This window comes from Cloeon dipterum, chromosome 2 (assembly GCF_949628265.1).
Source record: "Cloeon dipterum chromosome 2, ieCloDipt1.1, whole genome shotgun sequence".
Taxonomy (NCBI): Eukaryota; Metazoa; Arthropoda; class Insecta; order Ephemeroptera; family Baetidae; genus Cloeon; species Cloeon dipterum.
The window spans coordinates 30611984-30668459 of record NC_088787.1 but is presented as its reverse complement, the minus strand read 5'-3'; the positions used below and the strand labels follow the sequence as shown (position 1 = coordinate 30668459).

Sequence of the window (56476 nt, the reverse complement as noted above, 5' to 3'; positions counted from 1 at the left end):
ATTTGGCTGTTTTAAATCGATGTTTCGGCACGACGTTTTCCAAAATCGCACCTGTACATATTTCGGATTAATGGAATAAAAATTATTTTGAATAGAATTAAATATCCACACAAATATCGTAAAAATGCAAGAAAATGAAAATCCAGCAGATGCAACAAAAATGCGAGGAATTACTCGCACTTTAAAGGATCGCTTGGTATGTTACGTTTTCGGGGTTCAAACAGAAAATCCTCTTGGATTCCTTAATATATATGCGGCAATCGCTGATAAATTCCTTAACATGAATTTACGGAATTTTAAGAATTTTAGCTTGATTTCCTTGAATTATAAATTGGATAAATTGTTTGAATCCATAAATCTAATTATGACGTGTTAAGACATATATACTAAACATTTTTTTATTTAAATATTTTGTAATGTCACACGTGACGCAGGCAGAGCATAAAATTATATGATTTTTACTGCGAATGTGAATCAAAAGAGATTCAAAAGAATTATGATATTTTACACAGTTTATGTTTAAAATGGTTTTTACTTTACCTTTAATTCTTAAGGATTTGGTTTACTCCGGGCAATTTTGTATTTTTCCACACACTCGATGCTCGTCTCTGTGGAAGAAGGGCTGTGACTGTGAACTGTGGATATGGAAGAGCGTGTGTGTGCTTATGACTTTCACCAAATCCTGATGAGAATAAGAACACTCAACAGAGATCAGTGTCGAGTTGAGCGAGTCCCGAGTTCTTGTTTTTGTTGGGTGCATGCGCATGAGTGGGCGAGTGCTGTTGTGTTCGCCAGTTCTCATTGCCCCACTCGGCAAGCACACATATTATTAATTAATTATATGTGTCTGCACTCAAACTCCATTGCCTCTCCTCATTCTTTAGCCTAACTAAGTAAAGCATTACTCTCCTTGTCTCCTTACTTAGCCTTTTAAAATGGAATACCACCAAATTTTTAGCATTTTTATTGGAGGGCTTACTTGTTATTCGTTATTAGTCCAAATTCACCGAATCCATTAGGATTTTTAAAAACGCTGTTTTTCCAGAAAATATGTTTAGATGGAAAATGTTAACTAATTATGTGCATGAAATATTTGGTCAAATATAGGAATAAATTCACCCTGGCGCGAGACCAACCCCCCATTGGCCCACGTACCAGGCGTGCGGCTACTAATCTCTCTCCCAGTGACTTACATATAGAAGCGTGCTCCCTAAACATTTCAAACCAGAGTCCAGCAATTATGATCCCTAGAATTTTTAACAATTTACCGGTAGAGATAAAACTGATTGAGGAAGACCAAACATTTCTTAAAGCCATAAAAGCCATTGTATGGAAATATCAATTCTACGATATGTCTGAATATTTTGCCTGTGATTTTATAATATAGTTAATATTAGTATGTTAGTATGTAATGTAGGTTAGGGTAAAATTGACGTATTTTAATAAGTCACCCCTGTAAATATTGACTTAATCAAAATAAAAAGCTAAAACTAAACTAAACTAAACTAAAAAAACTTGAAAAATTAAATGCATAATTATAGTATAAAAATGGAAGAGCAAAATTTGGATTTTATTTTATATGATTTCTTGCGAAAAATTTGGGATGCAAAATATTTTGCGGTTTTACGCGGTAAACCGCAAATTCACTCTCAAAACCAATAATTCCACACCTACACATACTTGTATATATCCGTAAAAATATAATAGACAAGCAGAAAATTGTGCCGGTCGAGATGCAGCTCCGCACCATATTTTTGCTGTTTTTCAAGAAGTGTGTGACTGATTTTGATGTGACGGCGCGCTTGATGGCTGGCCCAGTATACAGGAAGGAGAAGGCCGCTTGCTGCCGCTCCCGTAAGACCTCTTTTTGGCCACTCTGATAGCTTCCAAAGGGTCAAATTGAAAATAATATGAAAGCTTTTGACTTGGCCGTTCCAGCGGTGTGCAGATCTTACCGATCGAACCAATACAGAGCCCGTCAGGCGTCGTTAAAGTGGCTTCAAAAGATATTAACACTTGCTCGAGGACTACCCTGACAACAGGGTTCGATTTCTTACCAGTTCTGTAATATTTTAATAAAAATAGGCTTGCTTGAATTTTAATAATTAAAAATTTTAATGTTTGTCAGCAGTCTGAATTTGTAATAAGTGGAAATTAATGTAAAAAAATGCCGTTGATAATTTCATATATGTACATAATTTATTAATCCTTATATAATACAACCCATGAATCGATTGAGAAGTACAATACGTTAACTATAATATGTTCAGGTATAATATAATAAGTAGGTTTCCTTTGTCATCAGAGTGAACATAAAAGACATAGCAAAATGGGAACACTGATTATCTTCTATACATTGCACTACAGTCGCATTTATCTGGCGCACTTTGTCGCTGCGTGTGCCACAAGAACATTACATAATAACCATGATAATTGATAATTACTCTCTAGGTGTACATTTCGCGCGCGCGCACAGGCATCAACAGTAACCTGCATTACGTGTGTATTTGTGTGTGTGTGTCTGTCTGTCTGTCGGGGGAAAATTAGCAGCGAATCACATTAGCTCTGATCTCTCTTCTTAAAATAAATGCACCGATCACGACGAAAAGTACAATTTCATTACGCGCTAGATCGTTATACTTGGTATCTTTTTGTTGGGTGTGTGATGTCTCTCTTGGTCTATACACTTCGCGGATTATTATTGTGAGGGTGGGTGTCAGTGTAATTTGTACAAAAAATCGTATACTGCCTCGTCTCTCGGGAGTGTGCACCGCATTTCTATATACGCACGATTACAAATTTGTTCGCGAAAAATCCTGCAAGAAGTGAAGCTTTGATAAATTAACAGCAAAAGCACGTAAAGACGCTGGCCTGGTTCAATAAATCATGAACGATATTTTCTACGGGCTTTGTGACACATTCTTATTAAATTTGAGAGAAATACTGAATGAAAACATCCGAAAATTAAATCTTAATCAACGTCGTTGATTTTGTTTTGGAACGAAACTTCCTATAGTTAAATTTATGACAGACTTGGAAGATTTAGTTGGGTTTCTTGGCCAGTTGTAGAATAATTTTTATTTGAACAACATGTGACATTTTTTAAAGTAGGTAATTTTCATGTGAAACAAATTTTCGCAAGACCATTGACGAATGAGAAAAATTGAAACTAGAGGTCTCAGCCGCGAGATTTAAGTTGGCGGCTGGCCACTTTTTACTCCTGCACTTTTTAATTTTCGACCCTTTTTCGCCGGCGGCTGCCCACGCGACCCAAAATTTGACGGTTGGCTGAGACCTCTATTAATTAAACACGCACTTTCCTGCATGCCAGCCCGACTCGGATTTGGACTAAACGATGGAACAGCCCGAGCGCCCGCATGGCGTTGAAACCAAAACTAAACTAAAATTCGTGTACTATTATTTTTGATGTGGATGAAGCCTTGGCGCGCTTATCTGTAGGCGGTGGTGGCTGCGACGCCTCCCGCATGCTCCAGGGCGCGTCTCCTGAGGGAGGCGATGCTGTGGCAGCGCCACGAACCTGACGAGTCGTCCTGCAGTTCGCCTTGGCAGTCAGCCTCCGCGGACATCGGCCCGCCGTCCTCGCATGGACTCAGCTGCTGTTGTTGTTGTTGTTGTTGCTGTTGTTGGTGCATCAGGTGCATCGAGGGCGGAGGCGGCGACTGCTGCAGCAGCGAGCAGTGCTGCTGGTGCGGGGGCGGCGGGGGCGGCGAGTGCTCGTTGGCGGCGGACACGACGCCGGCCAGCAGCAACGAGTTGAGGCCGCCGCCGCCGGTGACTGGACTGACGGAGGACCCTCCGCCGCCGCCAAGAGGGTTGAGTTGCCCGCCGGACGAACCTGTATACAAGTTCAGGTCAGTGTTTCTGTTTTTATTTGCCTTTATTTGTGGATTTTAAGTTATAGAGACCACCACAAGGCTGGTGACGCCGGGTTTTTAGTGGGGAGACGTGCGAAAGGGTTAAGTACAGCAAGGGAAAAGGTTTTTTAGAAACAGAACACCAACCGGAACCAGCACAGGAAAGCAACTGTTTCTATTGCGTGCAGAGGATTTTGATGCAGACACGAATATTAAAAAAAGGACAATAATCGGAGAGAATAAGGTGTAAATATTTATACTTTGGATTATTTCGTGATTAAATTAATAAAATTTTGACGTTTAAGTTATTCGATCAACGATAGAATGCCTAGGCAACTTCCATTTCTAGTAAGTTTCAATCCCTATAGTGAGTTTTAAATTTCAGTACATTTTTTCAGATGTTAAAACGCGGCTTAAAAATAATTTACAAGCACAACCTTCTTGGAATATTTTTAAAAATATTAAATAAATTTAAAAACTTTCAAATTGAAAAAATAACTTAAAAGTTTATGTATTTTAATGTATTTTATTGGACAAAATTGTCCAATAAAATACATTTTTTTAAATAAATTATTTCATTCAAATATTGACTGTGTCGATTCTCTTCGTCAATTTGCATCTTTCAATTTTCCAGAAGAGGTTTCTGAGTTTTCTAATTTGTCTGGGAAAATTGCAAATTTCTCATTAATGTTTTTTTAAGACGACACAGGTCATGTATCTCAATTTTGATAAGTGAAATACAATATTTTATTCGCCCCCCCTTTTTTCATTATTAAAGAAAGATCTATTTTTAACTCTAAAAGTCCAGTAAATTTAAGTTGAAATGACCTACTCATCCAATATCATTGTCTAAGAAAAAAAAATAATCCAAATTTCTACAAAGTCTCTCCAATAACGCTTTTTGTCTTAAAAAATCATGCCTTTTTGTTCAATAAGGAGGAAAAGTCCATCCTCTGCACACTGGGAATTCCTTTGCGGGTCTCAAATAAAGTCTTTGTTTGTTTTCGAGCGGGTCAGACAGCAGAAAGTATCTCTTTTCCATGAATGTAACGTTTCATTACGAATATCGCGTCTCGGTCTGGCCGACAACTTTCGTCACTGCACAGACTGACAGAGGAGAGCGAGAGAGCGACCGATCCCCTTCTGTTTGTGTTGACACCTAGGTGCTGCCTACGAGATATCGCAGGGAGCCTCGAAAGGTGCTAATTAAGAGCCGTGCACGCATGAGCCTCCAAACAAAATACGTCCATCTACTTAAGTGTGAGCCGAAAATATGCGCACGCTCATTTAGAAATTTCTAACAGCACTCTTCAATAAGTACACGTTAGCTTTAACACACTTTTTAAACTGCAGATAAAATAAAAAAAAAGTTTAACCGTCAGATTGTGGAGAAAAAATATTTTTTTTTAAATTTTACGTCTTAAAAACAATTGTATATATTAGCGGACCTTTTTAACTCCACCTAACTTTTAATGTTTCAAAGCTTCAATTTTTCGAGGAATATATGATTTTTCACGGATATAAGATTTGAACAGTTTTATTTTGCTGGCATATTTTAGCGAGACACACTCCCAGGAGATCGTAAAAGGCCCCTGCCGGGCACAAACGAGCAGAAGCAGAGAGACAAGCATTTGCCATCAATGTATACACAAAGCGCACACAAGAAGTATTGTTGCATCCATTGGCGGGAGCAACCATCCATCCATCCAAACAGAGAGACAGGGAGAGAGAGAGAGAGAGAGATTTTCAGCGCGGACACGAGTTAGTCATTAGGACCAGGAGACGAGCGCATGCTCACCGAGCGAGTTGAGCCCGTAGTGGTGCGGCTGGTAGGAGCCCGTCGAGCCCATGCCCGACGAGATGGGCAGGCCGGAGCCCGAGTTGAGGCCGGCGCCGAGCGAGCCGCCCTGGTTCAATTGTCCTATGCTCTGGCCGAAGCCGGCCGCCGCGCTCATCGCGCTCTGGCTCAGTTGTCCCAGGCCTGTAATCAGATCGGCCACTGCACGGTCAATCGCGTCAGACCGCCGCTCCACTTGCACTCATTCTCAACAAGCCCAAGGAGACGCAACCACGCCGAAATGCACCAAATTTATGATACAAAATATTATCTCACAGGAATTTAATAACTAATAATAGCACTGGAATATCGTCCTAGTCAGTTCCAATTGATTCCCAAGGGTCGAATTAGTCTAAGAGGCAGCGTGACGTGCCGAAAATCGGTGTCAACGTAAATCCGTTACTTTGGTGATTTTTTTTTGGTCTGAAAAGTGCCAGCGACCAATCAGAGAAAGGCAGATCGAGACAGCAGCGCCACAGTGACTGCCTGTCGAAGTGATTTAAGCGTCAAGTCAAGCTGTCACCACTCCCTTCTATGATTGGTCGCTGGAGTTTTTCTGGCACTTTTTAAACAATTAACAGTTTTTACGTATCTGCCGATTTTTTGACGTTATTTCGATTCGTCGATTATCGACCAATCGGTTTGGCTGCTCAACTTAATTCAACCCTCAGAAATCAAATGGCATCATAAAAAATTAATAATTATCTAATTCAATTATTTATAATAGATAGTAATTATTTTCTAAATAACTTTTACCCATCATAAAATTATAAATATTATTATTATGTTTTTTTGGAATTTGGCTCTTTGAGGGCGTTTCAGCGTTTGTGTCTCCCTGAGCTCGGCACAGGCACACTCACCTGGAGTCATGCCGGTCACGCCCCATCTGGTGTCGGTGGTTCCGAACATTCCGGACGAGAGACCGTCAGACATGGAGCCGAACGGCGGCAGGCCGTGCGAGGGAAGGAGGGCGCCTGGCGAACGAAACACGTTTGTCGTCTTCTTCCTCTTCTTCCACTTGGCCCGGCGATTTTGAAACCACACCTGCAACAGGACATTTGAACATGAGAATGGAAAATTACAAATTCCTGACAAGAGCAGCGCATCTCTTGCCGAAATTTCTTAAAAGTGCATTTTTGAAATCTGTTCAACGAGACAAATTGAGAGTTGAATTTTGGAAACTAAAGTGACCTCGTGGTCTTATTGACTAACGGTAATTTGTTAAGGGGTGAGGTAGGGGTTAGATGAACATTTTTAAGATGATTATAAAGTACTACGGTGCAGTTAACGATGGAGAAATGAATGCAAGAGATGGATGTGAGGGTTAACATAATACCCTGAAACCTTTATGACTCGTCAGAAGGCATCAAGACAAGTTGAATAGTATGATTTTTTTATTTTCTGACCAGCAGAAGCCGAGATCTCGCGTTCACTTGATATTTTGATTTTCTATCTTGAGCCGGGTTTTGACCATTGACCTGAAATATCTCGAAAACGGCAAGTAGCATATTGTCACGAAAATTTTAGGGTGGATGGATATTACAGTGTGCAACATTTCTGCACCATCTAAAAATTAAGAAAACCTGCACCTTTTTCGAAATTGAATAAGAAACTCAAAATCTAAAATTCGTGACCTCAAGACCTTCAAAAAAGTTGTTCAACTTGAAGAGTTACTTCAAATGGACTTCTTATACATTGGCTGGACTTCAAAAGATTCTAAATAAATATTTTTCTTAAAAAAATGAACTTTTGATTCAATTTGATATATTAAATAGATTCCGAGATTTGGTTAATTTTTCTAGTTTAAAAAACACAATGAAGACGGTGGTATGACCGGGAAAAATGTCCAATTTATTGAAATTCCCAAAGTTGTCTTGGTTTGTTCTTGGGGCTTGCAAGCACACACTTTGATATATATCAAGTAATCAGTGCTCAGGGAGCAGTGATCCATTTGAAAAAGCATCCCCGCTGCAGCAGGCACAAACAAAATAGGAAAACAGTGTCCGCAGTGCATTCAATTGTGTGGAGGGGTCCGGCGAGAGGGTCGACGCGCAAGCAACCCTTGCTGCATCCGCCTGCCGGCCGGCCGGCCAAGTTTGGACAAAATAAACGAGCGGGCGGGCTGGTGAGATGTATTAGCGGGCGGATTAAATGCGGCGGCTCCGGCCTCCGGAGACACGGCAAAGACGAATGAACGCGTCGAGAGCCGAGGCATTTGTTATCGGGCCGGATAAATAGTGGCCGCTCGCCTCTAAAACTCTAAATCACGAGGCTTATCCCGGCTCTGGGCCAATTTATGGCTCGGCCCTGCCTGCACCGACGCCGGCAGGTAATTTCGCCGCAAAATGGCGAACCAAATCAAATTAGCCGCCGCCAAATCAATTTTCTCTCATTAGCGATTTTTTTGCTGCCACTCGGCCGGCTGTAAAAATCGCGAGCAACAGGTTTTTTATTCCGCCGTGTATGTGTCGGCGGGTAATTAGCGCGCGCTGCATGCACCTCCGCTTTACGGCCCGATTTTTGCGCGTGCATGCTCCCGTGACCCTCGTTTTTTAAACGCTTTTTCAACGCCGACTTCAATTGCGAAGCGGGCACGAGGGAAAAGCAGTGCTGTCGTGTCATTAACTGATCGTTTCAAAAGTGAAATGACAACAGGGCTCAATAGTTCAATTCCTTTTTTTCGCAAATTTCATTATTATTGCTATTTTTTATGGAAATTGTTGAACGATCTCAACAACAACAGTAATAGTTTTTACGTGTTTTTAATCTACTCACATGAAAGAGTTCGCGAAAGAATTTTTTTAAATTTATTTTATTGTCACGCGTATGTTTCAAAGAATTTCAATATACTATATAAAAAACATGCCTTCTGTTTGCGACACGTAACTGTTAGAGAAGTCGCTGCAGTTCATTATTATTATTTTTTTGCAAAGAAAAAGCAGCAAAATCAGTGATGAATGAGTTGGGACAAATTTATTCACGAATATCCACTGAATAATTATCCGCTGTTATTTTCTTTTAAAAACCGCTTGGGCATAAAATTATAAGCAATTTGACCACAAATATTGCAATGCAATTTTTTTAAAATAATTTACTATCACGCTAATTTGACGTTATTTTTATTTGAAAACATGCAAGTTTTAGTTCCTTGGATAACTTCAATTTTTTTTATTTTATTTTATCAGCTATATATACTTTCTTAAACTTTTTTTTCTGTTTATTACCTTGGTGTTAGACATTTAATAGTTTCCCAATCAATTTTTATTCAATTCCAAGAAACAAATAAACTGGAGCCATTAATGTATTATCTTATTATTTGATAGAATGATTCAAGTTTTGTTTGAGCCGAATATTTACATTGTGGACTCATTAAAACGCGTCATATTAACCTAGCTACAATGTAATATGCTATATACTACACATAATATTCTAGACCAAAATCACAAACATAAAAGTCAAATTTAAAAAAAAAATTAATGACATTTTGTTTGATTTCGATCTGTCCGTCGCGATCTATCCTATGGTGTGCGAATTTTATATAATATTCCCAAAATTGCGAAACAAATCGTTATTTTCCAGTAAGGAGACAGTGCTTGATTGTAGCATAAAAATTTTGGAGCCGATTTTAAACGACAATTTAGAAAATTTTTAGCTTTACCTAATTTTAGATATACAAATATTTAGTTTTTCATGTAAATAAGGTAAAAATGGATTGAATTAAATAAAAATAAACTGAATTAAATTAATAGAGCAAAGAAAATATGCTCTGGCTTACCTTTTAGAGTGTTGTTAAATTTTGTAAACCTTCAAGAAATTTAATCTTAGTGTCTCAAACCCGATCAAATTGATAATTTTTTGTTTGTTGAAATCTCCCAATGAAATACAGCTGTTTCCCACTGATTTTTAGCTCATATTTATAAAGCTGTTGGTGAATTTAAAAATAATTATACGGCTTTTCAATTGAATGATTTGAAAAATAACTTCCCAAAAAACACTAATTTTTTTGTATTACCTTCAAACAACATAAAATGTTATTCATAAGCATACGAATTTTTCTTGTTATTTAGAGGTCGTGTTAAACAATTTTGTGGTGCTATCAAAATTTCAAAACATCAATTTGCCGCTTTTTACTCGCGCCTGGAGAATGGAGAACGCACAAAATCGTTTTCAGGCTGAATTAATCCCGGTTGCGCATTTAGAGTTTAAATTTGTCCCATCACTTTGTCAGGCTCGGCACAGCGGTAATAAAATGACAATGCGCGCGCGGCCGCGGACATGTTAATAAAATCCGCGTGCCGGCTCATTATTATTTTATTTTGCAATTATTCGCAGCTTAATGCTCGCGCGCTCGTCGGCCATATTAATTTGCAGCTGTAAAATAAATTGGTGTTGGTGTGTGGTGTGTGTGTGTGTGCGGCGTTGCGGCGGCTTTTTGCTGCTTCGACCGGCCGGCCACTTTTATGTGCGATATTCCCTTGATTGTTTTTATATGTGCGGCCACTCGCGCTGATGGCCCATAACGCTGATCGACATGGGACTTTTTCGCCCGCTTTCATTACACCCCCGGTGTTGTCTTCCGCCGCTCAATTCGCCCCATAAAAAGACGTACAAGCGAGAGAGCGGAGAAAAAGCTGCTCTCTATATACCTCGCTCCGACTCACCCAAACCGATCGATAAATCTGCCCTCGCCGCGCCACCACCCCTCACGCTAATGCGAAATTTAGGCTCTGCTCGGAGAAGAAAAACGAAATAAACAACCAATACTTGGTGTGCCTCACTGAGAGACGCTATATTGCATTTTTAATTCTATAATCTGATTGTTCTAGTAATAAGCTTTGTGTGGATATTTTGGAATCATGAAAAAGTACTTTTCAAATTTTGGGAAATTTAGCTGTCTGTTTCCTAAATGTTGCCTAATTCAATTAGGAAAATGTGTTTTAAATGGCTAATAGGAGACATAATATTAGTCATGGAATCCTGATTCATATTGTTTAACACAATTGAACCACAGTGCCATTTATATATAATGGTATATATTTATGTAAACAGTAAGAAATCAATAAAACTAAAAATTTAGTGTATTATAATTTAAAATTTTAATAACAAAATAAAATTAGGTTTAATTTTTAGGCCCATACCGGCTTTGCCCTCCTGGGTAAAGTTTTAAGTTTTAAAGTTGTGAGAGTAAACAAATATATAATGTTTAATAACTAAAAAATAAACAAAAAAGGTTAAAATAATAATTTCTCTCTTTTTCCAAATTTGTTCTAACTTTTCTTTAAACTGAAATAACATTTTAAAACTTAAACACATTTATACAACGCCGTATATAACTTTGTTTTACTCTCAACAATAATTTTTACGTTATAACCGTTATAAATAATAATGTTAATTTTTGTTTTTGATTTAAATTTTGGAAAATGCACTTCAAAGTTGTTTAATGACAAGTACATAAGCTTGTATGTAAATTTCTAAAGAGTTTTCGAGAGAGAAATTCCACTTCAAAACTTGAAAAAACCATGTTTTTTCCTTTTTTCGTGTTTGGCTAATATTTGCAACTGCCAATCTCGAGTTCTAATTACCAGAACTGCAAAAACTACCCACCGTTACTCGTCTCGATCTACCCTGAACAGCTAAATGGTTAAGGGGTACCAACCAACCACCACCCTAAAATTGCTGTAAAATATTCAATTGTTGAGAGTAAAAACTTTTGTAACGCTGGATTTTTTTACGTTCGCATTTAATTTAAAACTGTAGCAAGGAGTTGAAAGGGTTGGGGGTGAAATCTAACTTTTATCAAAATTAGCGCAAATCTAATCTAATTTTAAGCATTCTAAAACTAACTACATCGGCTTTATTACTCTAAATTATGGGTTCAACAGCTGAGGTGGCTCTTCGTAGAATTGAAAAACATTGTAGTTAAGATTAACATAAAAGAATCAGTCAATTTTTCAGCCAGAAATAAAATTAGTCAACATTCCAAGCAGCTGAACACATAGTCACATAATTAATTGATTTTGTTTTCGTCTTAATTAAAGATGCAGTATAAGACAAAAATACTTAATCTGCAAAATACTCTTATTTTTTAATAGGTTTTTTAATGTTTCAATAATTACTTGTGTTTTGGGACAAAATTAAATAAGCCAAAGAGATAATCATAAAAATTATTTATAAAGTTGCACCCTTCACAAAAAATACTAGAAAGGCATTTTGTCGAATGATTGTGACAAAAAACGAATTATTTATCTAAAGTTTCAAGCATTCAGAATCCAATTGAACTCTTGCCGTGAATTGAACTTCAAGAAGAAAATATGCGTGCACTTGAGTGTGTCGCGGTGGTGAGCGGGGGAATTTCAACAGTGGAAATCCGCAAGTCGCGTCCCAAGAGTCATTCGCCGCGCGGCAGCATTTTTTACGTATTTATGCGCGCGGCCGGCTGCACGCACGCATTAAACGAGCCGCCACGTATAATATCGCACTGCACACACACACACACACACACACACACACACACACACACACACACACACACACACACACACACACACACACACACACACACACACACCGAGTACATTTATAAATGTGCTGCGTTGTGGCGGGCCGCGCGGAATCCCCTGATGATTTACATAGATGAACTAGCAAAACACGTTTGCAGGGGTGCTATTATTTATTGCCAGGGCCATATTGCGGCGAGAGCAGGGTGGTGCGAGGAGGATTGCGGCGCGTAATTAGATCGGGGATCAGGGAGAGAGCGGTGGGGGATGCCGCTTGTTCTGACCTCATCAAATAATGATGCCGCCGCCACCGCCACCGCCGCCACAGCCACAGCCACCACGCGCGATCCTAATAAAAATATCGACTCGCAACGTGATGTGTGATGTGTGTGCGCGCCTCCTGTTTGTCTTTGTAATAATAATCGCGTGATAAATAGCTGAAAGGCAGATCCGAGTAGGGATAGAAGAAGAGAGAAGAGAGAGAGCGAAAGGGGTTTGTCTCTTGGGCTCTGCTGCGTTATTTCGCTTTAATAGGGGCAAGTGATCTGTATTCACGTGCATATCAGCAAAATCGCAGTTAATTTCACTCTTAATGAATCGACAACGATTCCAATTGTGGAAATATCAAACTGACAGCTGAGCGAAAATCATACGGTTTTGGCGGTGTCAGGATAATCTGACAATGCGTTCCCAAAACAGCAGTGTCCAATCAAATTGCAAACATAAAATAACAAAAAATCACGACGATTTAAAATATTCACTTTTCGACTCTGTGGGTGAAATTACGGCCAAGGGGGTTGGAGCAACCAAAAAACTACTCAGCCCACCAGGGGATGTCAAGCCAAGTTGAACGGTGTTCAGTTTTTGCATTTTCGACCCAAAGAACCCGAGATTTAACGCTCAAAACATTTGCAAAAATTGTATAAATTTGTGATTTTTTCGAAATTTTATCGGAAACTTTGCCAAAAAACTCCTTGAAATTTTCACGCGATCCATAAGACCACTCTTTACCGGTGTTTCGGATTTTTAAAGTATGCCACTGGCTTTAAAAATCCAAAACACACCCAGAAATTTTGGAAAATGAGTCTTGGTGGCCTTTAACCTTGTCTGATGACCTCAAATTTGATGTTCATTCATTTGATGAGAGGTGTTCCACGCATTCCTTAACTTTCAAATTGCACCAACTAAAAAATTCACCAAAATTGGAAAAAAATAAACAATTAGTATTTTTAGTCAAAACCTTAAAAATTCCATCTTAAAATGCAGCGCCGGGTTGGGTGCTTTGTAACGATACTCATATTAAAGCTAGTCTTGCTTGTTGTGCTGTTTTCATAGCTCTTTAAAGGCCATTAATAGTGATTACTATCCAATTACTTGGCGACACATTAGCACTTCATTAAACTTGGTTAACTCAAATCATCGTGTCTTGCTTGCTGCGTGCTCACTCGCGCGGCAGTTGATTCAATCACTCAAGCGTAATCAAATTTGCCTCGTACTTAACATGTTATAATTGAATTTGCATAATGACCAATTAGCTTCCGCCATGCTGTGAGTGTGTGTGTTCCTCGATGCTGCGTCTCGCCCACCCGCCCGCCTCAGGGAAGTGCATTCCGCCGCTTCCTTCAAATAAACGTTGCAGGTTTTTTTCAATACACGGACGCAAGACCGGTTTTGCAACTTGCAAAGGACATTTTTGATTTCCTCGTTGTTTGTCAGAGTGGATTTCACAAGGACCTGCATTGCTCGGTTGGTTGGTTGCTTCTTCAATTAGCACCGGCTCTCGGATGGCCTTCGACATGTGGGTGACTGTGTACGCATCTCCACGCAAAAATGGCAAGCAGGAGGAAACGTTTTCTGCCTCAAGACCTGCAATGATACTGCACTCTGATACAAAAATTTACTTTGATTGATGCATTAAATCGACTCCAAGCAACGGCAAGACAATTATGTTTCTGCGCCTTTTATGCCACTGTTATTTTTAGACTGATTTTAGGAGCAATTTAGTCAATTTAGACGGCCTTTTTTAATTAATTTTACTTTTAAAGTATATGTATTTATATAAAAATTCGTAAGGGGTTAAAAGGGGTATGTAATTTAATTTCAATTTCTTTGTTTTTCAGCATAGTAGTTTTTAGGGGTGGGTTTTTGTTTCTTTCAGAGAGTTTGTGATCAGTGAAAATTTTGTTAATACTGCAAAGCGACGTGATTTTTATCGTTATTGCAATGCATGGGGTGGAAGGGGGATGAGAATTAATCACCTTAAAAACCCTTTGGAAATCTAGAAGAGATTGAGATGAGTCCAACGGTGGTCAGTTTTTGCATTTCTGACATTCAGAACACGCGATTAGGAATTGGTAATTATAAAAAAAATTAAACTTTCCATTTTATCCAACATTGTGATCTCCAAATCTCGGGTTTGAGCGATCAGCATTACAAAAACGGCCCACCATTCGACTCGTCTAATCCTTCCCTAGATAACCGAAGGATTTTAGGGGTGATCTGACCGACTGGCAACCCCAATTTGCCGTTTTTCTACCTCTGAAGTAAAAACTTCGATGAAATTTTAAGTTCTACTATTTAGATTTTTCCTATCCACTCTCTACAAAGGGTAAAAGGTGGTAGTTTGGGGTATATTTTAATTTATTAAAGTGTTGCGATCTCTGAATAAGTTTGCTGAAAGTGCAAAGCAACATGATTTTGAACGTTACTGCGATGCGTTTGGGGTGGGAGGGGGATGAGGGTTGATCACCCTCAAAACACTTCGGCTATCTAGTTGAAGTCGAGAAGAGTTAGAGGGTGTGAAGTTTTTGCAATTTGGACAGTTAGAACCCGAGATTAGGTGGTGACGATATTTTCAAAAATACACCAATTTGAGTCACTCGAAAATAGTTTTACATTTGCGAGGAATAAAAACGGAACTAGCACAAATCAGTGTTTTATAAAATCATCTGAATTTCAGTTTTTTAACTTTTTTCACGCATCATCACGTGTGAAACTAGGCTAGCAAAAATGCTTTATATTGCGAATTGCCCATTGCCGGTGCACGCGGGCAGCAAAAATCCCAAATGCTTCCCAGTCGAGGCACGATTTTGGGCCAAAATTCTGGCCGGCCGAATTGCGAATTGCATCGTCCGTCGTGATATCCGCTTAGTTTGAACCCTCCAATGCAACAGCGGGCGGCATGACCTCTTTCGTTCGCCGCGCCATCGCATACGAGAGGCGGGATATGCGCTCCGCGTGTGTGTATGTGGCGCGCGAAAGCCGTATAATAACCGTATCATCATCCCGGATGATACCTATATGGCCAGTAATATCCGTATATTTGTGTAGAGAATGACTTTATGGAGAAGCGGCGAAAAAAGGCGGCCCCTGCGACGACGTACATACGCGCGGGTGAAAGCGGGCGAGCCAGCGAACGAGTCGAGGGTGTAAAAATGCGCGCGGCCGCCGAGCACTTTTATTACCCACCCCGGCACCGTGCAAGATGTGCCATGTAATAATAATAAGCATTAGTTCTAATCTAATGTGTATGTGTGTGTGTGCGTGTGTGCTCGGCTCTTTTTTATTCAGTGCGCGCCGCCGACAGCGTAAAAGGAGATTATTGCGTAATTAAAAATGCAATAAGGACTCATTCCACCACGTAAAAATGTACAGTGTGCGACGCAGTTCAAAATCACGACCAAAGCCGACGATTTGCGACCCTATTAAAGCTGCAAATTTTTTCTTTCGAATTCTGCTCAGATTCATCGAGCGTGGAAATGCTCTAACAGTCTAAGGCAATTCATTTTAAATGCATATGTTTTATTTATTTACTCAGGATTTATATTTAATTAATTATATTTAAACCATTTTGCTACGTAAAAATTAACTATTATGGTTTCAAAATTCAAATTAAAAAGGACTTCAAGAAGCCTCATTTTCTGTACTGCTGTATATAATACAAATTAAATATAGGTTTTGTGTAGATCTCTCGCCACTACTGTCACAGCAACTATAGTTTGCATATTTGTTTGAAGATTTCATGAGGTTTAATTAAACAGTATTATAATTTAGAAAAAATTATGGGTTTTGGATAATTTAAAATATTTTAAAGCCTAACGAGCAAATACAAAATTTTTGCTATTAACATTTGAGCAAAGGGTTAAGCACCCCCCCTAAACCCTTCAGCTGGTCAGGGGAGGTCGAGACGAGTCTAACGATTCTGTATTTTGCATTTCTGATGGTTAGAACCCGGGATTTGACGTAGAAAAAAATTGCAAAACTTCAGAAAAATTCAGAAAAATCGTGCATTTCTATTAAATATATATTTTTCAAATAGCATTCAGTGAAACTTTTTGGATTTTTTTACAATTTTACAACCCAAATGGCAGTTTAGCACGGGTTTGACACATCTTGAATGGTGACAAACACAGCCTTTTGTAGCACATAGTCTCCGTGTACCGGCTGAAAGCATTTTGTTGCGGGGTTAAAAGCTGCCATTGACATGCAACCCCCGAGGAAAGGGGTGGCAGCTCTCGGCGAGGGTGGCTAAAAGCCGCTGGTAAAAGCCCGCATGGAGTTTGCGAACACGATGCAAAGAGGTGACACTCGCCCCATCAAAAAAGTTACTTTTGCGCCTCATCCTCCCGAGGCTGCGCGCGCGATCTCTCAAATAGCGTATATATATTTTTTTTATTTTTGAAAGGCTGTCATGCGGTGCTACAGCACGCTATGAACAATTTTGATGGCGCTCTCCGAGAACAAACTAACAGCACTCGCGCACCAACTCACACCTTTGGTAAATATCCGTGAAGAGGAAATCTCCAAAATGTTGCACGTTAGAAAATCTACTGTTGGCGGTGTTAAGTAAACGCGCAGATTAGTTTGTTTCCCTTGACTTCATTGGCTGCTTTACAAGGATTGACTGAGCTTGGAACAAAAAAAAAACGGAAAAGCGGTTATAACAATTTGGCTTGTATGCAATTAAATAATTTGAAATGGCCAAAATGAAGCTTGATTTTCGGAAACCAGCATCATCGTCTCGCTGAGCATATTCTAAGTACGGAAACTTTTTTTAAATGCGACCATGGGAGCTATTCCTTTGAAAAATTGTCATCTTGAATCAATCACTTTCGAATTATACCGAAAATAACACGATTAAAATGTGTGCTCCTCATGGAGCATTATTTTTTTAAAAAAAATCCCAGCGTGTCTTGTACGCAATAAACAGCTGATTTTATAAATGCAAAGTGGCAGGCCGTTAGAAGAAAAGCCGTGTGGCTCCTGGCTCTTTTATGAAATTACCGCATGTCTCTCTAATAAATTTCAGCACCCGCCTGCGATTCCTGCCCGGAATAAAATTCAGGCGGTGGCGACGGAACGATGTACCGAGGGGCGAAATTCTAATCACGTCTTTTTATTGCGCCAGCGAGCACGCCCCTTTTGCCAAACACACACACACACACAGCCATCTACAAATTATCGATTAGCGAATATGCAGATGCGGTGCCCGGCGCCGCGAGAGTGGAGAAAGACGAGCGACTCTCTCGGCGCGCGACAGTGTCAGCATTTTGACGTTTGACACTCGGCTGTCACGCCGGCCGCGCGCGCGTCCATCTCTGTCGAATGTATCGCAAACAGCTGACAGCACCGGCTTTGCCTTTTGTTCTTGCCTCCCTCGGTACACTTTTAATTCGTCGGCGAAGGCGTGAAATTTCGATTAAATGGATAAATGGTGTTAGTTGCATGCGCATCCGCCTCCCGAGGGACAGTCCTCGCCGCCGCTCCATCATCGGCCAAGTGCGCGCGGAAGCATATTGCGTCCTCGTGGCCTTGGATGCTGGCGCAAATATGCATGTGTACATTACGCCAGTGTGTCGATCGTAGCAGTCGTGATTACATTTTTGCATGCTTTCAGGCTTGACTGCGTAAATGTTTAACGTTTTCATTATTTGTTAATTATTAACCTCTCTTATGATCTCCCTTCAAAGAAAAATAAAATCTGAGATGTTTTGCAAACCTGAATTCTTGGCTTTGGAAATTTAATTTTCGTTTTTATGCGTCCAAATTTAAAAAAATAGTAAAAATAACTTAACAACATGGGAATCTACTTGAATTAACGATGTGCCAGCACCGTTTGACTCGTCTAAACCTCCCTTAAGCCTATAAAGGTTTAGGGGGCGATCTGATTGACCACCAACTCCAATTTACATTTTCTATACCTCCACAGCAAAAATCGTTAAGTAAAATACCATGAAATTACTAGTTCTTTATTTTTAACCTATTCACTCTCTATAAAGAGTTAAAGGGGTTAATTAGGGGAAGATTTTAACTAATTAAATAGACTTGTGATCAGTGAATTAGATTCTGAATGTGCAATACGCGGCGCGATTTTTCTCGTTACTGAAATGCATGGGGTGGAAGGGGGATGAGGGTTGATTACCCTCAAAACCCTTCAGATAATTAGAGGAGGTCCAGACAAGTAGAACGGTGTGCATTTTTTGCCATTCTGACAATCAGAACCTGAGATTTGGCTTTGGAATTAGGAGCAAAAATGAAACTTTGGAATTTTTGTCAACATTGCCATCGCTAAATTTTTAGTTCTAACAGCGGTAATTGCAAAATCAGCACACCGGTCGACTCTTCTCAATCCCCTCTAGAGATCAAATGTAATTTGAAGTAGATTTGTTTAATTAAAGAGGGTTTTGAGCAGTGAATAAGTTTGCTGAAAGTGCAAAGCGTCGCGATTTTTATCGTTACTGCAATGCAAGTGGGGCGGAAGGGGGATGAGGGTTGATCACCATCAAAACCTTTTGGCTATTTAGAGAAGATTGAGACGAGTCCAATGATGTGCAGTTTTTGCCATTCCGACTCTTACAACTCGAGATTATGCCTGGGCAATATTTCCAAAAATAAAAACTGCCGATTTATGCCAATATTGTAATCGCCAAATCTCGGGTTCGAGCCGTCAGAATTACAAAAAATAGCACCATTCGATTCGTCTTAACCTCCCCTAAATAGCCGATGGGATATGTACGTTTTTGGAATCTGCTCCGTGAGACGAATCGAATGTTCTGCAATTGTTAATGATTTTTCCAAAATTTGGTAAAAAGTTTTTCTCAAATAGTTTTTTTTTAAATAAGCTTTATTTTGGAAATATTTGCAGATTGCATAAATTGCTATGGAAAATAGGAGTCAATTTTTAAGAGAGCTCTCCCGGGAAATTCAGGAGAGGAAACAATCACCACTAAGATTTACGAATTCACCAAGATTTTTGTTTCGATTTTACTAATTTTCTTTAGTCATTTTTTTTCATTCCAAGTCACAATTTTATAAATTTGCCACTCTACCTTAAGTTCATTATTTATTTAAAAGCTCTAAATATGAACATCCAATAACTAAATTTCCCTTAGGCTCATTTCAATTTCTGTAGGTTGATAAAAATATTTCAACTTCAAAAGATTGGCACAAGTTTTAAAACACATAGAAATTATACTGTTCCCTGCCAAATTGTTCATAGCCATATTTGATTTGATAGCCTACTTTGCTCTATACATACCTTCCGAGTGTGAATTTAGAAAGTAAACATTTTCCATTAGTAGAAGCGAAAATAAACTGCCGGAGCACACGCAATTCGCTGCACAGGGGGATGATTGCCAATCAGGGATGGTTAAAAGGGCGCGTGCGCCTCACGGCGCCACCTATGGCAATAGAGCGAGAGGGACTTTAGTGCGTCGGCACCGGGTTTATATCGAGCGGATCATCCCCTGGATGCGAAAGAGCGAGCTCGGATTTAACATGGAATACCCATTTGGACCATAAATGTGTTTGTGCTGTAGTGATTAATGCAAAAAGAAGGAAGCGCGCGTGTCTCGGAAAAAAAGAGAGTGGCGAATAATGTATTAAGAAAGCGAGCGGGGTGCCTGAATGGGAATAAATGGCGGAGCAGGGAAGCGACGACGCTTCTTTTTCAAAAGTCAACGCCTGAGCAGCGAGAAGGGCGCGCAACTTTTTAATAATTCCTGCGAGGAAAGCACGGTGAAAAAAGGTTTCGCGTGTACTCCAATTTAAAATTTATACGCCCGGAAGCCGCCACCGGCGTCGATGAATGAAAGAACAAGGTGACATTATTTCATCCACGCAGTAAATCTTGATTCCCGGTTACGCGCGCGCGATATTGGATAACTCTCGCGTTTTATCAGTGCCATTATTCACCGCCGCTGAAATGACTGGTTTAGTGTTTTGCCACTTCCGATCCGCCTGCTCTCTTTACATTGATTTATTAGCGCTATCGTGAATCTTCATCCAATTGCAAAAATAGGACAAGCCACGAATCGGATTTTCTTCTTCTGTAGAAAATACGATAATATATTTATGCAATATTAATAACGAAGAATAAAATTTGTATGGGTTTCAACTATTTTTCTCATACTTTCTACAAAAATTGATTCATGGATAGATAGATATATAGATAGATATATAGATAATTTTGTTTATTTATCTTGAGTCGATATTTACAGTGTTGACTCAATTACCAGCATTTAAGCAAACATAAAAATGAACGTTTTATTTTTGCTTTCTCAGAGTTTGATGGGGTTAGTGGAATAATTAACTGTCTATATGCCAGACATTTAGAACACATTGCTTTGTAGACTTAGCAAAATTTGGTGTATTTAATACAGTATAGTTCATTAGGTTTAATTGTTCGAAATTTATCTCAACAAAATATATCTACAATCAGGACCAAGGAGGAGTTTAATTTTAGATTTTGATCCCTCTCGTTGTGATCTAATCAACGGTGTGCGAATTTTGAGGAAATGTCGCCATAAATTGTGAAATAAATCTTGATTTTACATTAAGGAGACAAAGCTTATGGTTAGCCAATTTTCTCAATTTTAGATTATTATTCATGAGTCGTTAAAAAAGGATTTTTTTTAATTTCTTAAGACTTTACTTTGATTCATTAACCACGAACCCTTAAAAAGTTGAAACTTTGCCTTGCAAATGTCTACCATTTTATAGTATTTTTCACAATAATGTGGCATATATTATTCGCATCAATCACTGAAGAATTTAAGTTTGGTTCGTAATGATAAAACTGAGATGCACAAATCTTGAAATTAACATGTTTACCTTGATTTTTTCAGTCACGTATTTAAGTTGTCTACTTAACTTTATTGATTTACGAGCCTCTACTTAATGGAATCGTTATTGTAGTAAAATCTTCCCCCTTGATTATAATTGCAGTTCGAGTTTGCAGGTGATGTAAGGGATGAAAGGAAGCGGGCGTGATTGTGCACAAACGCTCACGCGCGGGGTGTGCACGCTTTAATGTATTTGTGTGTGTGTGTGTGTGTGTGCGTGCGTGTTCGTGAGGCAAAAAGGCAGGTGAACGCGATGCGAGGGTGTGGCGCGCACTGGACCTCGCTCGCTTTTCTCCTGCTCTCGCTCACGGCCTCCCGTCGGCTCTTAACATTCGCAAATGGATCGATAATCAAGACAAAAAAAGAGAAAGCATCGCAGAAACACACCCCTGGCCGAGACTGGAGGCGGCACAAAGCTGCTGCTGATGCGCGCCAGCCATCGCGACGAGGGTGCAAATTGTTTCCAAATTGTTTACCTTGCCGTAGCGAGAACGCGCGCGACTTGTTTTTTGGCGCCACTTTGTAATCCTTTGATCCTCCCTGCTGCTGCTGCTTCTACTGCTGCGTTGTTGTGTTTGTGAGCTGCATGTGCGCCGCTATCGTCATTATGATTACGTGATGAGTAGCTTAATTTAATTACGCGCTGCGAGAGGCACGCACGCTCTCGCCCTTTGAAATCACGCTCGCTGCTCTGCAATCAACTTTCTGCCATGATTTCGGCATTCTTGTACAAATGTTGCGCCCCCTCACATTCGCCATGCTCATACCGCGCTAATTAAATGCACAACATCTAAGAAACCAGCATCAGATAATTATTTTATGCCTCAAATTGTAATTAACTTTCTAAAAATTAACGATTCGTTTTCGAGAAATTTTATTTAACTGCGCAAATTTTACAATTTTTTCGTGTAATGCAACTCCAAATCTAGAGTTCTAACCATTAGAATTACAAAAACTGCACACCATGAGGCTCATAACAATCTCCCCTGACCAGCCAAAGGGATCAAAGGTGCTTACCCTTCACCCCTTACAAGCCCTGCCCTAATATGTATAATAGCAAAATGCATACTCAAGGCTTCAATGTGTATTTTAAATAATTCAAAACTCACCCCATCCCTTTTTTAAAATTAAAACGGTGTAGCCAAAATAAAAAAATCAAACGATATAAAAAATTTATGCTTTTTTCTAGGGGGATTTTGATATATAAAATTTGGGAGGGATGGAGGGTGAGCACTACCAAAATTATTCAGCTGTGGCTAGGAGAAGTCGTGACAGGTCTAATGGTGGGTAGTTTTGGCAATTGTGATGGTTAGAACCGGAGATTTGGAGTTGAAGATAAATTCAAAACATGAAAAAGTCGAAAATTTTGTTTTATTTTCGAGTATTGCATGGCGTAATAAATCAAAAACAAAAAAAGCACCACTCTGTAATTTTTATCAAGTCAAAAAATGTCGTAGGACAACTTTCATGCATATATACACTTTCAAAATCCCAAATTTTGAGCCCACATATCCAGAATTTAAATTAACATTAGTACCTTTGAATTTGACCTATATCGGACATTAAATTGGTCGATATTAGTCAATCTCGGCGGGAGGAATTCAAAACACACCTTAATTTAGAAACTGCGCCACGCGAAAATGAGATACCGAGGTCTCAAAGTACTCAAAAATCGTCCCATGAAACCCTTAAAAATTAATAATTAGTCGCTTTACTCCGCAATTTGGTAATAAAGGCTGATTTCTGTTTGTGCTTGAACCCATGCCATTTCGTCCCTCGAAGCAGGGTTCACAATTTTATCCACCGGGTATTTATAAAAACTGTCCAGCCCTCAAGGAAAATATTATATTATTATACTCCCTTGGTTGGCCTAAATTGTGTAAAATCTCATCGGCAGCAATAGCAATAATACGAGGAAAATTGAAGCAAAGTGCGTCGTTGGCTGAAATGTGCCCGACTTGTTGCACTACTTGGAGTTGGACTTCAGCACACGTCTGTAGAGTCATCAAAATGACGGGCTCGTCTTTTTTATTGCTCTCGCGCATCAAAAGTTTTGTCTCGCGTTCATGGGAGGGCCTGACACTCAATCTAAGGATTACAGAAGTCTTTGCTTGCTTCTGCTTTATTGGAACCGAAACCATCGTGTCCTCGTCAAAATTGATTTTATACAGAGCAATTTAACTTTGAAAATTTTGCAATGCTTCGAACGGCATGAATGGAACGCAGTGTGTTGAAATAGTAACACTGCGTTAAATATTGATCAAGTAAATAATTGCTTGTTCGTGATTTATCAGCGGTTATTTGTCGAGCACGAACTGCGTGCTCTGTAAACTATACGCAATAACAGATGAATTTCGATTTTGTGCTTTTAGATTTGGTGCAATGAAAATCAAAAGCGTTGCTAGCAATATTCATGCGATCACTCAAATTTGTTTTATATTTTTTGTGTATGTTTAACTGAATTTTATTTTCTGAACAACTGGACTTTGACACTCATGTAGGTCCACAACCAATGTTTGTTTGAAATTAAATAACGAAGGAAGAAGAAGCTGCGGAAGAATCAGTTTAAGCTCAGAATTTCTTTCGATTGAAAAAGCTACTCAACGGTCGGAATTTCTTAAAAATATTTTGGAGAGTTGCTGCTAATGGATTCTTTACCATTTGAAATGTTGGAACACATTTTAGACTTCATGGACAACCAGGAACTTTTTCAAACTCAACCCGTGTGCCGTAATTGGAAAGCTGTCATTGACGAAATCGTCATAAGACGATTTCTTAACACTTCACCTCAAAGACTAGTCTTCAACGAGTTGGATTTTGCCGATCGAGTAGTTGTTGCGAAACATTTTAACCGCAACTTGTTGAAAAACACTAACTTCTTAGGGAAACGTCGAGCATTGAAACGCTTTCTTCCGCATGGAGTAATCATTATTCGTAGTAGGTATTTAGTTTTTATATATTAAGTACCCTATATTAGCAAGTTCAAATTTACTTTCAGACCACATCTACCACTCGATTTCATCGAGTTTAGGGCACGATCTACTAAAATTTGTTCCCTATCCCAACCCAGTCGGTTCGATTCCAAAACACTTCATTAGAACACAAGGAATTCGGGAATCTGAACTCCAAGTCGTGTTGTTAAGCTGCTCAGGCAAAGAACAATTCCAAGATATAAACTTTGAAAGTCTACAAATATCTGCAGGGTTTATGGATAAAATTCAACCCACAATATACTTTGAGGAGTGGTATGTAGTATTGAATTAAAACTATTAAACAGTAACCATTATTTACAAAGGATCGGGCCAATTGCGTATTCTTTAGGCAGCTCTAAATGCTGTGTGAGACTAGAAATCTACGACAACGGTGAGAGGTTGCTTGCGTCTAAAACTGTGACGCTGATTTTTAACCGTGAGATGAACTGTTATTTAAAAAGGGTATGTTTAGTACTTTTTACATGTCTGTAAAATTGATATACGATTTTAGGTGAGATCAGGTCTCAAGGGTTATGGCCAAGGAGCAAGAAAGATCCGCTTTTCGCACTGGTGTGATTGCCATCTGACCAGACCAATCTTTGGTATTCCTAATTTAACTGGCAGGTTAGCGCTGCCGAGTGTCACTTTTGCGCTTGAGGATTTGCCAGCAAACCGCTCTTGTCAAAATAAGCACGTTGAATTTTGATTAAAAAAAATGTTGTATTAGAAATGAGTTTTAATTAAAAATGCAGGAAAGTATTGAGAAATGTTTGCACGAAAATAAGCTGATCAAAATTGTAAAACACTGCAGATCAGCGAAGCTTCTTATATTTCAGCAGCAACTGCATCTGGCTGATTTATTTGAAAGCAAAATATCGTCTAAGAAGCGATTAACATACGATGAACTTTGAAGTCTGAAAACTGGGTCCCCACCAATTGTTTAATCAAATCAATTAACGATATAACAAGATTTAGCCGCAGACAGCGGAGAAGAATCAGTTTTGTCTGGGCATTCCATTTACTTGTTTCAGTTAGAAGAAAGCAAAAATGGAAGCTTTGCCAGTTGAAATGTTGGAACACATTTTAAGCTTCATGGACAACCAGGAACTTAGTAAAATTCAATCCGTGTGTCACATTTGGAAAGTTGTCATTGATGGAATCATCATAAGGCGATTTCTTAACACTTCACCTCGCCAAAGACACATTTTCAACGAGTTGGAAATTTCTGATCGTGTTGTAGTTGCGAAGCATTTTTGTCGAAATTTGTTGAAAAACTGTAATTTTGAAGTCAGCTATAAATTGAATGAGGAAATTCAATTACTTATTCCTGGCAGATATTATTTTATTCGTAAGTATAGGTTTACTTAATCCTCTGCCATGTAGATGTAATTCTAAAAAAATATTTGTTTCAGAGGTTGTCCTGCACTGGAAAACTCCTGGAATAAACCGTAGCATGTACAGTACACACTTTCCCCGGGCAGACTCGATCCCCAAACACTTCGTAAGGGCACACGGAATTGGGGATCACGAACTCAAATATATGAAGGCAACCAGTACCGGCGACGTACAATCTCAGACAATCCACCTTAAAGATCTAAACATTACTGAAGAATTTATGGATAGAATTCAACCCACAGTGTACTTTGAGGAGTGGTACGTTTAGCCTGTAGTTTATATTTGATTTGTTAACAGTGTTTAAAATAAAAGGATTGCGACGTATCCGATTCTTTTCTACACCATGAAATGTTGTGTGAGAGTAGAAATTTTTGATGATAATTACAAGCTGTTGGCCTCTAAATGCATCAACCTAACATTTCAACCCGGGGGACCTGCAGATTTTAGAAGGGTATGATTTTGAAAAAGCATAAAACTCAGCATTGGTATTTAAAATACTCGCTTTTCTAGGTAAGATCAAGTCTCAAAGGATATGGTGAAGGAGCCAGAATGATCCGCTTTTCGCACTGGTGTAAGCGTAACTACCCTATCTATCTGGCCCGCCATATCGATTTCGCTACTATTCGATCTTGCAAATTTGCCCTGCCGCGTGTTACTCTCGCTCTTGAAGATTTTAAGCAAACTTTGCCTGCTAAAAGGTCTCGACTTTTAAAGTGCTTTGATTGTTTAATATGCACAGGCAAGGGTGGTAGGAATTAATAACCTAATTTACTTTTGAAGTTTGTTGTGTGCAATTTTATGTATGAGACATTAATAAATCCCTATGAATAAACATCACAATCAAGAGAGTTTTCGTTATTCCAAAATTTAATAATATAACAGCATTGTTAGAAATATTTATTTATTTGATTGCTAACACAATATTATTTAAGATACAATATGCAAAATGGACTTTGGATTCTGGAAAACTGGGGCCACACCATATACGTGTTTGCCTTGAAACAAATAAATAAAACAAGAAAATAGTTCGGTTTGAACGAAAGCTATAGATACTCATCGCACCTCTCTTTCTTTTTCAACTGACTAGAATGGATTCTTTGCCAATTGAAATGTTGGAACACATTTTCAACTTCATGGACAACCAGGAACTTTGTAAAATTCAACCCGTGTGCCACACTTGGAAAGCTGTCATTGATGGAATCATCATAAGGCGATTTCTTAAAACTTCACCTCGCAAGAGACCAGTTTTCATCGAGTTGGAATTTTCCGATCGAGTTTTAGTTGCGAAACATTTTGGTCGGAATTTGTTGAAAAACTCAGGCTTTAAGGAAATCCTGGAATTTAAACGCAATCAAAGATTTATTCGAACTAAAAGTTTTATTAGTGAGTATATCAAACCTTTTTCCCATTTGTTTGTCTATATTATAAGAAGTTGATCATTTTATTCTTTTGATTTGACTGAAGTTTCGCCTCCGTCTGTGATTTGCAAACTTTATGCGCCTAACGTTTATTTTGTATTTGGCCGGTGTAAAGTTTCTTTATGGTTTTCTTGCATTCTATTAATTTATTAAAATATATTTGTCATTCAGAATCGATCCGGTATTGGAAAACTCCAAAAATAAACCGCGGCATTCACTGTTCTCGCTTCTTCTTCGGACTTAAATTTGTTCCCACACACTTGTTAAGAGCACATGGAATCAGAGAACTTGACGGGATCAAATGCATGAATTTAGCCAGTACGGGAGACGTACAATATCAGGAAATCTATCTTAAGGACCTAAACATTTCTGCAGAATTTATGGATAGAATTCAACCCACAGTGTACTTTGAGGAGTGGTACGTTTAGCCTGTAGTTTATATTTGATTTGTTAACAGTGTTTAAAATAAAAGGATTGCGACGTATCCGATTCTTCTCTACACCATGAAATGCTGTGTGAGAGTAGAAATTTTTGATGATAATTACAAGCTGTTGGCCTCTAAATGCATCAACCTAACATTTCAACCCGAGGGACTTGCAGATTTTAGAAGGGTATGATTTTCAAAAAGCATAAAACTCAGCATTGGTATTTAAAATACTCGCTTTTCTAGGTAAGATCAAGTCTCAAAGGATATGGTGAAGGAGCCAGAATGATCCGCTTTTCGCACTGGTGTAAGCGTAACTACCCTATCTATCTGGCCCGCCATATCGATTTCGCTACTATTCGATCTTGCAAATTTGCCCTGCCGCGTGTCACTCTCGCTCTTGAAGATTTTAAGCAAACTTTGCCTGCTAAAAGGTCTCGACTTTTAAAGTGCTTTGATTGTTTAATATGCACAGGCAAGGGTGGTAGGAATTAATAACCTAATTTACTTTTGAAGTTTGTTGTGTGCAATTTTATGTATGAGACATTAATAAATCCCTATGAATAAACATCACAATCAAGAGAGTTTTCGTTATTCCAAAATTTAATAATATAACAGCATTGTTAGAAATGTTTATTTATTTGATTGCTAACACAATATTATTTAAGATGCAATGTGCAAAATGGACTTTGGATTCTGGAAAACTGGGGCCACACCATATACGTGTTTGCCTTGAAACAAATAAATAAAACAAGAAAATAGTTCGGTTTGAACGAAAGCTATAGATACTCATCGCACCTCTCTTTCTTTTTCAACTGACTAGAATGGATTCTTTGCCAATTGAAATGTTGGAACACATTTTCAACTTCATGGACAACCAGGAACTTTGTAAAATTCAACCCGTGTGCCACACTTGGAAAGCTGTCATTAATGGAATCATCATAAGGCGATTTCTTAAAACTTCACCTCGCAAGAGACCAGTTTTCATCGAGTTGGAATTTTCCGATCGAGTTTTAGTTGCGAAACGTTTTGGTCGGAATTTGTTGAAAAACTCAGGCTTTAAGGAAATCCTGGAATTTAAACGCAATCAAAGATTTATTCGAACTAAAAGTTTTATTAGTGAGTATATCAAACCTTTTTCCCATTTGTTTGTCTATATTATAAGAAGTTGATCATTTTATTCTTTTGATTTGACTGAAGTTTCGCCTCCGTCTGTGATTTGCAAACTTTATGCGCCTAACGTTTATTTTGTATTTGGCCGGTGTAAAGTTTCTTTATGGTTTTCTTGCATTCTATTAATTTATTAAAATATATTTGTCATTCAGAATCGATCCGGTATTGGAAAACTCCAAAAATAAACTGCGGCATTCACTGTTCTCGCTTCTTCTTCAGACTTGAATGTGTTCCCACACACTTATTAAGAGAACATGGAATCAGAGAACTTGACAGGATCAAATGCATGAATTTAGCCAGTACGGGAGACGTACAATATCAGGAAATCTATCTTAAGGACTTAAACATTTCTGCAGAATTCATGGATAGAATTCAACCCACAGTGTATTTCGAGGAATGGTATGTTTAATTTTAATTGTGTTTGAATATTGACACTCTTTTAAATAAAAGGATTGGCGCGTTTCTCTTTTTTACCTGCAGCATAAAGTGCAGAGTGAGACTAGAAATTTTTAATGGAAAAAACAAGTTGCTGGCTTCCAAAACCATCACGCTGACCTTTCTTCCAAGGAGAATGATTGATTTAAAAAGAGTTAAATTTGCTTTTCACTTGTTTATCGTTTTTGTCTAAATTTTAATTCTAGGTGAAATCAAGCCTCAGAGGATACGGCCGAGGAGCCAGAATGATCCGCTTTTCGCACTGGTGTGAACTCAACCTTAGTTACCTGAGAGACTATCCAATTCGCATTCAGGTCCCTCCTATTAGGAGTGGCCAATTTGCGCTACCCAGAGTCACTTTCGCTCTCGACGACTTAAATCAAACTTTGCCCGATAAAAGGATGAGTGACGATCGTTGTTTTATTCTCTAGCTTCATTTGAACATTAAATTTTGAAAATTCTGAAAATTCTGATTTGAATGCAAGTTAAGCAGGAAATTTGAAATCATATAAATAAATGCAATTAGTGTTTTATACATGTTATATCTGGTAATTCGAACAATTGGTGGGATTTAAAACAATCAAAACAATAAATCCATTCCATTCGAAATGGACGAAGTTACAGTTATTACCCTGTATTATTTACTCTTTGAAAATTAAAATAGCTCCAAAAGTAAAAGATGATAATTTGTATGAGGAAGAATCTCAGGAAGGACCTGCCGCGGTATTAACACGCACGAATTCTTCAATTATTTGTTTCCTTTTTCAATTGTGCTTCATAGAATTTCCTGCAAGTTCTGTTTTTAAAAAATATTCCAAGGTTTCGAATAATTAATTCAGCGTGCTCTGAAGTGAAAACGCAAACTCCTCTTCAATAGGACTGACAGAAAGAGCTTTGTTATATTCGCGCCTGAATCCGAAACACCTTAGTGGGTGAGGGTCTTTGTTTTTATGTCTGAAAAAGATTTCACACGTCTGTCCTGAAAGCCAGAGAAGGAAATAAAAGAGACCCCCCATATCTACACAAGTGCTGGTTCAAAAAGAATCGCCGCGCGCGTCCTTTTTCGGTACCAGAGACACACACACACACACACACACACACACACACACACACTGCACCTGCCTTGTGTGTTGTGCTATCATCCTCCTTTTTTATCCATCCACAATCGTAAAAGCGGAGCAAAAAATAACATCTTGTGCCTTCATGCCTATTAAGCTACTACTGCTTCGCGCATAAGCTGTAAAAATGCCATTAAACCTCCGTCGAGGTTTTATGAATGAAAATGAAAAAGTTTTTAATTCGATGATACGACACCCATTAGTGCGTGCGCGCTTTCTAGCCTTCCGGACTTGTGCATTCGCGAAAATGGTTTTATGCTTCAATTATCTCCTTTTGTTTAGCCTGGCCAATAAAATATGCACGCAACAGTAGTAAAAAGACGCATTACAATAATTTTCATGCCATTTTTTTCGAACGTGAAAAACTGCACTCCGAATATTTTTTATTTAAATTTGCGGCGTTTGAAAAATGAGTGACATGCCGCCTTGAGACGCCAAGCGATTCTCGTCATCAAAATGCAAACATCATCAGTCTGAAGGAGCGATATTTTATGTTTCAAAACGCGCCAGACGATTTATTTGTGTTCGGCGTGCTCAAAACCAACATGAAACCCGCAGCTTTTACCTCTCTGCTGCGTGTGTGTTGGCGTAAGCGCAAGCAAGACTTTTGTGGACACAACAGAAATTTATTCTCCAAGTTGGAAAAGAAGTTTCCTCCTCTCACGGCTTTTAGCCTCTTTACTCTCGACGCGTCAAACAACGGCGGACCGAAAAACTTTTCTTAAGCTAAAGCTGCGCGCACATAATATTTACATTTGGAAGGGTTTGAGGTCGTAAAATGGATACACCTCCTCTCTGCCGCCGCTCCATCTAAATGAAGAAATATTTCCAAGAGAGAGAGAAAATCTCTGCGCGCACCTCACACTCTCCTTCTGTCCCCGCGTATATATATATATATATTTCTCACAGGACGCCATGCAGCTTTCTTACCTCCACAAATTTATGCACAAGGTGAATGAGCAAATTCCCCGGGATTTGAGGCGTGCGTGGATCCGAGCAACTTTTGCGGGGATCAGCACTCGCGGCCCGTAATTGAATTAACTTTATCTCGGCCCCTTTGAAAGTCATAAATTCGAGTGGTTGCAGCCCCATCTTTTGAAAATGGCTGTACATTTGAAAATCGATTTTCGTCGATCATTTCTGCAAAAACAGTGAATCGATAATTTGTTCAGAATTTGAACTATATGAATCTCAGAAAAAAACGTCCAATTTCACGATTTCACAGCCCCCCCATTTAAAAATTCCTGCGCGTTACACCTTCTTCTCAGTGGTTGCTGTAGTGCTGTACTCCGTGTTTTTCGATAAGATTTTCACATCAAATTTTCTTTCCAATTTCCAATCCCATTTTTTCTCGGGTGAAACCCAAATTTCTCTCAGGCACGAAAACAAGAATAATCAAGAACGAGTCTTACCTGCACTCTGGACTCGGTGAGGCCGATCCGCATGGCGATTTCCTCGCGCATGAAGATGTCCGGGTAGTGCGTCTTGCTGAAACACCGCTCGAGCTCGTTGAGCTGCGCCGGAGTGAAGCGGGTGCGGTGTCTCTTCTGCTTGGACGGCTTGTCGTTGTCCACGGCCCCCGAGCCCCCGCCGCCCCCGATGCCGGACGAGTCACTGCTGCAGACGGGGGGCGGCCGAGGGGGGCCGGCGGTCACCACGACCCCGTGCTGCTCCAGAGAGGTCACCGCCGATTTGATGAGGTCCCCGGCGGCTTGCTGCGCCACCGAAGAGGGCTTCAGCTCGTCACATCCGTCCTGCTGGTGGTGCTGCTTCGAACCTAGCCCAAACATGCACACACCTACGCGATTAGTCCACTTTTTTCTAAAGCTCGAAATTAGATTTGTCAAAAATTGTCTTTTTTGTAACATTTCTCCCAAAGCAGCAAGTTGTCCTTGAATGAATTTACATCTTGCTCCTATCTTTTTACGCAGCAAATCCGTTAAAAAACCCCGAAATTCACCTTTGGGGGGAGTGGGGGTTTGCGAGCTTCCAAAATTTTGGAATGAGTAATCCCTAACTTTGTTCAGGTTCTCCGTATAGAACTTTGACACCGCTGAACTCGTCTCGTCAAGCGGAACAAACTTTCCTTTAGACCTCAAAGAGCCCAGGTCAGGGTCTCAATAATCAAATTTTCGAAATGGAACTTATCAAAAATTGAATTAAATTTTAATATTATGTGAATTAGCTAATGCTGCTTTGTCAAAATTTTAATTAGAAAAAAAACTACAAAATGTGGCGCTTGTTCAGGTTCTGGAAAATGTTTACTCTCCAAAACCTCAGCTTCAAGTGGTCAGAATTTCAAAATTTTCAAATACCACACACCGCTAGACTTGTCTCAACCTCCCCTAAGATAGCATAATTATTCCAAGGGTGCCACCCTTCAACCCCTTTTGTCGTCCTTAAAAATACATTTTTGCATTTTTTTTTCGGAGTTTGCACCTCATATTTCAACGGATTTGACTGAAAATTACCGTGAAATCATTTTAGTACATTATGGGACAAGAAAACGAGTCGAACGGTGTGTAATTTTTGTAAATTTGACTCTTAGAACTCGAGACTTAGTAGATACACTGTTTTTTACTGCACACACCAGAATAAATTAAAAAAACATTCAAACAAAAATAATAATTCAAATAGGTGGTTTTTAGAATAAATATACGAAAATATTACAGAGTTTTATTTTTAAAAAAATGGTCAAAAATTTAACACTACCTGTGTTTATTTCCTTGCATAGCTTTCCCATTTGCATAAAATGCAGTTGTTAAGTTAGTGTTCAACACCAGATGATGAATTTTTAATCCGAGCATCATGCGCTTTCTCTCTCGGCAGTCAGAAAACCGCATTGTGTCGCCCGCTCGACATAACAGATTGTAATGCAATGTATCTTGCTGGCCCAATTTCACCTCATTAGATATTCATAGGATGCTAACACCCTATTATAATGTCTCACAGCGCGCATACGGGGGTGCATCTCTCGCATGCGTATATGCGACATCTCTAAAAACTCTTTATTTGCGAACCAAACGCTTCAAATTTCAAAAAGTGGAGCCAAATTTACTCTCCCGTTCTTGTGTGGAATTAAAATTGTCATATATTGATAGTTTGATCTTAAAAATTTTCCAATAATAAAATCTAGAACGTGAAATGGTTAAATGTCAGATTTTGCCAAATTTAAAACGGTTTGTCAATTATTTTTTCGCTTGAATTCGATCCCTCTGATCGTCTCGATCTATATCCAATGGTGTGCGAATTTTGAGCTAAATTTCCCTCGTGGTGAAATAAATCTTGATTTTGCAGTTAGGAGACATATTTAAGCTCGTCGCTTGATTATCATGCCAACTTTGCAGCCGATTTTCTCAGATATTAATTTTTTCCATATGAACTCGCTGCAAGTGAGCGTTTCGAATAAGCATTTAAATCAACAATATTCTCCGTCTGGCGAGGAAGAGAGAATTATTTTGGTTAACGGCCCGTTTCCGCAGTGATCCTTGGCGCCCCATTGCGCGCTTTTCCTTTGGCGAATCGCAATGTGTCCGCGCGCAGGCAGGCAGACTGACATGATGTATACTTTTAATAAAACTTTTCGGGCCTGTGCGCGAGTGCATGCAGCTTGCTTGCAATATAAAAGAAGCAGCTCTGCTCTGCTCTGCTCTGCTCGGCGCGCAATCAAGCCGCTCGCTCGCCCGCCCCGCTCTCTAAAAGGTGCGCGCGTGCACGAGGGTGTAATGGGGGTGCTCAAAACTCGTAAATATTGCTGAGCTGTCTCATGGGAAGAACAAAGTTTGCTGCCGAGCCGAGCTGGTCGGTATAATACACAAACCCTGCCTGCGCAACCAACCAGCCAGATTTATATTTCTTTCATCACGGCCCATAACTTTTAGGCTTCATGATAAACTATAGTTATAACGCCCGCGCCGCGCCGCGCGCGTACATTATCTCGGCCACAGGGATGATACCGCGCCGACACCCTGCATCGCAACTCCAGCAAAACGCCTCGATATATACGCGCACGCAAGCAAGCAAGCGGTCCCGCCGCTTTGCATATCGCGGCCCAGGGAATTTCCTTTTTTGTAGTCAAACGGTATCTCTTACGAAGGCAATGATCGAAAATTCATACACGGGATTTTACGAGCGTAGCTGTTTTTTTTTTTTAATTTTTATCTGTATTCTAATAACCATTATGGCTCTTAAGTTTAGACCATTTTTGTACACCGACATTATTAAATTAGAATAAATCATGCATTTAAAAGCACATTAGACAAATACTTGAAGTTGTCTGAACAACAGAAACTCAACAAAAACATGACATACTTTTGCAAAGATTGCACAACATTGGACTGAACCTAACCTCCCCCAGATAGCCAAGGGATTCATACCCTTTCGCACACCTAGGATTCAAATAACAATTAAAATTGCGTCGCCTTACACTTTCCCAAACTTATTTGCTGCTCAAAACGTAATTAAATAAATGAAAATCTACCCCAAATTCCATCGGCTATCTACAGGGGAGGTTGAGACGAGTTGAACGATGTGCAGTTTTTGCAATTCTGACATTATTTAAAACCCGAGATTTAGCGAGATATTAATGTCAGCGAGAATCAAAAGTATTATATTTTTGCAATTATTGTGAGCACCAAATCTCGGATTCTAACAGTCAGAATTGCAAAAACTACGCACCGTTCGACTCGTCTCAATCTCCTCTAGATATAGCCAAAAGGTTTTGAGGGTATGATCAACCCGCATCCCCCTTCCAACCCATGCATTGCAGTAACGATACAAATCGCATTAATTGCTTTGTACTTTCTGCAAACTTATTCGCTATGGTCAAACCTCTTTTAAATTAATAAAAATCTACCCAAAACTACCCCTTTTTACCTTTTGTATAGAGGGAAAAGATTAAAAATAAAAATCTAAATAGCAGAACCAGAAATTTCATCGCATTTTTACGAATCAATTTTCACGAAGGTAAAAAAGAAATTGGGGTTAGAGGGCGATTTGATTATCCCCAAAATCTATCGGTTATCTAGAGGTTAACACGATTTGAACGGTGTTCAGTTTTTGTAATTCTGACGGATCAAACCCAAGATTTAGCGATAACAATTTTTGAAACAAAATTTGAAAGTTTTAATTTTTGGCAATTTTGGTAATTTTACCAAGGCATAATAATCCTTGAGCTTGATCTTCTCAAACTTAACTCTAAGTTATGTCTATAAATAACAGCCCCAATTAGAATTTGTTGCAATAATTCTTTTCTTTTAGCTATATAAAAACTAGCAATTTTTTATATAAGACGTTTCAAAAAAACATTAAAAAAATTGTGAAATAATATGCCTCAGCAAAAACCAATAAATTGTGTATCTGAAAATAGTCAACAATGCCTTTCACATTAAAAAAAAATAAAATGACTTTAAAATCGATCAAAATCAGTTTCGGGCTAAACTATTTCACCAAGAATTACAATACACATTTTCTTTAACATATAGCGTATATATTTGAGTAGTTTTTAATACGGTTTTTATATGGTTCTCGCAAATGTATCGACTGTTTTGGATGATTCAAGTTTTGTTTGTATATATTTCACGTCACTTGAACAACCGAAATTATAAAAAAATACGTATAATTATATAAAGTAGATTAAACGAAGAAAATCACGTGCTAAAAGTTCACCGCACCGCCGGCGTCGCAGTCGTGTATGTCAGTTTGCATAAAATGCGCTTGTTGACCATCATAACTGCATGTGAGCAGGTGATATTACGGATCCGATGGGGACAAAATGTTTGCTTTCGCGCCAGAAGAGAGCTGACACCGGCACATGAAAAAAGTGACGCAAGTGTCAGCGCAAAGTGTCCACTCGGACACTTAGGTGCTAATTTTGATATCAGGGTGAGACCTGCACTCACAGCGAACCGAGCGTGAAAAATATCAACTGCGCCTTGGGATTTTCGTGCCATTCTATTGACACACGCACAAACTTGAAAGTAAATCCTGCTCCAACCTAAGACCAATGACGAAAAGTGTTTCAATATGCTGATTATACACTGCACACTGAGTGAGCAAAAGCAAATGTTATTTACCTGTCTCTGTGGTAAAAATCGTGAATTTCTAAATTAAATATTAAATATTTTGGTTGATTTTTACTGTCTATTTGGTTTTAGTAAACGAATGAAACGCGTTATTAAAGAAGAGCGTTTTGCAGGCAAATAATTGAGGACATTTTACATTGTTGACTATATTAGCAAAAGTAGCTCATTGAGTTTATTTTTCGGTGAAAATTTAGCAACATTCAGGAGCAAGGTACAGTTAATTCAACAGTTTGTCTATGGTTTTTTCGCTTGATTTTGTGATCCATCTCGTCGCGATTTATCAAATAATGGTTTGCGATTTTTTGGGAAAAATTGTAAAATAAATCGGGATTTAACAATAATTGATTAGCATGAAAAAAGGATTTTTCGCCTATATTCTGTAAAGCTTTCCTTTAAAAATACAGTTTATTTTTTTTGCCGTTGCAACAAACGGAATGTGCTAAGAAATTTTTAGCAACAGTGGAGACGAATTGACATTTTATTTCCAGAAATTAGAATAGTAAATAAATACTAGGAAAACTACTCTGCTAAATTTTCCGCTGTCGAATTTTACTCAATTACGCCTCTGCAGAAATATAATTCCGGAATTATCAGTGTAATTTTTTTTAGTTTTTACCGATTTTTCTACTCTTTAATTTGTGAGAGTTTGTCCAAAAAATTTGTTTGCTGATCTCATACCTTGGGAGGTTGCGATGGGCGAGTTGTAGAAGCAATCCACCGTGGCGGGAAAGTAGAGGTGTCCCAGCTGAGGACTGCAACACATGACCCACCAGGAGCGGTCGCGTTCGGGCACCTAGTGAGCACCGCCAAGCCGCCGGCCGCGCGCCTCCTCGCGCCCCCTCCCCGCCCGCCGCGCGACACCTCGCCGACTCCGCCCCCCAGCCCGTGCCCAAAACGCGCGGGCTCGGCGGCCCCCGGGCCCCCGACGGGCCTCCGACGGGGCCCTGGGCCCGACTGCCCGCTCGCCACCGAATTTGCGGCGCGCTCGGCTCGGCTTCGGTCCAATTACCTCTCGGTTGGTCCGTGCACACAAATTTAATTTACGCGAGCGCCTATCAAGGGGCCCAATTCGTAATTAGTTGCGTGAGAGAAGCGGCGAGAGCAGGTGCTTTTCGGACCGGCCTTTGCTTTGCACACACGCAACAAAAACACGTCGCCGAGAGTGAGAGAAAATAGGGGGCGTAATTTTATTCCTTTTATTGGATCGGAAAAATGAATTTAAAAAATAATCTTTTTATAAGATTACAGCTGGAACTATTAATTCTGCGTTTGTTAATTGCCCAAATAAAAAATCCTATTTGAACATTTTTTTTAGATTGACAGCGAAAGAAATCGACTCACCTAGGTTGCAAATGTGGTTGAGCATGGTGCCAAAATGCTCTAGGGGTGATTTTGCCGGGCAATTAATGCGTGCCAATCGAGGACGATTTAGCCGCGAGCTGCTTGCTAATCACGCGAGATGAGATTTAATGATCGAATGTGTATCGCTGTCGTTCTGGGTGGCGCGGGGGTTGCGTTGATGCGCCTGCACTTTGGAAGGGATGTCTCGCTGCCGCATGCCGCTTTTTATCCACTATCCAATCGTCAGAGCCGGGGTGCACTTGCCATGGCGATGCCCCCTCCTGCCCCGGGAGGCGGGTCGGGGGCGTGGCCTCCGCGCTCGTCCTGATTTTTGCCTACCTTCTCGCGCTTATTTGCATCCGACGATTTAATGGGTGATGCCGCCGCCGCCGCCGAGTGAGTGGCAATATCTCTCAACGCACCAGCAGCAGCAGCAGCACCCGATGCCAAATTGATTGTCGAGTGCCGCGCGCCTCCCTTTCGATTGAGATATTTCGATTTATAAATAAATGCCTATTCCCTCTCTCGCACCAACTCTTCACCTTTCTACCTATCCGACTGTAGAGTTCAATAAATTACGGGGATTCTGAATTCAAAATCGAAAATATGAACTGAAATTAAATATATATGCTATATGATTAAAAATTCTCTTAAAAACAAATCTGCAGAATAAAATAAATTTTATTTGAAACTGTACATAGTTGTTTGTGTCATTCAAATTATTTGACCAAAACCTGATTGATTTGCTCCAAAATTTTCAGGGTGCATAAAAGTATTTGTACCAGGCGAGCTTGATTAAAAAAATCATGTATATGCGTATATTTTCTCAAGGTAAAACGTTACTCACAGAATGGTGAAAATTACATCCCGATATATCGACCAAGATGTATTTCCTGCATTTTGAGTATTTCAAATCCCCCAAAAACACTCGAAACTCGTCCTAGCTCTTTGGATTTTAAATCAAAGAGTTTATATTTATAAAAATAATCAACATTTTCATCAACCTTTTCCTGATCGCACTAATTTGAATAAATAATTCACTCACAAAGAAAATGCAAACAATATCCCTCTCGTGGTTAAACCGTGTCAAAAAGGTACCATAAAAATACATTTATTTCACAGTTCTTCTCCGCAGCTGCACATCTTATTTTGGTTGCGACTGTGAGCGCGCAGCATCCGAGCCAAAATTAATTAGAGCTCGTTGCCGAATAGGTCTGTCGGTGCTGATTTAATAATGAAACACTCGTTCATACCTGAATAAATATCAAACGAACAAACGAGCGTGCGTACGGCGCTGATGAAAATCAGCGCGCATACAGCAATAATGAAACGATTGCGTCGATAAAACGCGCGGCGCTTTTTGTTAGTCGATTATTGCGAATGAGAGAGAAAGAGCGACGCGTGTGTGCAGTTGTAACTGAAATCGAAATGTTCATTTGATTTGGAATGCTTTGTGCCGCCCGCACCCGCACACGCGGTTCCTTTATTGCAGGTAGGGTGCCCGTGGGAACGCTGGGGGTGGGTCGTGTGCTGCTGCGCGCATGTAGCGCAAATAGGGGTGGACGGCCGTGCGACACGCGTGCACACACACACGATGCTTAAACAGGTTGCCCTCTTACTAATAGCTTTATTATTTAATCAAACTGTCGTCTCTGCTCGCGCATTCTCTCGGAGCAATTTTCACTATAATATGGCGTACATGCCACACACGACCGCAAACAGCAGAGCAGGCCTGCAAAAATAATTATGTACGTTTGCGTGCATGCATGCATACACGTGCACAGCTATAGGGTGCTCGTCTAATTGAAGTGAAATGTCATCACTGTTTAATTGCCAATTTAAAATCATTCATCCTAGGTTGTTAAAGTAGCGCTGGAATTTAATTTTTGACAGCATACCAATCGATTGCTGAGTGTTGAATTCGGTTAGGCAGCCGAATCACTATAGACAAAAACGTGAAACCTGTTACTTTGGCGGTATTTTGTTTAAATATACCTAAAGTCACAAAGAACGCCACCGGCCAATCATAGGATAGAATATAGTTTTCTCTGATTGGTTGCTGGCATTGTTTTGAGGTTGAAACCCAAAACCGTTAAATGATCGGCTCTTCGGCATGTCGTATCAAGAATTTATGACCACAAGTGTTTCTTTATAAAAATGATGTTTAAAATTAAAAATAAAACTACTTTTATTATGGAGTCGTACAGTTTTTTCAATATTTATTAAATTAAATAAAACATAATAAAGCAGAAATAAAAATTATATTTTTTATTCAAACGAATGACCTAAATATATTGGAAAAATTCTCATTCCATATTCATTTCATTGATGATCAGTAAATAATTTTTGTGACCTAATTTGTAAATATGCGGACAGGAATGAAGGAGCTTCACTCTTTTTGTACTTTAGTGTATTACGATAAGCATTCTATATATTAATCTAAACTATAAACTAATAATCTATATTAAAAGTTAAAGGATAATTCAGAATTAACTTTCTTGTCAAATCTCAGATGACACATACCATTGAGAATATTATTGAAATTGCCAATTTTTGTATTTACAATTTTTATTTTAAAATACACAAAACAAAGGGGAATTTTTTTATTAATTTTTTATTTTTTGAACTTTAACGCAGTAAGACTCATATTTCATCTTCAATATGCCATTAAAATTGTTACTGCATGAGGCATGAGAATTCGCTTCTTCAAAATGAGAAATTCTTGCTTGCGGACTCATGGAGAGGCAGGTGCTTCAATAACTGAAAATATCTACGAGCTGCGCTTGCTGCCTCTGCGTATCCGTGTGGCTGTAGTAGCAATGCTTTAATGAAATACCTGGCTTAATTAATTGCAATCGTGTGTATGTGCTCACGTCGTGCTTCTATATATTTACGCACAACACACATGAGATTGCTGCTTTATTGTAAGTGGAAGCAGAGTGAAATATCTTCTTATATAGGGAAGTTTATTTATTCCAATAAAATTTAGATGATGATCGAGCGATAAAAAACATCGGGAAAGAGATTAAAGTCGTTTATACAAATCTGTACGAAAATCTACTTCATTTTGCATGTTAATCAATTTTGGATTGGAGGAAAAGAAACCAAGCAAAAATAATGAACAAGCAATTTAATTTTATGATAAATTTGAATTTCCTATTTTCCGAATTCAAATTAATTTGATCAACTGCTGCATGATAGTAAGTGAACAATTCAAATTGATTTAATTTGGCAACAAAAACTCGGGGTTGGAGCTTCCCCAATAGGGTTTAGATAAATGGTTCTAAGGCTAAAATTACTAAATATAGAGAGAGGAGAGAGAGAGAGAGAGAGAGAGAGAGAGAGAGAGAGAGAGAGAGAGAGAGAGAGAGAGAGAGAGAGAGAGAGCAGGGCAGCAGGTTCGCCAAGTGCCAGGGTTGCCATGGCAGCGAGGAATGCAATAAAAGCTGCTGCTATTAGTGTTGCATACCTGGCCGCCCTCGCTCGCTCTGTCATCCGCCTCTGCCAACCTCTCAAATAAATTTCATATTATGTTTTATTAAAAATAAAAGAGAGGCGCACATCGCTCGCGTGCGCCCGCTATGCTTTTGCAAACGAGAGCACAAGGAGCGGCGCGCCTGCTGTTTGTTACATTATGAATTCTTCGCTTTTTCCCTCTCGCTGCAAAATAAAAATCGCAGTATTTCGAGAGACCTGTTTATATATATACTATACAACCTTCTTGTGGTGCGAGGCCAGGAATCCGATTTCGAATACAAATCCATGCAAAAGAATTAAAATTTCAGATTTTTTCTTTTTTTTTCAAAGGGTAAGCATCTCTAAACCCTTCAGCTGGTCAGGGGAGGTCAAGACGAGTTTAACGTTGTCCCGTTTTTGCAATTCTGATGGTTAAAACCTTAGATTTGGAGTTGCAAATATTGTCAAAAGACGAAAAAAGTAAATCGTATATTTCGAGTTTTTCGAAACAAATACATAGTTTCAATCTGAAATTGCAACAGAAATTCATACATATCATAACACAACATTTTGGCATATTTTTATAATTCCTAAATCATTCAGGAAATTAATAGAAGTGACTTTTGAAAATTTGAGTTATAGGAAATCAAATTTGATTTCAGTTAAATCAGGTCTGGCGAGAGGACGAGAGGAATACAAAGCACACCTTTTTTTTAAATTGCACCACGAGAAGATGAGATACTGAGTTCTCAAAGTTTTCCAAAAATGTCCTATCATACACGTAAAAATTAAAATTATGACAAAAAATATTAATGACGTACACACTATTTAGTTAGTAAAGATTGGCATTATTTTTTCAAAGTAATAGCGACACGAGGAAACCTGACCATAGGAAAAGCTCGATTTTTACTGAACTGAAAGAGAGTCGGCAATGATGTCGATGAAACAAATTTTGCTTTGTTGCCGGAGCGCTTTGTTTTTTGCCTGTCTATATATATTGCACACTGGTGGATATAAGAATGAAATTCACATCGGTTGAGGCAATATCTTTCTTTGACTATGGCTGCTGCTTTTTTCTCGTTGGTTGACTTGCCAAGTGGTCTTTTATGATAAAAATGAAATGCAGACGGGAACGAAATTGGCAGAACAGAAAAAGCTTTGTCTCTTTCTCTCTTTTCACTCCTTTTGCCTGCAGTCAGTCGTTCTTGCGTCATTATTTTCTTCGCAAATTAGGAAATAATGAAACGCGAACAAAGAAATTGAGGACTCATTTGGCCTTGCTGAAATTGAGAAGGGAAGAGAAAATAAATTTCATTCTAAACAGTTTCATATTAGCAATCAAAAAGACACATCTGACTCGTGAAGCGTAAATTTCAATGAATTCTTTTGCGAAATTTCGTGATTTTTCTAAAACTTTCCAAAAGAAAATTGCAACGAGAAGTCCATCTATAAAGAAATGTAACGGCTAACGTGCGTTGTTTTTATTTTGAGGTATGATTCCAATAAAATCAGGCTTTAAATTTTGGCTTTTTTTCTGCCAGATTTTTTTTAATATTGGCGAAAGGAATTTTTTCCAGGATTCGTTTAATTTTGCAATTTTGATCAGCTCTCTAAATTTTCCCAGATTTTTGCTTTAATAGTCGTTGAGTCATAATGTCAAACTCGTACTCCTTTGGTGAAGCGATTTATTTATACATTTATTTAATTTTAATTTATATTTAAGAAACCATGGCCATGGAGATTTTTAGGTGAAAATAACGAAAAATGGAACATAAATGTTTTATCTTTGGCAAATTTTGATCTATTTTTTAGCTGTTTTGCCAATTCACCAGTTGCGGAAACCCTCTGGGCCACCAATAGATGGCACCAGTGGTTAATTATGAATTAAAGGCAATTAAAATTTCAGGATTTCAGACTCAAATTTTGTTTATACTAACAAATTTTATAATTATGATGAGTTTCTTGATTACAGGGCTTCTATGTAGCAGGACATACACTACACACTCGTTTGCGACACAAACATTTCGAGATGTTTATTTTTCTTTTGTTAATTTAAATTTTGTTTTCGACTAATTTGTGAATGCGCGGATAGGAATTGAGGAGCTTCATTTTCTGTACCGTTCTATGAATACTAATAAATTACTAAACTAAACTAAATCCTGCCATTGTACATTCTTCACAGAGTATATATGTTTTATTTTGACGTGCTAAAAATCACCGTAGAATCGTGAAAACCACTATTTTTTAAAATCCAAAAAATTTTCGACGTTTCTACGGCGAATTTCTGGACTGATTTTTGTTTTCAGCACGTCTAACGAAATAATTCTAGAAGCAGAATGCACAGCAGCAGGATCTATTCTTAAATCGCAGTGGAAATACCTTAAAATGTAAATTATACGGTAGTGTCATCTGTTGGCGGCTTCAAACACTATAAGGGGCTTATTTTACCTAACTGTTAACTTGCAGTCCTTGTTTGAAAAACACCGTCTTTGAATTCTTCAAAAATCATCACCGCAAATTTATTTTGGCGGCACGCACATGATGTGGCGTTGACTGATGATTAAATTTATATTTTCATAAACAAACAGCCACCCCGTGCGCCGCGCGCGTGTGTGCGATGTTAATTCAACCCCCCGGTGCGCAGATAGGCGAAGGGACGACGACGACGGGGCTCACGTGTGTTGTGTGTGTGTGTGTGTGTGTGTGTGCGCGCCGCGCCCTTCCGATCATCTGGCCATGAGTTGCTTTTCTCCTGCTGGCGATATTGCTCTTCATTTATTTGATCGCCCCTTTCTCCTCTTTTTGATTAAAGTCAACTTGGCAGGAGATTTTCTCGTCGCTCGTTCACAGCGTGACACGACGATTTTATTAAGCGAAATTAGCCTCGAGAGTGTTTCAATCACCCTGCAGCTACACGGTGTCCAGAAAATGCAACTATTGACCTGCCCTTTCGATCACTGCGAATGCTCATCAAATAAATGCAAAACGTGAAAAATATATTGATCAATTGCATAGGTCAAATTTAAGTTGAAATTAATCTTGGAGCATGATTGTATATAATTAGTTGGGCTGATATTTTCAGAAGGTTTTTTTTCGCCAAAATATTATTATTGTTTTTTCAGACAATTTCAATGGTTTTTGACGGTTTGAAAATAATTTAGAAGGATTTGAACGGATATTTTACGTATGATATTTATGTGTTATGAATGTAATTTGCGTACATATAATTGTTTTAAGAAAAAATATTTACAAATATTAAAATTTCTTTTTTCCCAACATTGTGATCGCCAAATCTCGGGTTTGAGCCATCAGAATTACAAAAACTGAACATCATTCGACTCGTTTAAATCTCCCCTACAGATAGCTGAAGGGTTTTGGGGGTGATCTGGTTGACCACCATCCCCAATTCGCTTTTTTTCTCCGGATTAAAAATTATGATTATAAGCACAAATAATGCGATTCTGCTTTTTAAATTTTTATTTTTTAACCTTTAAACTCTCTATAAAGGGTTAAAAGGGTAGTTTCAGGTAAGCTTTCTTTACTTAAGGAGTTGTGAAAAGTTAATAAGTTTATTGAAAGTGCAATATTTATTGCGATTTTTATCGTTACTATACAATTCATGGGGTGGAAGGAGGATGAGGGTTGATCACCCTAAAAATCCTTTAGCTATATATTATATCTAGATGGGGTTACTCGAGTCAAACTGTGTAAAATTTTTGCAACTCTAACTCTTAGAGTCCGAGATTTGTTGCTCACAATATTTGCAGAAATTAATAATTTCAACTTTTGCTGACATTAACATCTCGCTAAATCTCAGGTTCTAAATGTCAGAATTGCAAAAACTGCACATCGTTCGACTCGTCTCAACCTCCCCATATAGATAGCCGATGGAATTTGGGGTAGATTTTCATTTATTTAGTTAAGTTTTGAGCAGCGAATAAGTTTGGGAAAGTGTAAGGAGACGCGATTTTTATCATTATTACAATACACTGTGCGGAAGGAGGATGAGGGTTGATCATCCTCAAAATTCTTCGGCTATCTAGGGAAAGTTGAGATTAGTCCAACGGTGTGCAATTTTTGCAATTATGACTGTTAGAGCCCGAGATTTTGAGTTGACAATATTGGCAAAAATGAATAAAAAATTGTTCCTGCTTATTTGATTACTCATAATATAAAAAAGTCGACCGTCTAAAATTAACACACCCTCGTGATTAATTGTTAAAAGCACGCGTGCGTTGGCTTTTGAGTTAGGTGCAATCAAATTTAGCGAGCCGCCTAAGGAAATTTGATTAATTTGCAGCTGATTACGCGCGCTGCCCCGCTGTTGTCTGCTGGGTTACAATTTAATCGGTGTGCTTTTCATCAGACTCATTACCGCCGCCACCCGCGCTAATTTTATTTATGGCGAGGAGCGAATTTCGGCGCCGCCAGCCATAATTTGCATTATGCACAGCATATATTGTGTGCAGCCGGCGGGCAAGATACAATTTATGGTGATTTAGAGACGAGACGCGGCCGGATACTTTACGCGCGCGTCGGCCGAACTAACCAGCATAATTAATTCGCGATTTATGAGACGAAGCTAGCGGCGGTAAATTTTCAACACGAATATTACATTCTGAGTGAGAAGCTTTCAAATTGCATAAAATTCTAGAAAAAATGAAAAAGGAAAAAAATTAAAACAGGCGACGTGTTCCCTATATTTTTTTAAATCCACGCCACTATTATAATTTTAAATAGCAATAATTTCTTGAAAAATGGCTAGATTAAAAAAAATGACATTATTTGAAATCTTCTCATCAAGATGAATAGCATATGATGATTTTAGTTTGTGATTTTCCTAAAATTTCTGACAGAAAAGCTTTTGTGCTTGAGTTTTTCCTTTTCGTAATTGGCAACGCCAGATTTGAAAGGAATGTTGACTATGATTTCATAATAATCAAAATCAAGGTTAACAACTGAAATGGCTCTCAGGACAACGTTTAATTTGTACCTAATTAGCAGAAGGAGCGCATACCAGAATGATTTGGTTGTGAATTGCAGGTAAATATTTATGAGCGAAGAGAGAATTGGCTGTGAGCTCATTGTGCATTCTGCGAGAGCCGGCCGCTTTTTGTTTGCGACTCGAAACACATTACAAGAGGGAGAAGCTGCACAGAGAGCGAATGGAGCGCGTCTGCTACATACCAGCAAGCACTTCATTAAACGTGTAGGGTTTAGACTAATGAAAATTGATAGGCCGTGGTGATATCTAAATCATGTGCGTGTATACTCTCTGCTCTATCCCTAAACTCGGGGCAGAGCCGCGCTGCTGCCGCCGCTGCTACCCAGGCAAAAGTATCGCGAGATACAGCCCCGCTCTCTCTCTCTCTCTCTCTCTCTCTTGCTCTCTCTGTGCGGGGCACAAACGCAGCACAACAGCCGCCAGCCGATTTATGGAGAAGGCGATATTAGTTTTCTCTCTCTCTCTCTCTCCAGCACCGCCGGCGCACCGCTGGAGCGGCAGCGAGGAGACAGCGTAATATCATAGCCCTTTAATACATAAAGTTCAAAGAGAGACTTAAAACTTTATTGCGCGCGCGAGCGACTCACTTTCGCCGCCATAAAATAGAAAGAAAACCAATTTCGCTGAGCTTTTAATGGTTTCCAGGCAATAATAGACGTGCGCCGTGCCCGAATCTCGCTCTTTCGCCGGCGGAGGCGCAAAAGCCACCCTCCACCCTCCTCCCCCTGACCCTCTGCTTTGCTATTTGGCAAAAGTGGCCCCGGAGGCGCAGCTTATACGTTGTTGCACAAATGCCACCACTTTTTTCCAAGCAGACACACAACCACCAGTTTTCGCGACTTTGACGTGAAACTGGAATCTAAGGGAAAATTCATCTAAATAAAACGACGAGCGCATAGACAGTTGAAATTACTGCTTTGCATATAATACGTATGAATATGGAAATATACCGACGGTTTTTTTATCTGTTTCCAAAATTGTATTTATTTTGACAATGCCATCAGGGAAAAAGCCATTCCACTGAAAATAATCGATTTCCAGAAAAGTTAATGGCTATTTTAGTATAAAATTTGCAAATTTTGAAATGAAATTTTTACCGGATTCTCTATGAACAGCGACCAATGAAAGAGGCATTAATTTGCGGGAATTTTTCAATGGGGGCGAGGCACCCGAAAAATTAAATAAGAGAGCGTGGAACGAGTCACAAAGCGCGGGAAAATTGTAAAACATGACGTTTTTGAAGAGATTTTTTGCTAAGAATCTTCGGTTTTGCAGATATTAACGTAAAATGCATTTTCAAACAATATTTTAAACACAATTAATCTATAAATGCTTATTTTACGAAAGTACAAATCTAGCCAGCTAAGATAAATAATAAAATAAACTTAACCAAAAAAAGAACAATAATTACACTTAGCATAATTTGACACACGGAAAACATTTTTTTAAAGTTAATGTCAGTTGGAATGAATAAACCAGTTCATTTATTTTTAAATCTTTGAATTTCGCAAGGTTCTCTCTACCTAACCCGACCAAATCACCCCACCGCCATAAAAATAAAAGAAGCGCTCGTTGCGGCTAGGCACACACACTATGCTTTTTGGCTTTTCTTCGGATATGGTTGGTCGCGTCGTCCAGATCATACAAACTGCCCAGTTAACACCTCGTATATTGACTTGTGCACCCCATTAAACCACCCTCGCACTTGCTGACGGCTGCTTGTTCGTAAATACATTGTATAATATCGCGCGGCGACCCCACAGCGGCGTGTGTTATATGTTTGCTCAGCTGCTATCAAGCGTGTCATCATAACACGATAATCCTTATTTAAACGTGTTATTGCAGCGCAGCACTGCTCCTGCGGGTTTCGATACAGCCGCAGCTGATATTTGGGTCGAGAGGAAACTGACACTACTGAATAATGACGACATTCATCTACATAATTGAAGCATGTTATTCTTTTTCCTTTGGCCATGAAGCAATGTTTTTATATATATTATAAGTTAAATTCCCTCAATTGAGAAATGAATCGTGGTTTTACAGTAGGGAGACTGCATGCAAACTTTTGAGCTAATTTTTTTTCAAAGATTTAAACAAATTAAAAAATTTCTAGCTTTTTCTGTGTAATGGACTTTTTTATAAAATATTACTATTCTTCATTTTTGAAAATGCGAATTTTTGGGAAAACCAATAAATCGCTAGTTAAATCATGACTTTAGCTGAATATCTCAGTAAAAATTCAATTGAAGGTGTTAATAAATAAAATTTTCAACGTTTGAATCGATTAGTTACAGATTATTCTCCCAGAAATAGATATTTTTTAAACAAAAAACCCTACTATTTCGAGTTTCGAGCCAAACATCCCTTATTATTATTATTATTGCAATTATTATCTTCTTTTATTCTTTAATTTTAAAAACTTGAAAGGGGAAAATTCGAACGAAATGGCTTTTAATAAAACTCGAATGGCACCAGCAGGTCTAAAAAATCCTCGACGCGAACATTATCTTACAAGTTGCAAAAAAACAAACAAAAAACTGCATAATTCACAACTAAAAATGAGTTTCATCTGTATGGCCGGTGGAAAATAGGCCGTAAAAAAAACAGCGGGGGCTGAAATATGAAATAAAAAGTTGGCACATCATCGAGCAGGAGAAATTCGCATTTGCGAATGACGTAGTGCCGGGGACACATTCATATTTTTCGTGTTGTGCAGCGCGGCGGTGGCGCATTTATTTTTCGCCTTGGCAGTATTATGTGTCGTCCCGCGGGACCGGCAGAGCGCACGACCCTCGACATCAACCCCGCCGCTATCTCATAAATAGAAACAAAAATCCCTTTCACGACTTGACAATTCGGCGGCCATTCAAAGCGAATAAAATATCATTGCCGGCAAAGGCGAGCCGAGAGGAAAGAAAAGGTGCCTGCAGGCGCCGACAGAAATAACAATTCGGACGCGCGCGCGCCGGGATAATCGAATTGTCTAAAGTTTAAATGGGTGAGAGAGAAAAAGGGAAGCGGATTGCAGCCGTGTGTTTCTGTCTGCCGGAATGGGCGGGCTGAACGGGCAATAATGTGAGAGTGCGAAAAGGGCCAAGAGAAACACGAGCAATCTCCTGCTGCGCGCGGCAAACAAATTTAATTTGACAAAGGGACACGCGCGCGTTCCTCCGAATGCCCTCAAAATCATGCGTACGGAAAGCTGAATGCCGGGATATTCCGGTGTTGCTTTGCATCTATTTATCCAGTCGAATCTTTCAAAGTCATCATACACTCCAGGAGTAAAAATATTTATAAATTTTCTATTGGGCTGTGAGTTTTAGACAGAGTTTTTTTTTGGGGGGGGGGGGGGGAAGTCGACTATTTTAGACGGTTTATCAAGACATCGCTTCAGCCCAATTAACACGTATTTACTGAGTGGGTTCGAGGAGCCGTGACAGAAATGCGTCTTTTCTCAATTCTAGTAATTCGTCTTTTATTAAGAGTTCAAGATCAGGAATCAATTTATATAAGAAAGATTTTTTAACTCAACAAAAATTTACATACATTTGAAAAATGCGACCACTCGAGGTTGTTTTCATGTTGAATATAATTAAAACCAGGCTTCATCCTCGTTGTCATAAAAGAGAAATTCGTCGTTTTTATTCCTCGACCAGTTTCGACGTCATCACATACGTCCTATTCATGAGGCACTTGAGGCAAGCTCCAAAGACCAAATGACAACGAGGATGAAGCCTGGTTTTAAGTATATTAAAAAATAAACATTTTAAAATAAAATTAAATTGTACAATAAATTTAAAATGTTTACTACGGATATTACTAATTATCTAAAAAAACAGTTTTTTTTCAGTCTGCTAATGAATTTTTGGTTGCACAAGAGTTCCGGAGCAGCTGAATTATAGAAAATGCGAGTTAACTCGGAGCAAAAGTCAGAAATGCACATGTTGCGTTTTAATATTATTTGCTTCTCGGCTGCAGAGATTACGATCTTTGGGCCAGCGCGATGCATTGCACGCACACCGCACTGCGTGTATATATTCGGATTACGCATCGGGGGTGTGGATCTCTCGGAGGCGCAGGGTGAGCGCATATTAGGGCCGAGATTTGTGCAAGCCACCCCACTGAAGCGCGCGGCAGCACACACGCCGAGCGGCAGATGGTTTATCTGCCTTTTATTAATATTAGCCCCGACCGCCGCTTTATTAGTGTTGCATCCCGCGAGTCGTCTCCACTGCTGCACAGCATGAATAAATTTGTGCTCGCATTAATTTTATGCGCAACATGAATATTTACCTCCTGCTATAGCGTCTTTTTCATAAATTATATACGTGAAATTGGCCACTGTTTGACGGAATTTGTCAGAAGCTTTGAACATTCTTCAAAATTTAATTTTAAATCGTCTATATTTTAATTGTTTTCTTCTGTCATGCTTCTCCTACAAAGAATATCGTTATTTAATTTATAAAGGCGAATCTTTTTTAAAATATGCCTGAGCGAAAATCACGGGTGGCTGGATGATTTTGGCGGTGTCAAGATAATCTGATGAAATTCACTACATCAATCAGACGTAACTAAAAATTAACCAAAATTTTCATTTTTGTGAGTTTTACAGGGGCATCGGTAAAGGTTAAAGGTCACCAAGGCTCATTTCCGGGTGTTCATGAGATTTTGAAAACCAGTGGCAAACTTAAAAAATCCGCAACGCCCCTCAAAAGTGGTGTCCCAGGGTACGTGTGAACTTGCGTGAAAATTTCAAGGTGGATTTCTGCTTCGTGTTCGAAAAATTTAATTTTGAATTTCAAAATCACAAATATTTCTGTGAATTTGTGCCAAATGTTGTGATCACCAAATCGCAGGTTCTAAAGGTCAGAAATGCAAAAACTGCACACCCTTGGCTTGACTTTCCCTGGTGAGCTGTATGGTTTTTGGGATGCTAACCCCCAGCCCCTATTTAAACCGTCGCGATTTTTTTATCTCATATATATATATCTAGAAATTTAAATTCAACGCTCACCATTTTCTTTTAAATTTTCTTATTCAAAACGTTTTTATTTCACTGGTTTACATCTTCATTTAATTTTATTCGATTACTGCTTCAGTCAGATGCGTTCCCTTATAAAATAGATTAAATTAAATTAACGAAAGCTGCGTTTTATTTATTTTTTTCATAATAATTGGAAAACAAAGAACTAAATCAATTTATTTTTTCGTTATAGTTAGAGGCAGTATTCGCAATGATTTGTTCGGTTCGCGCGACCTGAAACGAATGACGCACGTCTCTTGTGCGGATCGACGCACGAGAGAGGGAGGAGCAGAGCCAGAAGAGACAGAAGGCGCGCAGGGTTGTGTGTGTTTTGCGAGTGTCAAAGGCAGCAAAAAGTGAGGCGCGCAAAGAGCATGAGCGGCCGGGATCAGCCCCTGAGACACACGCCCCCGTGCCGTTCGTCCGTCGGTCGTCGGTCGGTCGGTCGCGTCACAACGCGCTGCCGGCAGCAGCAAACTGGAATCAAGACTAATGCCGACACGAAACTGCACTATATGGAACCATCCACTCCCCGGGGATTAAAAATGGCAAGCGAGCGAGCGAGCGAGAACAAACGCGAGAGCCAAAGAGCTGCCTGCCTGCACGATGCTTTTATTGCAACCAGCATCCCCCTTTGCCCTGCTTGACGCGGACGCCGAACCAGTCATTACCGCGACGACGACGCCGATCACTCATCGCTGCGACAGCCGCCCGCGGTCCCAGCCACACCAGCTCGGCGTTAGAACGTTTTTTAAATTTCTTCCAAATATTTTAGAAATCTAGAAAAATTTCATTAACCATTTTTGACATTGGGAATAATTTTAACAAGGATCTTGATGAATTGTGCAAAGGAGGCCCTGCTTGAGCTAAAACGCCGTTCAAAAACCCTGACTTTCCATGTTTAAGAGTTTTCAAATTTTGGAAATTTAGAGTTTTCTCCTGCAAATCAGTTCAAATTGACCGTGAGACAAATAATCGGACACCGCTGATTTCGTCTCGTCCAGTGCAACATCTTTCCTGCTGATCACAAAGTGGTAGGCCAAAGGCCAATGAATGTCCCCCCAACCCCCCTAACCAACTGAAAGATTTAGGGGTGCTTATACCCTCCAACCCTAATTTCAACCTCCTCGAAAAAAGAAAAAAGTGTATAGCATTTTAGGGGTGGAGGGTAAGCACCCCTAAACCTTTCAGCTCGTCAGGGCAGGTTGAGACGAGTCCAACACCTGAATGTATTACCATGCTAAAAGACAAATAAAAATGAAATGAATTGGATTGAACGGTGTAGGTAGTTTTTGCAATTCTGATGGTTAGAACCAAAGATTTGGCAGTGAACAATTAGCAAAAATTAAATCTTTCGAATTTTTGCGAACCAAAATCACCAAATTAATTGTGATTGTTGTAATTTTCAGACTTGCAAAAACTGAACACCGTTCGATTCAATTTAATTAATTTTATTTACTTTATGGCATGGTCAATACAAAGAACGGGAGCAGTTTACACTTCTGCACAATGAAATCGTCATCTATTTTTAAATACTCACACAAAAAAGAAAGAAACAAAGAAATAACAATCAATATGGGCACAATTATCACAAGATCAAAAATTGTAGACAACCGCCAAATAGGTCTCCGCATCATAAAACTCATATAGGTACAAAAATGTATGCAGAACACTGACAAATTCAGAATATTTTGGCAGGCGAAGCGATACAGGCAAGGCGTTCTACAAATTAGCAATTGCAATCAAAGGGTTTTGACGAGAGAACTGGCTGGTTTGAACAGGCACATTCAGCTCCTGAGTTTCGAACGCGTGTTGTGGATATTGTCTTAACCGTGTTGTAGAATTAAATTAATTAATTCGAAAAATAAGTTGCGTTGGAATGGTGATCAGAAAGTGTCCGGCAGGCAGACTTTCAGAATGGATCAAGACCTTTTAGTCTCGCGTTTTTATTTCGTTTTGTGGTGTTCCACCGTAAATATTACAAACCCTCCAATTTTGAATGTTAAGTAATGTTATTAATGTTTAATTTATTTTTTATCTCAATCCATTTCTCCCTAATCCCTCCGAATCACTTTTTGTGTGAGTACAGTTCTCAGATGCTTTCATAAAAAGTTTATTTATTTTTGGTTTACAATTTTATACGGAAATTGTTTTAACTAAACAAATTACACAATAAAATTTAAAAAAAAATGTATGAATATTTAATTGCATACATTTTATGTTTACTGTCCTAAAAAGAAATATCATAGTAAGGCCGGTCTCAATTGTAAAATACGTGTTCTGATAATGAATACGTGACTTTCTACCACGTTTTAAAATGTGAGAAGATCCCATTTACTCTCATGCGTGCTAGTGTGTACGTAATACTTTATTCATTGCCAAGTTTATGTTACAAAATTGGTGTTTTTTTTTAAATAAATAAATAATAATATTTGTTTTTTTACTGGTAAAAATAAATTTTCCATTTGGTTTGTCTTAACCTCCTCTAAATAGCCAATTAAAGAGCGTTTTTACATGAAAAATTTTGCTGAAAGTGCAAAACGACGCGATTTTTCTCGATATTCACGGGGTGGAAGGGGATGAGGGTGGATCACCCTATAAAAGTATTTTGGCCATATCTAGGGAAGGTTAAGACGAGTTGAACGGTATGATTTATGCAATTCTGATGGTTAGAAAACGAGATATGAGCTTGTAAAAATAACGATATGTTTTGAAAATTTTCTATTTTCACTGCGTATGGCGCTATTATTTAGAAAGTTTAAGGTAAAAAAATTAGAACATGACCCCACATATCTTTTCCAAGAAAATCATATGCATAACGCATAACATGTTGGGTAATAACAAATTACGCCGTAAATCCCGAAAATGAAATTAATATATAATTAACAATAAATAAAAAAATCGTCTAAACCCGTCAAAATTTATCCGAAACCACCTCTAAATATATAGTCGGCTATTTTTCCCAAATATATTCATCTAAAATTCACAGCCCTATATCTAACGAACTAAAACTATATACTTTGGCTCTTCTCATGGGACGTATTCATGAGTAAAATGGTGTGAAATTTTCGTCCTTGTGATTTAACAGTCAGGCTGTTTTTGATCAATTCGGCCTCTGAAAGCAAACATGTTTTTCACCAAATCTCGGCTTCTGAGCGTCGGATTTTATTTTATTTATTTTTATTTACAAAAAACAGCGCACCATCATCTATCTCAAAAGGGTGTCAACCCCTTCTGCATTCCACATCAAAAATTAGAAAATTTTGAAGAAATTATTCCATATCTCGATGTCTATTTAAAAAAAATTAAAAATCAAACGATCCAAATTAAAAATAAATCGTATTTAGCAAATTATTTCGCTCAAAAAAATTAAAACGTAAATTTGATAGGGCTAATTTAATGAAATGCTTTGTTTCCATCTATCTATATGTGTCAGTGTGTTACTTTTGCATCAAGGCGATGGATGAAATTAAATCAGTCTTCATATAAAGTTTCCCGGTCTCCCTTTTTGCGCCTGTCAGCTACATCAAGCTCAACGCTTACCAGCAGCGAGCAGTTAGTTCGGCTAAGCGGCCACCGATGGCGCGCGTGCATGCTGTGGTGCCTCCGTTCCCGCACTGCTCAATCTAGTGCCGTTTGGAGGTAGTAAAATCCGGAATATTAAATTAAATAGGAAAAAAATGTAAAATGTTTTAATTTTATTATTTAAAATAAACTAATAGTTTTTAATTTTTAAATACTACAGAGTCCAGCCGAAACGTCAGTGATAAGCAGAAGTGGAATTGCGGGAGCAGTCGCGACGCGAACTAGCCGAGGCCGGTGAAGCTGGGGTCTCACGCCGCCACGACAATGGTATGCTCTGGGATCTCTTCAAAGCGAATAAATCTTTCGCCTTTTACTAAAGATTTCCGTGGAGAGGTCCACATAAGGAGTCTGACTCCAATTTTTGTATAGAGCTGAGAAATCGGCTCGCCCATTTAAACCAATAATAGCCCTTTCCCCACTCACTACTCAGGCTTAACCTGCTGTTATCTATAGAACTGCGACACAGGAATACCCGCGTGGAGTACTTTCACTATATTCACGAGATGGGTGTCAAGTTAACGTATTAAGCAGATGTGCAGACGTTGTTCCTCACCGAAAATTATTTGCCTTCTTCACTTTTCTGCATAGGTATCACATTTGATTCGAATCGAATTTTGCTTTCTTGAATTGAGGGGGGTGAGAAATTGACGCTAATTTTATCAAAAGAAGAAAAATGTTAGGCCCATTCTGGATTGACTTTTAATTGTTATCTACCTGTCTTATTAGTGCTCTGATATTCCACAAACAATTACTGCTCACGTGCTCACGCTTTAAATTTGATTTAAATTAAAAAAAAAAATATGTATTGATAAATTAGATGAGGGGTCCGAGTTTGACTTAAGAATGCAGCTGCTATGAGTGCTAGACCAAAATTCTCTTCAAATCCAGAGCGAAACATTTGGAAATTATTATTTTTATGCTAAAAGATATTTTCCACTGCCCAATTTCCCGTTTGAAAAGTTGATTTGAACTTACCAGGACGCAGAAAAATTTGAAATTACTAAACTATGGAGCTTGATTTTATGACAATTCTCCAGTTGCGTAAGCACTTAGTGTTCAAAGCTACAAACAGATGGCGTATACTTTCTTAATAAATTAAATTTTAAGGCACTTGCGCTGCAATTTTAGACAATTTTAGAAAGATTTTTATATTTCAAAAATGATTTTTTGCACGATTCTACGGCTGGACTGATTTTGGTTTTCAAAAGCACGTCAAAAGAAAGCATAATAATTGAAGAGAATGCACAGTGGCAGGATTGAGTCTGAAATTGCAGCGCAAGTGCCTTAAAAATTAATTTATTAAGAAAGTATACGATGTCACCATCTGTTGGCGGCTTTGAACACTAAGGGCTAACACAAATGGTGCATTAACTTATAAAAAATTAAAACTCTACCACCAGCCATTACATTTCTGCATTTTAATTTCCATGAGCACTAAAACAAACGAAGGAAATGTAAAAAATCGTCTTGCTGAGTAGAAGTTTTCAAGAAATTATGGAAATTCAAAGTTTGTTATATAAATTGGAATTTATAGACGCAGACCTTAAATAACGGGAACTATTCCTTCGGAAAATTGTAATCTTTTATCCAACACTTCTTGTCAAATTGTAGCGAAAACAAGTGAGTTCCGGTTGCAGGGCCGTCATTGAAACAATTACTCTGTGCTTCAATGAAGCCGTCTCGTCGGCAAAATTTCTCCAACTTATGCGCCACTCTA

At 38.8% G+C, this 56476-nt stretch overlaps 1 protein-coding gene and 1 non-coding gene across 2 annotated transcripts; one reads left to right on the top strand and one right to left on the bottom strand.

Annotated features, from left to right (window-relative positions):
* Window positions 1–2177: 2177 nt before the first annotated feature.
* LOC135936281 (homeobox protein orthopedia-like) lies at window positions 2178–37184 on the bottom strand. Its single transcript, XM_065479038.1, is given in 6 exon segments — window positions 2178–3491; window positions 3493–3856; window positions 5674–5856; window positions 6573–6756; window positions 31679–32064; window positions 37028–37184. Coding segments are annotated over 6 exon segments (1293 nt in total). The 5' UTR covers window positions 37113–37184; the 3' UTR covers window positions 2178–3400.
* A 17844-nt stretch (window positions 37185–55028) lies between these two features.
* LOC135938226 (U5 spliceosomal RNA) lies at window positions 55029–55146 on the top strand. The gene has a single exon (XR_010574640.1). It is a non-coding gene; the product is annotated as a U5 spliceosomal RNA (small nuclear RNA).
* Window positions 55147–56476: the final 1330 nt, after the last annotated feature.